Consider the following 72,089-nt stretch of genomic DNA (forward strand, 5'->3'; position numbering starts at 1 on the left):
TCCCAATCTGCCTCTCTGTCTGAACGCAGCCTCCCTACCGAGAATTGAATAGGGTTTCAGTAAATCGGCAAGAGGAATAAAGTCTCAGGGTAAATATCTCCTTCCTGTTCAGCTCCAGGGCATTCCGGTTTCGGCTTGTTATCAAATTCAAGGCCAAAGAGCTTAAAGAGGCATGGGAGACTTCTGGTATTTTATGTTGTTTATGAGGAGCAGGTCCGATTGAAGGAGTTCTTAGATGGAACTCATTTATTTATGTGTTTATTATTGGAGGTGGCTTGTGAACACATGCATCTATGTTGGCTTCCATGCTAAGGTTAAGGGACTGAAATAGTATCTGACTGAAATAAAAATGTACGTACATGTATTTTAAATAACTGCCACAGCCAGGAAATGTTTACTCACTATTATGCTGTTGTTTAAGAGGATTAACCCTCACTGTTTCACCTCTGTCTGTATTTCTAAAAGCCTGCTCTGAGAATTGATGGATTGTGATTAGATTTGTAAAGCCGATATTGGGGTTTTTCCATCCATGTCGTCTTTGAATAAAGTGTATAGTCAACAACAGTTTATTCCCTTGTTGTGTGAATTCCCAGGGGCCTCTCAGGCAAGATCACGCATTAGTGATTGGCAGGCTTGTTTTTGGCAGTTGGACAGGGAGATAAAACTATCTTGGGGGAATTCCAAACCATTAGCATGACTTATATTTATTTATTTGCGACCACAAGTTTCTTTAGTTAATAGTTGATTGGATACACAAGGACTATAGCAAACAAGACACCATACCCAGCTCTGGTTGCGGAGCTGTGGCGTGACGTTCGAAGGCGGAACGGTGAAAGATGTTTCTGGAATGACGAATATGACCCGGTGACAGGACACACTGATATCTGAAGCCTTAAAATAGACTTACTGTTGCTTATGCAACAGCTTTCATGTGCACAGAGATGGTTTATTAACCTGCAGGGCTCCGGCTACTCTTACAGCTCAGCCGAAGTGTTTGCTTGTAAGAAATGAAAGGATCCAGGCTGAAAAATCCATCAGGTCACTTTAAAAGAGTCACACGTCAGCCAGTTTATCCCGAGGGACACTTAGCCCGCCAAGGGTGACAATCTCTTGGCTCCAGAGTTCATCTAATCTGTAGTCCCTAACAGGATTCACACACTATCAGAGCCCCAGCTACAGACAATCGATTCAGTCAAAACTCTTTCCATCTTGGCTGAACCCACAAGGCAGTCAAGTCGCAGTAAAGGTAATAAAGTCAATAGCCTATCTGGAAGGATCTGTCACAAAGGGCCACTTGCCGCTGTGTCTTTTAAGTCAATATCTTATTATTATTTATTTCTTAGCAGACGCCCTTGTCCAGGGCGACTTATCCACACTGCCCACACTCGGTGACACTTCTGACAGCATGTTGGCTCAGCTGTTTTCTCGGCTTCAGTAGCTTTGAAAGTATAGGAATATACATTTTTTTTGCTTTGCTATGCTCTCCGGTGTATGGAGCCCGAGCTTTTAATCCACCTATACCTCTATCCACCTGTGTAAGCCTGACTGTTGTACAGTAGTCCTGCAGCTGATGTCTTAATAGAAATGCCCCCATCCCACACCAAAGGCACTTTTTAGGGAAGACTGTGATTTTCTGAAGGACTTCATTTTTCACCATTGAATTGAATTGTTTGTGAAGTGTTTTTTTTTTGTGAGCTTCTGGACATAATTCTCAACAAATGACAGCATAAAGGGTTTCTATTCAACTAATACCCAATCAAGCCCACACCTTTGTAGGAATGGAAGCACACCTTCTGTTTGCTAGTATTTACATCGACTTTTGCCCCCTGCTCTCATGGGGACCTCTGTGTTTCCAGTCCTGGTGTGTTTTTTGTTTTTCTCTTGTATCTTCCCGGACTGGGCTCGTCTTTTTATTTCTTCAGTTTGGGCTGTGGCAGGCTTCTTAGTCTCAAGAAATGAGAATACAGCACACCTTTATACCAACAAATGCCAACACTTGCCAGAATATGGCTAGGCGACTTATATGGGGTAAACTTCCAACCACAATATTTAGGCGATAAATGTCAATAAATGCACAGCAGGATGTCAAAGAAATAAGAATCGAGTGCATACCCAAAAGCTACGAATAAAAATAAATAAAATGAATAGATATTAAAGGAAACAAATGCAATGGTATCAAACACATGTGGGGTAACAAACAAAAAGCCAATTCTTCACACCCTAATTGATTGTAGGACCACCACTAGCCTTAATGACTGCTCATTTGGGTGGCCGAAGAGATAATTCTGTGCCCCACTTCCAGCAAAGCGGTGAGGCATGCTGATCCCTGCCGTATTCACTGGCACGGTATTCTATGATCCCATCCTATTAAATCTCTATCATTTGCCTGACACTGACATTTCGTCTAATCCAGGAGATAGGATACTGACAATAGGTTGATAAGCCACTTGAAGCTTAACGACACCCACAAACCTCTTCTCCCCCTTCCAGGCAGCTCCGAAACTACTAAAATATATAGCATGGCAGTGGTTTTCTTCTCCCCTGAACGTGTTGGTGTTGACTCGGCAAACATAAAAGGTTGTGAACTTTCAACATCCAAAATTATTGTGCAGAAATAGACTGGCAGTAGAGTGTGTGTAACGTCCGGCTAACAAGCAAAACAGCCAACACAAAGATAATGGGGAAACCAAGCTTTTATCTATTGGAGTCCATGTGTTTATGATCTCTGTTCACGTTCGTTATGTACAAGTTATATACCTTATGTAGAAACTACAGTGCTGGTAATTTATGGCTAGAAAATGGGCCATAAAATGTCATCAATCCAGGCAGGGCACTGCTGTTCAAGTTATAATATAAAAATTAAACCATGCTCAGACAAGGCCAATGAGTCATAAAGGATACATCACATCATGGTTTTACTCTCCTTGGTTAAATAGAGAGAAAACAATTCAAAAAACCTCGGAACTCGATATATGGGTCTAGAGAAGACCAGAACATTGGTTGCTGCCGTCAACTTCGTGGATAGGTTTTCACAAGATTTTCAAATTTGCTTTTGTGATGTTTTAGAAAATATTGGATGAAAAGGCAGAAGGAATCTAGTGGCATCCTAGCTCAGCCAGTCAGTCACTGGGAAAACACATGGCAATAAACAGGAGAGGGCATTGATCAGCCGTGACCTTCACCTGCTTTTCTGTGGTGACTTCCACCCATTGTTGTTGTAAATTAAAGTTAAACAACCGATTTGCTCACTGACCCTTTGGCTTTTCTCTGCTCTTGGACATTTCTAGCCCTGTTCAACCTTCAATTCAATTCAAACATTGTTTACACCCAAAGATGGTCTTTAAAGATGTGATCGAGGCTCTGGTTACTCAACCAGTCTGTGAGAGTCGATTTCTTTTAATCTGGAGCCTCTCCATTCGAAAAGTAATTAATTAATCTCACGAGATGTTCACCCCTTCAACAGACAGGTCTGGAAGTGTTTGATCCATGTCTTAAAAAAATGTAAAAGACACTATTTCTGCAGAGCGTTCCACACAGCCAGTAATCAACAGGGTTGACCTTTCTACTCAAAGGGCCAACTCTGAGACCCAAGGTTGAGAGAGATTGAAAAATAGAACAAACAAAAATATTGATGGGAGACAAGGGTGCTGAACCAAGAATAGAAACAAAAAAAAATCAATGCTAGTCACAAAAATTGACATTATCAATTACAAAAAACAAAAATGTGCACATCAAATATTCAATGTCAATCCTGTCAGTGCAAGGTCACAAAAAAAACTCTGTATCTGACATTCTTATACACCAGATATGTGTGACATCGTATTAGTAAATAAACAGTATATTTTGTCTGTATGTTTGTAATCAACAACAAAAACATCTTTGTTTCGGGTATTTATTTATGGTTTCAGAGCCATATATACATTATATAGAACCATATCACCTTAAAAACGCTTGGCCATTTACACACAATCTTGTATCTACAAATTCATGATCACAGTCAAACAATTTTAAAACTAAAATCAGACAAACATAAAAAAACTAAAACAAAGAGAAAAACGACATTAAAAGAAGCCAAAAACAACAAGAAATTTCAAACGGACACCTGTAAGACAGAGGAGTGGCATGATCTGGGTCTGCCCCACTCAGAAAAAATGGTAGTGGAGTGTGTGTTCAGATTTTAATCACAAAGACTTGGAAATGTGCTCATAAACAATGTCAGACATACATCTACAACCCATCGAGCGTTTATGTCCGGCCGTTTCCTCTTTGTTTATTTATCAATTTTCTCTCCGAGATCCCGTCAGACAACGTCCAGAATGAGAGTGCAATTTTCAAATGAAATCATAAAACAGCCATCTTGAGGTCGAACATACTGGCAGAAATCCTTTTCTATGACTCCATTCCAGTCTTGTAGTGTTAACACCCATTCTAACAAAAATGCAATGGGAACATATCCTTCAAAAGCAGACTTTTGGCATCTGGTCGGATGACATCTGGGTTATAATGCTGAATCTAAACATCGCCCATCTTCCAAACCAGTGGCGCATCATTACACAATTGCTGCGTGTTAATAAGTAGAAAAGAGGTGATTCAACTTATTTTTTATTTCTTCCCTTCACAGTTTTACCCTTTTCATGGTAAACAGGACATAGTGCAAATCATCATGGAAGCAGAATGGAGTTTTTAGTGATTTGGTCATTTATAAATCGACAAGAGTATCCTTTTTGTGAAGTGGCCATCGAAGAATGGGTTTGCTCAGCTCTTGTCGCTGGTTTAATGTGTTTTTGTTCTTTGCATCTGAGTCCTAATATATGCACCACTGTACTTGACTGATGCATATGAATGGCAAATCAATTACAAAAACAGCTGTCTTTGCCCAGTATGACAACGGTGTCCTTCACATATATATTCAGTATTACAGCGATGGATTCGACAGAAATAAAGTAAAAAGAACGTACAACATGATACATGATAGCTCATTACCCCTAGGCATAATTTGGAAGTCAGGCAGCTGAATTCCGTATGCAAATGACCATTTTATGAATTGCTGTAGGTTAAAGTATGTAATATTCTAATGATACAGTTCAGCCAAGTATTTGATATCTATTTTTGTTTACCCCTGAGGACATTGCACTTAATTTAAAGACTGTCACTTTATTCGTAGCCCAAGATGCATTTCAAAATGACGTTTACATGTGTAATGTGGGGAATAAATAAATAAAATGAAATTTTGCTCCCCACCCCGCCTATTTACATAATGTCTTGCCATGTCATTCGTTGTTGGCATAAATTAACGCAAAATCATTTTGACTTGACACACAGACACACACACAGCTGGTCAAAACAATGAGGTCACTTGAAAATCTTACTGAAAGAATCACATTTATCCGTGGTGTGAAAATCTATTTAAATGCAGTTAAACTCAGATGAGCAGGGTGACAAGATCATCATTCTCGCTTTAGTTCATTTTAGCAGGTTTTGACATTTTCTGTATTCATCATGAGTTGTTTTGTTTGTTTTTGTGTAACTAAGCTCATACAATCTCCCTATTGAGACATACATACAAATGAACTGTGAGGAAAGCACTCATCTTAAAACTTTAACTTTTTGACTTGTAAATTCCGTTTTTTTATTTTAACACAGGCACTTTCTTACCTAGGAACCATTGTCTCAAACTTGTTTATATATCCTTCCTTGGAACCATGGTAAATTGCCATACAGTCCATAAGGGATGCCAGTGTTCAAAAGATAACAGGAAAAAATATATTACATTCTCCTTTTTACAAACGTATATTAAACTGTTGCACGGGTCATTCATTCAAGATCATGCGTCCTATTTGTTAGGATTTCAGTAGGATTTCCAGGTAACTGTTCATTTTAACCTCCAATCTATATATAAACATATAAACGTCTTACATCTGTAGCATTGACTGTCGGGCTGTAAGCAGGACACACAAATCAATAGTTTATGACCACTAGAATAAGGTCATAAAAATAAAAACTATCAAGAATGAAATAAAAATGGTGTTGTAAAACATGGAGAAAAGTAAAATACCCAATTGTATAAATATGCATTAGTGGGAACCGGTTTTCATTACCAAATGTTCAGCGATTAAGCAGAATTTAAATGTACTATATAACAGGTATAAGGGACTTAAAAAGGTGCTCTTAAAAAAATACTTCAAGGAAAAAGTGAAATGGAGAATCAGTGAACAAATGGATTAAAAAAAAAAAAAATCTATAATAAAACAAAGAAACTCTAGTCATTTGTTTATAGTTTTTCCTTCAAATTATTTGGGGAAATATGTCAGTATTAATACCTTAATAAATACATGTACATATACACATTTTATATATATATATATATATATATACACACACACACACACACACAGTTTTTATATTTATATTTTATAAATCCTGAAAACTGCTTCGGGTTTGGAGTTGCAGTGTGGAAGTGTGGCAGAAGTAAGACCGTTCCAGTCCACCAAGCACTGTTGCGTTAGGAAGACGAGAACAACCAGTACATCTGTAATCTTTTGTCTCAGATTATAACACAGAGTTGCCAATAAGTCCTCAAAGCAAAAACAAAAAACATTCACCATTGACACAAGTATAAAACCAGGATGACGGAAGGCTAGTTTGCATGTATGTAAAATCTGATCTCTTGATTCGTCTCGTCCTCAAAGCCACAAGCTTCTAATTTACATTATTTTTGTCTTCTAAGAATTCTTCCCCCAGTAAACTGATCAAAGCCTGATGGGGAAACACAAACGGCAGAACTTAGATGGCCAAACTCGATTAAAAAATACAGAACTATACAGATACTAGATTTGTCATCATGGCCAACTTTAAGTACTTCATGTTGTATTTTCGGCAGAGAGATTTTGCTTTTTTATGCAATTTAGCGCAGTTGTGTTCACATTAGAATTAAGATTGGTGGCTTCCACAGTCTTAAGCCTGTGTATTTACATTCACTTTTGAATATACACAAATACACATGGGGTGAAATAATTAATAATTTGCAGACATAACTGTGCTGTGCCTTGGGGACTCATTTTCTGTAAGCTGCCTTGATTAGTGTAATACCAAATTCAGTTTCAAAATCGTTGCCTAGTGCAGTTACCAAAAGGAGCCCCAGAGATTCTCGATGGCTCTCACTTATGTACAAGGTAAAAATGTGCATTCATATTGTCATTGGTTCATAACACTCAAACGGGACGACTCGGGCCTCCTCCACTTCTACAGAGTCTGTGTGGGAAGAGCTCCCCGCCGTCCGTACATTCCTCAGTCTGAACAGCCCAGCCTGCGTCATTTCTGCGTCACTCGCTGCCCCGGCTCATGCTGCTCCTTTATCAGCCGCTCGATCTCCGCTCCAAGAGTCTGGAGATTCTCCTTCAAAGACAAAAGCAGAGTTTCATCAGAGAGAGACATTTTTAAACCGTTCTGGTGTCGCCATATTCGTTCCAGTCATTGCATTCGGCTTCGACCAACTAACCAATTACGTTTCGCTTTTTGTGTTAAATTGGGATATAATTCAGCAGCTTTAATCCAGAATTAATTCAAAGTCATTCTACTGCATATTTTCTTTTGCATATGGTCGGTATTTGTCCATTTCTGATTTACAATCGGCATCAAATCCTGGAATAAATTGTAATGGGAGGGTTTCCAGATCTAAACTACACACTTTTTGTGGGTCACATATATTTACCGCCATCAGAAAGTTATGAGCTGGTTGAAAAAAAAAAAATCCAGGTTGTAGTTATTAGTCAGAAAACAACTTGGAAGGTTTTTACAAAAAGTTTTTTTTTATAGCAGCATCTGTGCTGTGTTCCTCATGTGCCATTGCTCAGGATGTATTAACTAATTCTGCAACTTTAATATGTTTGATGGACTCTCACTTCCCAGCTTCCAAACCACTGAATTGGAGCCACCAGTTCCTTGCCATGTGTTGCAATCAAGCAGATTTTAGATTTTAAGATTTGCGCATCTTTAAGCAATTTCTGGAGGTCCTTATCTGAAATGTGCATCTCATTTTCCTGAACCCTGTAAAAAGGGATGTATTGAGAATGATATTCAGCAGCAGAATACCAAGTGCCCCTTAATGTTATACAGGGCTCAGATGGCAACTGTATGGGTAAAGTATAGACACCATGTTGCATTGCTACCGTCAGGTGGACTTCGGGCAGTTTATGTAAAATATTGAAGTTACAAGTCAAATGTTTAACTGTCTGGTTTTGAAAAATTATGAGTTACCCAGATATCGGTGGCAAGGTCAAATGTCTTGAATTTGGCAGTAAATTAAATTAATATATCTGAAGTGGCTGCAGGGACATCTAGGGGATAGCAGTGGAATTACAATTTAACAAAAACAGGTTGTGTAAAACGCAGGACCCTACCAGTCAGACTTATGAAAGGACTTTTAAATAATCCAGTAAGATGAATGCCAACTATGCTATCGTAGTGTATTAATGAAAGTATATACGAGCAATCACAGTGGAGGGAAGCTTGTCCCATTCATTGTGCTAATGAAGTTCAATGGATCACTAGTTTTCTCTCAGCTTCACATCACAAAACACAGTTCAGAAGGAGTGAAGGAACAACATAAATGTATAAATAAAGCACTTTGGCCTGTTCCAAAATATACTCACTCCAAATATGAACAAGTTCAAAATAACTGAAAGAGCTCTTTCCTGGACTAGCAAACTTTGCAATGACTGCAATTACACCTAATGTAACACTGATGGCAAACTTTCTGGGACAGTCAAGTGGTACAGAGTTAAATATTGACTCTCCAGCTTAGAGAGTACAGGACGCAGAGGCGGGAATAGCGGACTACTGTTGTATATTAAGGAGCATTCAAAAAAATGTATTATTATTAATATATGTAACCCGAGCTTCAAATCTGCTCATATTAGAAATAATCTGAATTTAAACACTCTGGAACTTTCCATTGTTGTGTAAGATGTGTACACAACACAACAGAGACATTGTTTTTTTCAGATGCAAATTTGCTAAGGCAGAAAATTAAGGCCTGTATAACTACCTTTACAATATTTTTTCACATTGATTACGCTCTCTCCGGCAGCAGGAAGCAGCGAACTGAAATTGCCTCCGACACATTTCAGAAACCATATAGTGTGTGTGGTAATTTTAGCCCCATCATTTCAGTTTTATTCTTTTTTAATATCGCAACTGGCATCCTAAATTGCGTACGCTCATTCAGCCTTAACCAGGGCTGTTATTCTTCAGCACTAAAACAATCCGTCTACCCACATTGCTTTTTTTTTTTTTTTTTTTTTTTTTCTAAAGTTCACTTCATCATCTTCGCAGCGAGTTTTGCGCAAAGCCTACGTCAAGCATGAAAAGATCGCTCCCTGCCATTCGCGTTCCTCGGGTGATAATCTGCCCGCCCGCCATGAGAGCAGGAATATCAGTTCACTTACACTGTATCCTGGTAACGGTCTCATTAATTCATAAAACCGTTCTGTAATATTTTTCCAAGCATATTATCAATCTCAGCTGGCTCTGTTCAATTACCTGTTCCGAGGATTACAATTTCGGCACCTCGCAACGATACACAGCCTTTCTCAGAATGAAACGCCGTTCTGTTCATTCTTTGTGTGTGCAGCGGCACACAAAATGACTTGAGGGAAAGTGGACTATTTGGTACTGGAAAGGAGACATTCTCATGTCTGTGACTTAACCAGAGAGACCAGAACAATAATTTTAATTCCATAAATGAAGAAAAATCATTTCTACATCTTCCAAGTTCAGGTTCAAAAAGCATCAGGAAAAAGATACCGACTGCACAAAGAAACACATTTAATGTTTGTGGGGGATGGGGGGGCTCTAGACAGTCCTTCACTTAATGCTACCTTTTCAGGACAAAACTACACAATAAGATCAAAAACAGTGGCTCCAGGGAAAACCTTTGATGACAAATTGGCACTGCTATCTTTAAAAAAAAAAAAAAAAAAAAAAAAATAGCTGGAGCTGGAGATTAAAAGGTCTTTTGGGAGAATGGTGAGCAATCTAGTTTTGAAATCTCTGTGACTCTGACATATTCGACATTTATGCTGTTGCAAGGATCCACAACAGCATTTGCAACATCCTTTTTAAAGGATCCTGTTGTAGTTTAAGAATATAGGACTGGCGAAAAAAACATCCAATTTCTTTAAAAAGCTTTTGATCTGTATCTCAGTTGTGTATTTCAAATGGATATCAATAAAACATACATAAAACAGCTTTCAGCATAAGGCGAATGTAAATCCAAATCGATAGACTGGGGAACAAATGTCATTATGGCCCACAGGAAAGAAAAAAAACACAAAAAACAACAACAACCTCTTAACCTATAATCAAAGCACGCCACAATAATTCCAGATTTCCGCTCGGTAATGAAGAACTGATTGTGGTAAAGCCTGCAGAAAACCGAAAAATGTTTCTGTTGGCCCGAACACCGAAATAGTGCTAATGACTATCTGACTGTTTGGAAAACAACAACAGCCTTATTTAAGGCAGTGTAACCCCATTTTGAACTTTGACTGCCTGTATGCTATTTTTACATGTCACCGAGAAAATACACACATCAGTAAATCACCCTTATTAAAGTTTAATAGAGTAGATTTGTCATTTGGCCGACGTCCCTTGGCTTTGCTTTGGTTGACCACTTTTTCGCATGATTTCCATTTCCTACACTTACATGGGAATAGAACAGTGGTGTTTTATAAAGGCAGTCAGGGAGATCCTAGTTTTCGATCTCATTCACAAGGATAAAAGTGACAATTTATAATGGCTGTGGAGCGGAAAAGGTTAAATCATGAAAGTAGGCCTTTGACCGCTGCATTTTTAATTGATTTTATTGTATTTGTAACATAAAAGCAATTCTAACTCACTCATTCGATTTTGACATACAGTAACGTACCTTCAGTGTAATGTTTTTGAGCAGTGTGTCTTCCAAGATGGCTTGCAGCTTCCTGTTGATTTCCAGGGACAGCTCCAGGGTGAGGCCGCTGTCCGCAGGGTGGGAGGTGTACAGGGAGGCCATGATCCCACCACGCCTGCTCAGGTGAGCCTTATTAAAGTCTGAGGCTTCGGAAGATAACGCACCGGACTCTTCCCGTAACACATAGCTCTGGATTATTCTGAAATAAAGAGATTAAAATATATAAAAGTGAAAAAAACACAGCATACATTTGCACTGTGTAAAACAAATGGGATTGCCCAAAAAATTCTTAATCCTGAACTTCCATTGGGGTCGGTGGGATTAAAATAATCGATAATGCAGAACAATGATAAAATGGCTGCTACATCCTTCAAACGCTGCCTGCGGATTGCGGTCATACGTCTCATTGGAGTTATGACTCGGGAGTCGCTAATCGCTTTGGCTAATGACTGACTGCTTAAGTGGAACACATCCAAGCTTTTTAATAACATTTAAAGAGGCCATTAATATTCCTCTTTATCTCTTTTGATGTAGCGTTTGCAATACATTACATTAACCACTGCAACAGAGTACGGTGGTTCCCAAAAGTAAATTGTCATGCAAGTCTCTTTTCCTATGTGCATGTTACAAATCCGGTAAAGTCAGTACAATATTTCAGTAGACACTGTTTTACAGGTATTTAAGGAGTTGGGTATTTTTCAGTAGGGCTAGTATAAATACACTTCTATTGATTGATATTATTAGTTGTTGTTAATTCTATTACTTCAGATCTTTTACTCTGTCACTTTAAAAAGTGATGTAATAAATATCAGTTTATATACAGAAGCATTAATAATACATTTAAATAATAAATAATAATAACTTGAACAAACAGCCCTTCATCTGCAAGCTTATTTTTCTGTGTATACATAAATACATGAAAATCCATTTAAAATCATTCACAACACAAATTCCATGCAGTAGATGTGAAAAATTACCTTTGCTATCTGAAGCTCATTAGGTCAATAGATAAATATGACTAAAACGCACCAAATAGAACTAGTATTAGTTACCGAAACTAAATTAACATAAAAAAGAAAATTTGACTAATAAGGAAATAACTCAATTCTTACCCTCCACACATAGAAGAGAGATGTAAACTAGATGATGAGCATCAGTCCGTAGAGATTGAGTTCACAAACCAAAAAAACCAATGGTGACCCAACAAAAGCAACGAACATGAAATATCTAATTTTCATTCCTGTGCAGCTCCAGCCTTTTGCGTGTTCATTTTGTAAATTATTCTCTGTTTATTTAATAATTGTATGATAAACTGGAATGAAAACTAAGCAAGGCACCACTTCCAGCTTTTAAAACTTTAAAAAGTCCCTCATATCTGAGCAATGTCTTAATTGTGACACTGGTTTAAGTTATTGAGTTTTATCGTGTAACAGCCAGTCTTTTAAATCGGGCAATGCCTTCATGTTCTTCTATAAACCGTATGCAGAAACGCATCAGAATTAATTGAACCCTCATTAATATGTCTCAGTGTTATATCCAAGTTATTTTAATATCCGAAAAGAAAACAAAGACACTCACACACACCCACGCCCACGCACACAAACAAAATAACCCCCAACAGAAAAACAACTTACCTCGAACTGGTCTTGGGTCCATTTGGACCCCAGTTCCGCCAGGCAAGTATTAAAAAAATAAACAGAAATGAATAAAAATAAAAATAAAAGCCAGATTGTGTGCTCTAGTGAGCGTAGCTACCTCACACAGCCTCAATCTCCCTCATACTAATGCTATGAGGAAAGATACTATACTGTACTGTCTTGGTTTAAGTAACAAATGACAGGTTTCCATGAAATATAGAGTCATATGCTGCTGTTTCAACTGCCAGGCAGTCCTGGAGACCGAAATGTCTATAGGTTTTTATTCCACCCAAGCTTTAATATCTAATTTATTTGCTAAATGATGGCCTGCAGAGTCAGAGATCAGACCTGCTGGACTGCCAGCCAGGAGATGGTTGGGAACACGCATGTATTTTTTTCACGGTTCAAAACCAGGTGTTCTACAACTGATCAGTCTAATGCAGTGACTCTGGAGATGTCAGCTTGCATTGATTGCTTGAAAGATGTCAGCTTGAATTGGTGGTTCGACGTCAAGGGGCTGCTATCTGTCTGACATATCTGGTGGCTGCTGGAGCAACCCTAAGTATAGTCGCTTCTATTGCGTTACAGTCTGACAATGGCCTCTCTGTGGCAGGTGTGTCTGGAAGCAGCTGTGTTTGATTTCACATGTGGAAGTTGACAAACTCATCAGGATGTGAACTATGAAAAGTGAAACTACTGGCAAGTCATGTAAATAGTAGAAACAACTAGTGGTGATGTGTTAATGCCACTGTCCTTCACATCCTACAGGGCCACAATCCAGCACGTTGTAAAACACTTTAAATAATCCGTATTAAACCGAAGAAAGAGGACCGGGTCTCAAGTCCACTGCTGTTTTATATTTCCTGGAATCCTGTTCTCTGTTTTTTTAAAGGTTTAGAGGTGCGTTTTTCTCACACTACAATACTGCATCTAGGAGTGCTTTTCCAAAACCAACAAGCAAACAGAAAAAAAAGCCATGTATTCCTCCAAACATGAAGAACATCCATTGCTCACACAAGTTACACACAACAGCAGGGGGCACATGCACTTTTGCTACAGGCTTCTGAAAGGTGTAAGCACAACACACTGCAGTACTCCTCATGCACATGGTTCAGTTTTTTAAGGCATATATAAATTAAAAGGAAGGAGGAGAAGCAGGACTAGATAATTCTCACAAATAGAGCTTCATCTACATGCAGCGCGCCACCAAACACAGCAAAGGATAGGAAACAAGATTATTTTTCTTCTGAATTCAAAGGTCAGATAATTAGCGTTAATGGAAAGTTTATTTTGAGGCATCTGTATAATCAAGAGGGCACTTAATAAAATGCAGTTTATCATCATTGCCTTCTTACAGTCACTCTCAGTCTCAGTCTTATTATTCTCGAGTATTTTTGGAAATAAAAACACCCGACACATTCACTCGATACTGTAATTAATGCAAGATCTCCCAGGTGCATTGATCTTTCGAGATGTTTTGTGCTCCCGTGACATTTTCTCTAAACGCCGTCTGCTTGTGTGCTGAAATATTTATCAATATGTGCACAAAATACCTCCTTCTAATACAATTTGCAATCCCACGGACACATCACAGTCCACAGCTATAAATAGACTGAGAGGGCATGATATTGAACAAGGGTAATGAACATATTTTAATATGAAGAGCGAACAGCGAGCGCTTACTGATACGGATTGCGTGGGAGGCCGAAGCGTTGATGGCTAAAGCTGCTTTAAAAGACTTGTTCTAAATTAAAAACTGACCGTAAGATCGTAGCCCCTGCCATAACATAAAACTTGATGGAAGATTGGTTGGTGGATAATTGTCAACTAAGCCGACAAATTAAAAACTTTAAAACAAATGGCACCCTATTTCAGTTTTGTGACAGATATACGATCAGGAATTCCAGGGCCTTCTGTCGGCTGCTGTCCAGATTCCCACGGTTTGGACTCACTTAGTCTTTTTCCGAATCTCCTCCACCAGCTGCTTGATGTGGTCTTCCATGAACTCGATCTTCTCGTTCTTGCGAGCATGGGCTTTCTGCAAGCGCACGATCCGCTCGATCAGCATGGCCTTGTCCACCTCAGGGAAGCTGTCCACTACGGCCCCCGAGCCGGAGTTCTCCGGAGAGCGGTCCTCGTTGCTGCTGCGTGCGTTCAGAGAGCCTGGCCAGGTCGCCCGTTCAGGAACGAGAGAGCAGAGTTAGGCGAAGGAGAACAAAGAGTAAAAATGAAACAAAAAAAGCTTCAGCAACAACAGACATGCCAATCTGTGGTCCCTCTGGTGTACATTTCCCCCCCCCCCCAAGTTGTACACAAGTACTTTGGCAAACAAAACACTTATTAAGACTTAACATGAATGGGCTAAACAGAGGAAACATATTCATCGGAGGTTTCCAAAGCCCGAGGGGGTTTAGCAGCAGAGCAGTTGTAATACAGAACTAGAAGCAGGATTAAGCAAAGGGGGGGATATGCTTTGAGGATTTGAAAGATTATCAAAATCTCCGGACTGTTTCCTGTGAGCGGACATCGTAAAGCATCTGTTATTGGGCTCTCTCTCCTTCACAAACATCTATTTATATTCATATGTTGTTATGCAATGTAGAACATGAAAACGTTTATAACTAAAACAACAACTGACCTTGGGACAAATAATTTCCATTGACTGTACCTGATGAGCTGGACCGGCTCCCCATGCTACTGGCTTCCTTGTCATAGTTGCCATTCTCCATGTGATCCAGTTTTTTACGAGCTGTTTGACACGGGAATAAATATAAATTAGTGTCCATTTCAGAATCATCCTTTCAGCCCCCTTCAGCGAAGAATACACAAGGTTAACATGCAATGCAAAAAATGTTATCTAACAAATTTAGAGCAGGCATTGGCTGTCTCCTCCAGTAAATATTAAATACATTGCATCATGGGAGGTCTTCTTAATTGTGGCGTCAGCATAAATGGTCATGTGAAATATATTTTTTCTTGCAAGATTCTACTAAATACATTTCTCAGGATATGCAAGTGTATTCTCATGTATTCCTTAAGGATTATATTTCAGATTTAAGAAAATAAGTTAAATCTAAATTATAGTTTTATTGTTTACTTCATACACATTTTGAAATTCACACTAATATTGGGCCAACAAGAATTCGTGGAGGGGGGGGGGTATAATTAAAAAGTTTTAAGTTTGCGGAATCTATTTTTATTTTGCTAAAAGGAAGCTGTTAATGTCAGCCTTTGCATGCAATTAAAATACTGTCAATAAGTCCTCTATAATTATCTCCTCCTGTCTGTATTATTGCATATAACAGGTGTGCTTCCCCTGATAAAGCTCCTTGGTGAGCAGATAGAATGCTAAAAACACCCCTGTATCAACACAGTAGTGCATGCATAATTCATATTCATACACCAGATAATGAGTCTTCACAAATGGAAATGGAATACAAGCAACTACAGTTTTTTTATTTTTTCACCATTTCTTAAATAAAATAGACAGAGACACACAAAAACACACAAACCATTGGTCATCGGTTTCTTATTTTTGAAGGGATTTATATGTAATCTCTCTCACCTTGTAGAAGCTGTTTGGTGAGATCTTTAATATTTGCCCCCTGTTTTCTCTTCTGTGTAACAAGCTCGTCTTTCAGTTCTACGACGTGCGTTTTCAGCTCGGCGGTTTCCTTCTGTAGTGCCATCCGCTCACTTTGTAGGCTGTGGACTTCGTCTTGATGCAGTCTTTCCTCTTTTTGTAGTCTATCGGTCTGCAGTGACAAAGGAAAGCGTTAATAGCTCAGTTCTTTGTCACTTTGTATTATGGAACGTTTTTGTGTCATTGAATCGCCACTGGACGCTAAATATTTTCCGGTCCGTAAACGATCTTGACCTGATCTTGATCTGGCAGACGAGAGCATTGGGCACAAACTCACCAGATCCGTGTTGCTGCTCCTCTTCTCTTCTACCTGGCTCTCGAGCTCCCGCGCTCTGTCTGTGGTCTTATCCAGCTGCGTCTGCAGTCTGTTGCTCTCCGATTGCAGCTGAGCGTTTTTACTGGTCAGTCTTTCCGTGAAGCCAAGCAGCTCTGACTCTCTCTGTCGACTGCCCTGGATGTCCTTCTGCAGGTCTGTGATTAGAGCGTTTAGGTTTTCCACTTCCTCTTTCAAGGACTCAATATCCTGTTCATCTCTATAGGATGAAATTAAATGAAACAATTAAAAACAAAAACAATCTGAAGCCATTCAGAAGTGAAATAGAGTTAATACAGTTCCTGTCCACCTGTGCAGGATTACCAGTTTATATTCACAGTAGTAAACGGTAATTACTTGACTGAGATTGAGACATCTAACAGATTACAAAATTAGCTTTTATACATCTCAAATTGAATCTGAAGCCTTCCTTGGCTTATATGCATATTAACTGGACCTGAATAAAAATACAAAAAATCCTGCAAGCATTTCTCTATTAAAGATGGTGGCCTGCAAATTGTATAAACAACTGGATATGATTCTTTCTTTCTTTCTTTCTTTCTTTCTTTCTTTATTTATTTTGTAATGACTGAAAACATGGTTAGTTTTGGTGAATTAAAAAATGTCAGCATCACTAGATTTTATCATTATATAAAAGGTATATCCCACTCGGCAACGTCATCTAGTGTCTTCAGGCTGAGAATAATGGTCACAGTGTACTGTAGTAGTACATTCATATCCACACTCCCTCTGGCAAATCAGAATCAATTAAATCGCCTTTCATTGTAAAGATGGGAGATTGATCGCACTTTTGATGACATCAAATGCTTAACCGAGGCCGTTTACTTTTCCCGTATGTTTAAACTGAATGATTTTAGAACAGCTGTAGCAACAAGTGGCCGGGATGCAAATGCAATCAAAACCGAGCTAAATCTAATATCTGGAGATGAACTGTTGGCTGTTTCATATTTTTAATATTTAAAGTGTAGCATAATCTAATTGAACCAACTAATGCCATTTTCAGATCGAGATCCTAGAGTCTGGCAATAACGGTCCAAATGAAAGGCATTGAATCTAATGTGATGCGTAGTGTGTGATGCATTTGGCAAAATAGATGCTACTGGCAACACACTTCATTAGTAACTGAAATTATACAAAATTGTATGATGTCACCTCTATATATTTAGCTGGGGAAAACAATTAGGTTTAATACGTTTTTCTGTTGCCCAAGACAATTGTTGAACAGTCTGTTCGTTGACCTTAAGTTAAGCCTTGTTATAAGAAAACAACTGTGTGTTCAAAATGCATCGATGGCTCATAAACATACAGAAGTCGGGCTGCTGGTTATTCATTCCATTTATTGTAAACACCTGTGACCTGCGATAAATAAACACTTTTGCATGCATGTCATGTCACACTTGGCTCTGCCAGCGTTGACAGCTCATATTGAATAGAAAAACAAATGACCGCTGTAAAACTAAAGAAATAAAGAAAGAACATAATCATATCTTGGAATATAATCCATCCCCAGAGCTTATATTAATTCTGAATGAAGATGCTATTCTGAGGCCAGTGGAGGAGAGTTAGTGCAGTGATATGTATGCATGGGTGTGATACCAATTTGTATCTATCATTAAGATATTCCTCCCTGGAGATGCACTGCCACGATCCAATAAAATGAAGGTATTATTGAAGTATTGAGTCTTTCAAACACGTGATGAGAGTTTACTGTGTATATTGCTTTATCCCACACTTTTTACCTTTGATGCTGCTCCTCCAGTTTCTGTACCACCTTTAGACGATCCAGCAGGTTCTGAATTTCCGATTTCTGTCTATTAATAATCTCCCTGTACTTCGACAGCTCATCCTCTGTTCGTAACCTTTCGTCCTCCAGACATTTCACCTGCAGGACACGGGTCAGAACTTCAGTTAACACAAAATAGGACATTGTTTTGTTTTGTTCTTGTTCACAGGCGACAAACAGGGAATGATAAGGGCCTAAACAGGAAGTTAAGCAACAAGACTTTCACATGCATATCAATATACTGTAATACACGTGTTCTCTGGCATTCAGACTGTAAAGGCCCGTTACCTGGCACTACACCTTTAATCTATGAGATCTGCGGTCGCTTATTACAGATACAAAGCACTTCCTCCCTGCTTTTCCCCCTCCCATGTGTCCTGACCTCATAGTGTAGCGTCCTCATGCTGTGCATTAATAACTTCAAAGTGACAGCTCTGAGCACCACAAAGCTGTTTCTCGGGGGGAATCGCACAGTTTCTGATATCCCCTGCTAAACAATGACAATGATCCACCACACAGCAACGGGCTATTAGTCCCCTCACACAACGCAATACGAAGAAAAGGGAAGTGTCAAAAGATATTTGAAAGCGAAGATTTGCAACCCAGACACCTGCATCACAAAATCCTCTGACGATTATTTTAGTCCCGGATTATTACACAAACGACTCTGGCACATCAAATGAAGAGCACAATGGAGATTGTGGTTCTTTTGACAGATGGTCACTCTAAAATACTGTATTCCCTACAGCCCCCCCACCGCTATTGAACACATCAATACCACACATGAAGCAGTGGGACTTGGCTTTAATATTCATTGTGACAATATAGATTAACCTTTTCAAACCATCAACTTCAAGGGTAGTGCTTTTCAGGCTTTGGATAACTCGGGTTTTATTAGCCCTTTAATCTTGGATAAAGAGCGATAGGAGTGAACCCCTCTCAGTCTGGAAGTCCTGCAGAAGAGCGAGTCCAAAGCGTGTCCCGTGCCTCACCTTGGTTCTCAGTGTGTGCAGTTCATCCATCCCTTCTTTAAAGGTCCTCTTCAGGTCATCAAGCTCTTTAATTTTGGCCTGGTGGATCTGTGTGCACAGGAAATCAAACCATGTCATTGATCTTATTAGTTTCAGAAGCATACTCTTCCCACTGTTGTAGTTGTGTGCTGTGTTGTATACTTGCAATGTTGTTACCACCATTTTATTTTCCAAAGGAGAATACTAAACGAAATCTGATGCAGACGAACTGTAAATTGTTAATACAAATCCTATTTTGAGTGCATGGATTTGATAAGCCGAACACGCTTCTGGGACATCAGATATAATTATGTATGCTATAATTCAGAAGCTATTAGTGCGGTGGAGAAGGGGAAACCTGCACATTACGGTAGTTTATTGCTTATTTATTATTATTATTTATTTATGTTTATTTATTTATTCATTGCGACATACAGTTTACACACATGATATATGCTATGTGTGTATATATATATATTCAGTGCCTATATAAATATATTTACATCCCCTTTACACGTTTTGGCCTAAAAGCAAAGTCTTTTGGCACAAACAACACAGCACTCAATCCCATCCCAACAAAATGTGAAAAAAGTTCAAGGGGGTGTAGACTTTCTATAGGCACTGCTGCATATACACCGATCAGCCATAACATTATGACCACTGACAGGTGAAGTGAATTACACTGATGGCTGGGATATATTAGGCAGAAAGTGAACATTTTGTCCTCAAAGTTGATGTGTTAGAAGCAGGAAAAATGGGCAAGCGTAAGGATCTGAGCGACTTTGACAAGGGCCAAATTGTAATGGCTAGACGACTGGGTCAGAGCATCTCCAAAACTGCAGCTCTTGTGGGGTGTTCCCGGTCTGCAGTGGTCAGTACCTATCAAAAGTGGTCCAAGGAAGGAAACGCGGTGAACCGGCAACAGGGTCATGGGCGGCCAAGGCTCACTGATGCACGTGGGGAGCGAAGGCTGGCCCGTGTGGTCCGATCCAACAGACGAGCTACTGTAGCTCAAATTGCTGAAAAAGTGAATGCTGGTTCTGATAGAAAGGTGTCAGAACACACAGTGCATCGCAGTTTGTTTTGTTTGGGGCTGCGTAGCCACAGACCAGTCAGGGTGCCCATGCTGACCCCTGTCCACTGCCGAAAGCGCCTACAATGGGCCCGTGAGCATCAGAACTGGACCACGGAGCAATGGAAGAAGGTGGCCTGGTCTGATGAATCACGAGTTCAAGGTGTTGACTTGGCCTCCAAATTCCCCAGATCTCAATCCAATTGAGCATCTGTGGGATGTGCTGGACAAACAAGTCCGATCCATGGAGGCCCCACCTCGCAACTTACAGGACTTAAATGTCTTTGTGCCAGATACCACAGCACACCTTCAGAGGTCTAGTGGAGTCCATGCCTCGACGGGTCAGGGCTGTTTTGGTGGCAAAAGGGGGACCTACACAATATTAGGCAGGTGGTCATAATATTATGGCTGATTTGACAGGCAAAAACTAAAAAGAAATAATTTTCGCTATTTGTAATGAAGATGAAATGAGAGGGGGCAAAAAATCAAGACAAAATAATACATCTATTTTTACCTCCAACTGGTCAGTTTTCTCCTGTTTTTGCTTCTCTAGCTCTCCCTTGGTCTCCCGCAGCTTCGCATCCAGCTCATTAGATTTGATTTCTTCCGACTCCTGATAGCAGAAAAAGGATAACAGAGCTCAGCTGTGACTCAAAGAAAATTAAAAAGAGATGAAAGGAGGGCTGATAAAAACTTTTTCTCTTTGAAATTGAAGTGTCAAGTGTTCGTTAAAAGACACTGCACTACCAGGAAGAATAATAGGTTGCCCGGCACTGCCACCTAGTGAGTACACAGTATCACTGCCACTTAAACAACAAGAAGGGGGTTTAATCTCAAAATTGGTCCCTGGGCGATTGCTCAAGTTCGAGCTATCAAATGTTCCGCTCTCTATTTACTTCCCCTTATCTTACATTTGTTTTCCATATTACAAAACTGAGATATGAGAACATTGGTTTGAAAATACATCAGTCTAAATTCTGTCATACTGTAATTGAATATAATAAGTCAATACAGTGGATTATAATGCAAATACGATTGTAAAAGCTAATGCAATGATCCCCAGGAGCAACAGAAAATAATTCAATCTTAAAATCTTAAATTTAAAGATTGAATACATAAGTTGCTTTTTAATGTTCTTACAATGAAGGGTTTTAGTTTTGAGGAAACGGGGGTTATTCACTGTAATTCCAGTGCATGGTGTATTGCATTGTAGGTTTACTAGTACACTAAACTGAACTCATTGACTTTAATGACAGTATTGCCATTAACACACAATTTGAAAAACTGACAGCTAAGACCAGATTGGAATCTTTTTTAAGGATTCATTGAAATAACTAGTCTTGTTGCAGTGTGTCATAAAAATGAATAATGAATAATGAAAGGCTAGTTCCCATTTAAACACGCTACTGCTGACCTTTATACAGCAGAAAAGCTAACCCACACCGCTGGGACTGGACAAAAGGTTAATCAGCTCCTTCTGCAAACTGGAAGACTTAAAAGAATAGATACATAAACACAAACCTATTCAAGTGTTACCCAGCCTTTTTAAACCCAGTTATGTTTGATGATGTATCTATATCTGTGTATATGTATGACCTCATGTCCCTGGCCTTACATACCTGGTATGTTTTGATCATCTCCTGACAGTTCTTCCTGATCTGCTCGGCCTCCTCTTTGGCTTGAGTCAGTTTGTTTGAAGTCTCTCGGAGTTTCTCCTTGGTTTCCTTAACACAGAAAAGATGCGTCAATGAAAAGGCTCTGACAGATGGAGAGAGAGGAATGTGTGCTTTTTTATTCTGGCCATAAGAATCTGATGTGTCTTTATATGCAGTGTCATAAGAAATCACCTCTTTCATAACATCTCTTCTAGTCTCTTTACAATCAAAACATCATAACATTTTCTATAACCGGTCCCTCAACCTTAACACGAGTAAGAGTATTGTGTATACAGCCAACCAGTACTACATCCAGTATAGAAATAGAAAGAGTTTTGTTCCAGGAATATGGGGTCGCGAATTGCTCGGAGCAACAACAATGGAATTGTGACAATAAGCATCTCTCAGACACCAAATTTGATGCACCTCTATTACACTTAAGGTAACGGAAAGAAAGATTTTTCAGTCAATACTTTATTTACACCATATTTAGTTAATAGTTAATCAATTAACATGAGTATAAAGTACAAATATATGGTGTGTATGGTGACACCTCCGAACTCTCTCTCCGAACTCTGCTCTGGGATGCCCTCAAATGATCAAAATTTTTCAGAGATATACATAAATATAGATATACATAAATTCTTGGGTCTTTAACATTTGCTGCCCTACATTGTTCTCCATTTCTATGTTGTGTCATTATATTAGTCATACGTTTAGGAGCCGAAATGTTATATTAAAACGTATTTAATCAACTTAACTCTTGTATTAATGCACTTTAAATGAAACTAAATGATTTCTGGTTTAATTTTAGATTAATTACAAGGCTTTAGTAAAATAATCTCCTGCCAGCTCCCGGCGCTATGGAATGGACTCATGTACACATTGAGAGAAAGCACGCGATCACGTTTATACACGAATGCCGCACATTTCGAAATGGATTCTCCTGCTTGGATGTACATTTATAAATCATGTTACTTGTGAAAATGGAGTAACTGGAATGTGTGTACCTGGAGGGATTACTGCACTGCACTGAACAGATATACTTCAGATGACCAGACTTTCTTTCACATACTTATTCATGAACAACACAGATTTAATTTTCTATTAATACTGATTAGGTTCTCAAATTGTATACCGAGTCATATTGATTTTTGAAGCAATTACCTTATGTGCATCCGTTTCACTTTTTAACTTGTTTTGGGCCCATTTCACCTTGATGACGTGGGAATTCACCTCTTCTTTAAGCTTCTCGATATCTCGGGTAAGTCTGCTAGCTTCTCCCTCCTAAAACAAGTTGTTGAATAAAGCGGACTTAATAATAGCGTACATTCATTCATTATCAGTAACCATTTAAATCAGTGCAGGGTCACAGTGCACACAGGGGCAAGGCATAACATCTTCTACCTTCATCTTACTCAACTACACAGACAAAGATCATGTGCAGTAAAATGAATACAATTCTCCTACAAATTCACTAGTTTTCGCTCAGCAGGACAGTGACCTTATTGTCCAGCAGCTGCTGAAGCCGTCCCTTCTCCTGTGTGAGCTGCTTCACTCGGCTGCCATGTTTCTCCACCTCCTTGGTGGCCTCTCGCAGCTTTTTCTCCAGCACTTCTTTCTCTTTGCGGAGGTCCAGGGCTTCCTTCTCCCCCCGGACATACTTCATCACCATCGACTCCTTCTCCTGCCTGGCTTCCTCGCACTTCCTGTTGGCCTTAGAGATCAAAATGCCATTCGACTCGTTTCACATTTAATTTGAACACACCGTGTATTTTTTTCTTCGTTTTGGTTTTTGTGGTGTAGCATAAGAAACGAAAGTCTGTCACTGCAACTTTTCTTTTTGGGTTGCACTTGCTTGCTCTCTGCATACACGCTGCAGGGCCAGTGATCAAACATCAAAGAGAAAACATACGCATTTTGGGGGCTTTTCTGTTTCACGTTTCAGAAATCGGTTTGCAGAACACGGCATTATTTATTGTGCGAGGAATTCATTTCCTTACACCAGTCATCCATCCTGTTATTGTTTTGAATGTTTTGCAGATCTATGTATTTGTTTAAAGGGTTGCTGCTGGTAACGTTTTTAGAGAGAAGTTCAAAATAACCTGACTGATGTTCCACTTGAAAATTACCATTTCATTTGAGCATTAACTTTTACTTGGCATTTAACAAATTCATTAGAATGCTAGAAGTCAAAACCAGATTCAGTCCTCACAAATCCCACATATAGATGAGCTTCAAACAGGAACAGAAATGACACACTGGGTATATGTCCCCCAAGGTATGGATGATTAACGTAGACTGCCTGTGCTATCGTGACTGTGTAGGTCTGTTAAAGGACCACTAACTCTAAGCCTATGTTTTGTCAAGGACGAATCCGATAGGCTTATTCCAATGAAAAGGCACTTTGTCGAATTCAGGTTTGGAATGTCAATTATAATTCAGGTCGAAACCGTAAGACAAGAAGGGTGCTTTGGATTCACTCATTAAAGGTCTAAAATTGCAGGTAAGATAATGGCTTACTTTGTCTTGCCCTGTGAAATTGCCTTAGGTGATATGAGAGAAAGACTAGTATCAGGGAAGCAACGAGAAAAAGGTTGGATAATTAACAAACACGATGATGGCATTTCCCAGAAAACCCCCAAAACTTTGTAATATATAATTTGATGCCCCGAGGTGTTCTATACATAAAACTTTACATGCTTAATGTATTCCACTGTGCTTTGTAAGAGTATTGAGTTATATCCCATTAAATGCAGGTTGCAAGCCACTATTATGAACTTACTTGGTCTAGCCTGTAGGCCATCTCTCTTTGAAGCTGCTGAATGGCACTTTTGGCAGCATTATCTTGGAAAACCAGTTTGTCTTTTGATGCTTTGAGTTCTTTTGTCAGCTCTTCCACTCTTGCCTCAATCTAAAAATAAAAGAGAAGAAAAGGACAACAATGTAGAGCAATAAAGGCAAAGCAGAATTCGGCTGGAGGACAGAAATGTTACCAAACACCTTTTGGAGAGAACTTCCTACTCTAAGCAGTGGAAGTAGAAGCTATTGACTACCCCAACCTGTTCACTGAGAACCACATAATACAGCAGGTCTGACAAGAATGATAAAACAGGTATCTGTGCACCCTGCATATGTATTACTCACAAAGCATTGACATCAATCAGGTGTGATACAGAGTCCTTCCCCTGAAACCTTCCCAAATTCTTTACAATGAAACCCTTTGATTTTAAATAGGTCATCTGAAACAGGTAAATTATACACACATCGGCGTAAGAAAACAGACACACACAGACACACACAGTATGAAAAAGTCTCTAGGTAGCGACAATTCGTTTGTGCAATCTTAATTAGGTCACTTATCATTAGAAAATAAGCCGGTATCATTAGTTGAGCTGCTTCAATGACCAGGTGTCTGGGATGTAAGCTAGTGGTATTTAAATTGTATTAAATTGCAGAGTTTCACAGGTCCAGGTCAGGCTGAATATCATTCTCAATGTCTTGGCAACAGAACAGCTAATGCAGAGTTTTTCTGAAACCAAGGACTGAGAGGGGAGGGGGTATACTTCAATGAAGAGCTCAATAACTACATGGGCTGGAGACGCAGGGGTCCCCCGGGCCCAGCGAAGGCGATACTCTGCCCTAGTCCACACCACCCGGGCATCCAAACCAAACCCTGCCTTGAGCTGGGCAATTGTTCGAGAGATGAACCACTGTCCGTTTCAAATTCTTTACCTTCTTAATTGTACACATATGCTGTCTCTCCGTCTCCGTCCTCTTCTTGAGCTCGTCTTTCATGTCATCTTTCTCTGAACAGATCGCTAAAATAAGCTCCTGATGCTTTTTGTTCTCCTCTATCAACCTGCAAGAAATGATTTAATAACTTTATTTTTTGTTAAAGAAGCTTGTACGTTTCTTCAAATTTATGCAAGGAAGGCTTACCTGAAATTGTAATAGGAAACTTTCAGGACAAAGGAAATCCATAGGTGTGTTTGAATATAGTGTTGTGTAAATTATTACACAGCCCTAGACACGCCTGGTAACCCTGTATTTTCAGAACGGTGAGAGGTGTAATTTTGGTGTTATTAGTATTGTGCTACGTGGTATAAAATGATAAAATAATTCTCCTGTTCATAGAATGAAAGAAAGAGAGAAACACAAGCCGTACTGTACAATACTGTAATTAGATCTCACAAACTTAAAATATACAGAGACCAGTTTACCATGTCTCTGCAAATTGTCCATTTAATCCAGTTGCTGTGACTGGGTAGTTTGAGTATTTGAATTTGAGCAGTTTTCCCACTGTGACAAAAAGGTACACAGAGTCCTTAAAAACATGCCAAAAACACCAAGCTACAGTCAACCAAATTCAGCCATATTCAATACAAAATGTTAAGTACTTTTTCTGTCTACCACATTTATAACACTATCACTTACAAACTTCAAAATATCAGTTAATTAATCCACCACCATCCAAAAAAGTAGATAGATAATAAATGTATTAAGTGAGGTAGTTTTAGCCCCTTACCTTTTTATCGCCTTTTCTTGCTGGTTACATTTATTCTGAACACACTTTTCAAAAACCAACAGAGAGCCCTGGTCCTTTCGTAATCCATTGGGCGAACTGCTGTCGTTTGTAAACTGGCACGAGAGCAGCTCTGATTCGATCTCCTCTAACAGAGACTCCTGCGAGAGCGAGCGCTGGATCTCGGAAATGAGCTTCTTGCTGCAGTCTGTGTCGTACGGGTTTGTTGTGTTTAAGTTCTGGGGAGGCGGTAAGACTGGGGGCTGTGTAGTCTCCTCGGCATTCGCAGGATGGACGGCCCCATTGCTGTCCTCTATGCCAGTGCCGTGGTCCTCTCCATCCGAGCTGTCCTCTGCCAGAGATATTGACATTCCTCCCTCCTCGTTAGCCTCCTCGTTAGCCTCCTCGGTGGCCTGTGACGCTACGCTCCCATCCTGAGCCAGGGACAGAATCGCTCCATCTTCCACAAGTGCATCCTCAGTGCTTGGGACTGTGTTTGTATCCAATGGAAGTGCCGATTGTTCAACTAAATGGTGTATTTGGGGCTCAGCGGGAACTCTATCTTTAATCTTCATCTTTGCCTTGACGTTTCCAGTATTCCTATTATTTGCATCGCCGGGGGCTGACTCGGGTACCTCCTGCTCTGCGGCCTGGAGCTGGTCGTTGACCTTTGGTGACTCAGACTGGGGGACAGTCTGATCCATTCTCTCCCTGGAGGTTCGGCCTGTTAGAAAAGAAAAGACACAACAACACAATGAGAGTCCACTTTCAGAAGTCTTGGCAGGTCCAAATACTGATTAAAGAAACACAATTGGAGTGAACTGCTTCATCTACACAACCTGCGATCATTCCTTCACAGTATAAACAACCAGTTGTCCTGCCTTCAGGTCTGGCCACATGCTCACAGCTCTTATCACATCAGGGGTGTGGCAGCTATCCTCCCACTAACATATGCTGCATTTCCTCAGTACAGGAATGCAAAGGCGTTGATTTTAAAGCCATTGCTGTGAAAACTAGGCTTTCACAAAGGGTTGAACTCATCACAAAAGACACGGGGTGTGGACTGGCACTACAGAAAGGCACCTCTCCTCAGTTTCAGCTCACGTCTTCAGTTTAAAGTCTCTGTGAAGAGCTCCGCAGATAAGCACTGAGAGTCGAGACACTTAATAATGAGTTCTCTGCCTTCTGTAAATGTAGACCCAATCTTTATTAATAACTATAATTATTTAACAGTAGCAGTCTTGCTTCAGGCTAAAAATCCCAAGATGTTTCAAAGAGATTTTGAATTTAAAACCGAGAAACCGTGCTCAACTAATTAATCAATCCTTGGATTCTACACAGCATAGAGGGTCTTAAATGACATGTTATGCAAGATCACTATAAATTATATTCAGGTTTGCGTCCCACTGGGCTGATAAGTTTCATGCTGCCTGCCTCTAGAAGTGCTATTGAATTCTCTTTGTAATTCTGAGGGGAATAAATGAGAATTTACCGTAGCTAGCAATCCTAAAGCAGAACAGTAATACCAGAAGAAAGTGAGTACTGTAAAAGCAAATGATGATGAAGGTAATACATATGGAGAATTTAGTTTTTTGGGTTTATCATAGATGTGCTTATTCCTTCTTAAAAGCATAATTATCTCACAGAATCCCTATAGTCCTCGACCCAGACATGAACTGCTTATGACAACAGGCAAGTGTCACAGTTTCACCATAATCCTTAAGACCAAATACCCTACTAATCCTCAAATTAGGTACATTGCTTTACAACCCCATGATCAATACATGCACACAGCACCAATAAAAAAGCTGCCAGGTTAACATAACACACCCAAAATTCAATGTCAAAGTTTGATCTAATATTGCAAATGCAAGCACAGTGAAACACAGAGACCTAACTAACTACAGTGATAATTAGTCAGTTTTATTTGAACCTGATTGCTGCTGTGTTTTCTAAATATACAGGCTTTAGTTTCCCAAATATGTCATTAAAGCAGCTTCTTTATCATCCCAACATTGAATAATGTAGGAAACGCATACTTTTATTTTGTAAATTGCATTAAAAAAAATATTGGGGAAGGTCAGGTGCGTCAGTGATATCGTTGTCATGTAATGTCTCCAGGAAAAGATACAGCAGACATCTAGTAAGACATTCACTACAACGCTCGTAGTGTATCTGTGCATTTCATCTCTCTATTTGGGAAGAACGATCATAAAACAAGGAGTGTCTCCAGAATTTCTGATTTACTCTTCAGAGATTTAATAGCATTTTCTATACTCTGCAAGCTTGTAGTAAGGGATATTACTATAGAGATCAATGAGTCTTTTCTTTTTCCCTAAACCTCAGCTATTCTTTCATTGCACACAATTGAGAATTGGCACTACATATGGGGTGGGGGGGCGAGAATCTGTCTTGGTTAGCAATAAAAAAAACTATAAAAGTTGCTTAAATGAAATAATGCATGGAGCTAGCCGAGTATGAATCAGCTTTCTTTCTACAGGAATATTAATAACTGCAGTGTAATACTTTTCCCTGAGACCTGAACTATAGCAACTGGAGTGTTTTCTTTGTGCTTGTTAAAGTTAGACCCAAGAGCAATGTATAATATTGAACTTTGAACAGGATCGTCATAATGAATACATGAAGATAAGATTAAGTAAGTGCAAGGTTTCAGATTCGGGCCGTGTACTGTACTCTACTGAGATTCTAGGAATAGTCTGAGGAAATTATTCATGTCATTCTTCCTCCCAGAGCATCTGAGCTCATACAAAAATAAAAACACATAAAAAAACATAACACATTAACTGCATGAATAATCCTGGCCTCTTGTGCATGCCAATTTCAATGAACTTATAGCAGTATCCAAGATGCACATGCAAACAGAGAAAGTACTTTGGATTGAGGAACAGTCCTGGGAAAACAACTGCAGTGTGAACCAGGGAGGAAAACAGTGCCACGGCTATTGGACTTCAAAGATCATTTGTATGAGCAGGCAAACAAACTCACTGTATTTGTTTTATTTGCTGAACCAAGGGACCTGAATTTATATTCTGTTATTGTTTTACAGTGGAAACTCTTTTCATGACAGGCTGTCCACTATTTCACCTAAATATTTTTGTTGCTACTGTAATTTCTTTTAAACCAAAAGATTAACATACAATTGGTGTGTATTTGCCTTTAATTATGAACAACACCTGTCTTTAGGAGGGATCCTAACTTTGTAGTCGGCGAGACCTCATTTAAACATTGTCAAATTTATCTCCGACTCCAAAATGATACGTTGTAGTTTTATTAGTTTTGGTGTCATAAATATCGCAGTACTATGTATGCTAATGTGGTTCATACTTTCAATTTAAGGTGTTTACAATCATTTTATCAGGTTATATTTACAAAAATAACAGGAAACAAAAACATATTAAACAAAAAATCAACCCCATTTCTTTATGCAGAAACCCCAGGGTTGGCAACCCCTGGTTTAGAGGCACAGGCTACATTAAAAGTATAGAGATTTTCTAGATACAAAATTATCTTACCTACAGGAAACACACTACATAATGACACCAGAATAATACAAGTATGGAACATTTCAAAAATAATCCTATTCCCTGCTAAGACCTATTTATTTATTGATTTGTATGGTCTTTATTATAATTCTGAATCTGGTAGGGTGAACCTTGTATGTTGTTTAATGCTGATAGTAACTGGTAAAATCTTGCATGTTCTTCAAATTTCAAACAAAAGCATTTGTTTTGTTTTTTCCTCCACTTACTTCCACTATATAGGGCAGAGCGTAAATGTGGTTAGGATTTTCTTGGGCAGAGTGGACTATTCGGCAGAATTAAAAGATCAACAACCTGTCAGCAAAAAGCATATTTCCGCTGAATGCTACAGAAACCCCCCCCCTTACAGTTGCTTTATCTTATGTGCCTTCCATTTTTTAACCTTATTCTGTTCCACAACAGGAAATAAGAAACTGTCATTCAACAGAACAACCGTGTCTCCTCACCTGCTTAGAAAATCAAAGCCCGTCTGCCTTGGCTCCTTTTGTGTTTAGATTTGTTATAGATTTGACACCAAACTGGTTTCCACAAAGCCCATTAAGATAACCATCTGCAATATCAGCATCTCGGTGATACACTACTGTATCGAACTCTGTCCAGTTGGGGGTTGGATGTCAAAAATACACATCAATTTACTAGATAAGTAACCAAATATATACCCGCAGGAATGTCCACCATTCTCAGCTGTGGTGGTGACAGTCATACAATTCTGTGTGATGAATTGTTCGTAACTTCCCATTTGTGGTAGGTCAAGGTGCTTGGTTTACTACAACCACTATGAGCATAGAGAGCTCAGCAAATAACGCATTTGAACTCTAGAGCAATACGGATTAGAAGATGGCTATTCTGTTAAACTGCATTTGTTCTTGCAATAAAGCACACCTTACTGAAATATCCATGAAATAGCCAAAGTCGATTGAGTAAGACTATTATATTGATTGAACTGTAAAATCTAAGGTGAATACTGTGGCATAAACAGTACTGTACAGTCCTTCTCTAATTAACATTTACTTTTAAGCTCTTTAACAATTTCAAGTCCTAAGTGGATTTTGAAACTTGTATTTCTTCTGTAAGGAGCGTTTCTATAGCCATGCTTAACCCACAACCCTTGCTGTAGTAAAGCTACACAACATTTAAAAAATACCTCTCCTTTATGAAATCAACCAACAATATAGGAGGCATTTGTTTACAGATGAATGCATAAAATAAACAGTATTTTTGATTAGTTGGTTAACGACTTCGATGGATCCATGGCATTAATATGATCTTACTGTTGTACAGTCAGCGGGTCAATGTCATTTTACCTGCATTGCATAGCTGAGAAGGAAGTCAACAGAAAGAAAATAAGCCATGCCTTCACTGTTGTTTCAATTAAGCACAGTACATGTATTTCACAAGTTTGCCTGAAAAAAAATCGTCGTAAAAGGTCACGAAAACGACAGACTATTCTTATTCTGGATCTGAACACAACACAGCAGGTGGATAGATATTACAAAACAGGAAATGGAGCAAAACAGTGCTCACATTAAGCTGCGGCATTTTGCAAGTAATCTATATAAATAATGGATCGTATGAAGATCGGTGTAATAATCAATACAATTAACAACATCATCAAATGAAATTGCCATGTAGTCTTTAAAAGGTTTCGTCGTTATATGCTTGACATGTCTCCAGCAGGCAAGTACACACCTTCTGCAGCCCACTGTCAAACTAACCTGAGCAGCGGCACTATCGGACTTCGCCAACTGCACCCCTGTACAAGAGCAATCAAACACACCTTGAGAGAAACAAAAAAATAAATCAAAGGACTAACACCCACCCGTTCACGACCGCGCCATCGTGCTGGTTTTATTTTGTCAGCATATGGAAATCAAGGGTCACTTTTCTCATCCTAAATCCAGTCTCTCCGAGGTGACACATCAACAAAGATGGCTACCGCGATGGAAACGGCAGCTGGTAATTCGGCCAATAAGGATTCACCATTCGTGTGACGTTGGTTTTTTTTTAAAGTGCAATGGAGCCGCTGGCCGCGTTGTTGCAGCGCAGCGGTGCGCAGGTCTGCGAGGCCCAACCAATTGGGTCGGCGGGATTCTGCAGATCTGCGCAGAACTGCGGACATCTGCGCCAAAAGAACGCGACCACCGTTTATTTAAACTAAGGGGTTTCCCTGCAGTTCTCATTATACTATTCTCATTGTGTTCCCTCGATAAATCTCTAAATTCTATCGCCCACCACATTTAAAAAATTAAAAAAGAGAAGCAGTCAGGAATTCTGATAACCATGTAGCTAAGATATTGAATGTTATAATTATCATTACAAATATTATTGTATGCCACTTAACTCGGGACTAGATACACAATATTTACGTTTCGGTTCATAGTCCAATACTAGTGTATAAAGTATTATTAGTACTCTTTAATTACTCAGCTAAGGCTAGACTTTAAACAATAAGAAATGTGCCTTTTGATATCGACGCACAAAGAAACATCGGGCAAAAAACACTCTCGTACCGTATCGTCAATTGTTGAAAATATACTGTACATTAAAATGAGTTTTGCGCACACGTGTTTTGTTTTATTGCGCATGCGTGTAACGGAGGGAGGAAGAAAATACTCACGGAGTTGACTTTCCTTTTGCCCACGCGTGTGACGCTCGTACAGGTATGTTAAACAGATTTATTAAAGACTACATGAACATATCATTCCTTAATATGCACAATTTATTCTCATCATATGCAGATTAAATCACTCAAAATATATCTAAAGGCTATCAATACATTGTAAACGTGCACGCTCGACACTGTACCCACCACGTTGGATTCTGCTTTCACAAAATTACGTAAGCAGAAATAAAAGTAAATAAAGTGGTACTGCTTTAACTTATTTTTAATGCATTTCAGATTACACTATCGTAACCAATTAGTGTTTATCCCGCTAGATGTTGCAAAGATAAAGTGCAAAGATAGGTGCAGGCCTATGTACAATATATACATTTCGTGCAGTTTGCATTGCATCTCTATTAAAAAACTTTTGCAAAAAATATTCTTTAAAAAAGGGTTCAACATACTCTGACAATATGCATATATAATTGATGAATAATCAATGTAATTAAATCGTGAACAACGTGGGTGCAAAGGGAGCATTTGTAAAATCAAAAAGCCCGATTCCTTTTAAAGTTTTAGTTACCAGATATCCCAAGAAGCTTCCTAGGCTACATAGATGCACATGTTTAGCCTACGTTTCGGTTATAGTTAATTAGTGCAAGCCTAAATTTGCTGTATTTGGATAGACTAAAAAACAAAACACAAAAACGCACCTTTTGGGTTTCGGTGTAAAGTGAAACATCAGGCAAAAAATCACTCAAACCGTTGTGCCAACAATATAATAACTTATATTTGTTGGAAATACAATGCGCATACAATCGTGTTTTTGAGTATAGTCAGGAAATGCCGCTACCGCATCTTAATTTGAGCGCACGTTTGTTTTAGTGCGCAGGCGCCTAACAGCGACAGAGAAACAAAATTACTCGCGGAGGTGGCTTTCATTTCGACCACGTTGTCGACGCTTTTACAGGTACCTTAAACAGATTTATTAAAGACTACATTAACATCATCATTCCTTAATATGCACAATTTATTCTCATGTCATATGCAGATACAATAACGCAGCTAGCAGCTATGCATTTATTGGTTTATTGTAAATGTGCATGCTGGAAACTACACACAACGTTGGATTTTGCGTTCATGAAAATGACGTATCAGAAAATAATTGGTTCAAACATTATGTATTTTTAAAGGCTGCTGAAGTTAAACCATTTAATTTCTATAAAATAATGTATCAAGTTGCATTATTAACCAATTGGCAGGTATTCCGTTAGATTTTACTTCACATGCAAAACTAGGTGTAGGCCTACAATAGCACACAGTTTCGTGTTGTTCGCATTGCATCTCAATTAGCAATGTACTTTTTGCAACAACAAAAAAACGCACGAAAGAGATTTTAATATAGTCATATGTAATGTGGAGAATACATTAAATGTGCAAATTATGCAATTACATTCAGCAGTAGTTTCTGCTGTCTACCGTTTTTGCTGAAGTGTCTCTTCTCATCGTGTAATGTAACAGAAACCTGCATTTATCATTGCTTTTATGTCTATATTTGAGAAAAAACAAATGTGACGTGCATCAGTAGTTAGTAATGGCAAGGGAGTACTAAATCATTTCACCAAGCTATTATCAATTCAGTTACTTATAACAAGGACAATACTGGAAAGGGATGATAAGACTGGGGAGGAAATTAAACTGACCTTTACAAGGCTGTTGAATGAATGCTGACATAGATAAGATACGCTAATAAGCTAATAAGGAAGGCTAAATTAAGAGAGATGTATCTTATAAATTTGAAAATGTGGTAACAAAGATTCAAATCTATCAGACCTGGATTTATAGCAAGATTTGTAACCCATGCATTATCTTCTGTTCCCTAGGTATTTTACCTTTCTGCAAAATGTTCCAGAGTGGATCAGCACCCAACACTAATATAAAACCGGTTGAGTCCGAAACAGATAGGGCTACACCGTTTGACAAAAATAATTTCAGTTTTTGCCTTGCATCGGAACGGTATTTAACAGCTAACAACATGGCATCAAAACCCACCACAGGTGAGCTTGGGAGTTGTGAAACTGTTACACCAGAAGAAATGAGATGCACAATGTTGCAGAAGTTAACAGTAACTTAACCATCTTTTTGTTTTTTTAATCATGAGGTGCATTATTACATGGAATCATTTTGCACAAATTTCAATTTTGAAACCGGTGAAGAATAATTATTAGACACCTGCAATAGACAAAGAAGAACCTAAATTATAGAGAAGAATACCCTAGCATCACACACAATCCCTCCACCTTTTATTCATGGTCTACAGTGTTATTAATGATCTTAACCATTTGTTCATTTGTTTTTATTGTTCGTAATTTCCTTCATATTTGGGGGGGCACATTCATTCAGCAGGCTGGGATATGGACACTTAAGTCAAGCACTACAGAAGACTTGTGCATTAAACTTCATACTGCATCCAGTAGAAGCCCTTTGGACATAAATAATCAGATGGAAACTAAACTACTAAAGTAAATACAGTACTTCTTACATTAAAAATGTACAGCACCATTTCTATGCGTGTTTCCATGCATGAGTTTTTTTTTTTTTTTTTTTTTTTTCCTTGCAGCAAAACAGGAAACTAATAAAAATGGAAATGGATCATCATCCTCTACTGAAGAGCTTGCTTCTGTAAGTTAAATATTCAACTGTCATGTCACCATTTGTCTGGGGTGGCACAACACTACCTGATTTTAAGCTGCAGCACTTGGAATCATGTAGAATACAACACAATAATTTACTTGGTATTTATCTTTATGATTATATACATACAGTTACCTGTATTATTATTATTATTTTTTTTTCCTTCTTAATTTTGAAACCTAACCAGTGCAATCATTCTTAAGCCTACATGGTGCTTTTTTGTTCATAATGAGTGTGTCTGACTGCTCACTCTACTCTCCCTGTGTGATGCAGACTCCCCAGCCTCGAATTCCAAGTCTTGTCAAACTGTGTAATTACTGTGGTCTCAAAGGTAAGGGCAATATTAAATTCAAAGGAAAGGTACATACTATCTGCCAGCAGTCTGTTTGGCAATTAATATATTAACAACTGAAAATGGTCAGTAATGGTCGACTCTGAGATTATCAAAGTGATGTAATAGTGGGATTTTTATTTGGAAAACCCTTTTTCTTTCAAACATTTGAATATTAACTACTGTTAATTGAGGTTCTATTGTATGTTCAAACGTTTCTTTTTATGGTCCACAATTTAAATATTTGAAGACCGTACCCAGTTAATTGTTTTCTTTACTTAATGCTGTCACTTAGTACAAATAGTTCTTAGTTGATGTGACTGCCTCAAGGTCAAAATAAGTAATAGCTCATGTATGTTATAAGATGTTTCTTTACTCTTGGTTCTAAATTTGTTCACAGCCACTTTGAGCTACTTTATGTCCTTGAGTAGTGCGAATTGAAAAGTATGTTTTATGCATTTGTTCATATGTGTATTTTGTGTATCTTTGTGTCTGTGTTTCAGGATACCTGAGGTGCACACAGTGTAAACAGACATATTACTGCTCCGTAACTTGTCAGAGAGCAGACTGGAAAGTACACAGACACTTGTGTAAGCCAGCCACGCAAGGGAACAACTCAAGGTATCGAGAACCACGCTGTCTATAAAATGTTGAATGTACAGCATACATCCATACACCATAAAAGCTAACATCCTCATGACACTGACTCTGAAGGATGGCAGGTTGGTGAAACAACCTTAATTGCATAATATATCTGAATCACGTGCACAAGTTAGTACTTGTCTCCATTAAATGCAGATTCTCAAGGAATGCAAAGGTTTTGGCATCTTGAACTCCTGCTTATGGGTATCTTACAGATCATTCTGATTCTACTGATTATAGTTCAACACAAAAAAAATAATGTATTTTCTTTCTTTACAAGTGAGAATCCAGTGACACCAGTTGGATGTAGACATAAGGACTCTGAACTGAAGGTAAACAAGTCCCAATAACCACATTTATTCAAAGACTTAAGCCTTCTATAATAAACAGACCAGCATGCAAGGAAAAGAAAACTAAACTGCTGATCAGGAATTTAAAAAACACATAAAACCTGATTTATTGAATAGAATAAATAGGGGACTAACAACATTCAGTTGTACTCATTTATGTGATTGTTTTTAAATTTAAAGAATCAGGTTTTATTTAAGTTGAAGAAGTGTGATGTTGATTTTTCCTCAGATATCACCAAGTCAGCAGAAGAGGGTGTATCTGTCTGATTTACAGAAAATGGATGTGAGAAAAGGATCCAAAGTGCAGGTACACTGAAGCCTTGTGTGGATAAATGTGCACATTTTCAAAATAGTACAATAGTACTTGCACTTTCCGTTACCTGTTGGTGATCATAAACTAATAAACTATTCCTACCACTGTCAAAGCATGAAGTACATGTTCTGATCCCAGACTTCTGTGGAATTTTATAAACTGCCCCCGAGTTTCTTGGTTTTATAGCAGTGCGTTACTGACTGCCTCAGATTTGTTTTTAGAACGGCCTGCTCTCTTTGAAATGTTGAGAAAAATGCTGAAACAAATTTAATCTCACATACGTTGCCAGACATTATTACATTTTGTGTGTTTTGCTATTTTGTTCTTGTTTTGAGATGTGCTTTTTTCTGATTACAGGCTTGTGTGATGGAGTTTAAGGATCCAGGGAACTTTTTCATTCAGATTCAGACTGTGGAGATTATGGAGTCTCTGAGAAAGGTCACTTTAGACCTCCAGAATACATATGCCAACTCAGGCAACCATACACCCTATTTACCTGAAAAGGGAGAAGTGTGTGCTGCTAAATATTCTCAGGATCAGGTATATGCAAAATGTAACTGAAATCATTGTGTTCACGTTAGTTTTTTTGAAGTGTGGTAGAAAACAAGCCGGAGTGGATTATTGACTACTTATCAATCAATACTTAACAGTCTGTGCTTTCACTTCACAAGGGAGATTTATATAGTTGTCATGAACTGGTCATGACTGAAGAAAATCTAAAGTTTGTCTTAAGGACTTAGAGCAGGGGTGTCAAACTCATATTAGGTAGTGGGCCGGATTTGTTCAATGAGACCTCATGGGGGCCGGATAATTTTTTGCTGAAATCAATTTGACTCTACAGATGGATATTTAGGCTGCTTATTATTTGAAATCATTCAAGAAGGCCTACAGATACCAATCAGTGCATTTTTGGCACATGAAAATAACACACACTGTATTATTACATAAAGCAAAAGAGAGAACTGCAACAAATACATGTTGAACAGAAAACATTTTCTCTGCAACACTGACAAGAATACATTTGGAGTAGAAGAGAGAAGTGCAACTAATAGCCGATCTAAGTGCCATAGAAAGCATGTTTTCTATTCATGTTAACTATTAATAATTACATGTTGTGTTTGAGTATCTGAGTAATTCATTAACTATACATTTGTCCAGAATAGCTGGTTCAGATACCGTGGTTAATGCAGCTGCCCTGTGATCAGTAGGTTTTGAATCCAGTGCGCTATAGGGAGGCTGTGACGTTTTCACTCGCTGGTTTGAGCTCAGATTGAGCTGATACAGTGATTACCCGCAAATAAACATGGATTGGAAACGGAGACTGAAGAGAGCTCGTTTTGGAAATGCCGTGTATGTGAACATGACTGATTCAGGGGATATCAGTGATACTGGCAATGACACATCATTCGTGGGTTTGTGTCAGTGCTGTGAAAACACTGCGAGTGAAACGCAGGTCCAAATGGCACCGAGCGCTTTTACTCCACTGATCAATACACGATGCTACTGCAGTACAGAGAGCAATAGCGCAGCGCATCCACCAAAATAATGATTCAGGACATTATCAGCGCAGCAGCATTTATTGCGATGCTGTATATTCGTGCAGTGAAAGTGTCACCTGGAGAGGCTGTCACAATGCAGTGTGAGTACGAGCTCCTGCAGGGAAAGTGCAGAGACTGTCCTGTGTGACTACGAGCTGTCAGGTATGCAGGATACATATATAGTAGTGTATTGAAATGCAAAGCTACAGTGAATACAAGCACCGTATGTTGAAAACAAAGTTCACGGTGTTGAAAATGTTTACTTTAGTGTACAGTTATGTTTCGATAAATGCAATAGTTATTTTTGAACTATAAAATACTGCTTTTGAGCATTATTCCAATATTTACGTTTACACTTGTTTCATTATCTTATTGTGTGCCATTTTTGAGCTTTTTGCTTATTGTAGGATATATAGTTATTCATGTTTTGACTGCTGTTGTATCTCCCCAACCATAATAGCTAGCGTGTTCAAATCACCTGCAATGTAGAGAAGACTAATTGTGAATTCTTGCACAGCCTTTGTTTTACTTGTGATTGTTAAGACTAATTTGTGAAAATCAATAACATCACATATATGCAACCAAACTCCCGGAATCATTGAAACAAACAAACTTTAGAAATAAAAGTGTGTTGTTGTTATTTATAGCAATGATATTAATTTTGTATGGTCATATTTCAATTTAAATACTCTATTTGTGCTATGTAAATGTTGGATTTGATATTCATGAATTAAACTTAAACTAAAGTTTTTTATACTATGGTTTGCCTGTTAATGAGCTATCGGTTACAACGACCGGCTTTGGCGCTTGTAGGTACTTTGAAATGTCAGTGCTTCTAGTGTTAATTAATGCATCGGATTAAACCTGCTGGCGGGCCGTATCTTTGACACCCCTGACTTAAAGCATTGTGATATTGTAGGAGGTGTGCTTATGATTTAGGATAGGTAGAAATAACTGATATGGTTTATATAACTTTCTATATAACTGATATGGTTTATAAGATTATTGCAATTATGCATTGTGTTTTTAAAGCAGTGCTGTTCAAACCCTATGCTCGAGGGTCCCTATCTAACAGGTGTTACAGGTAACCTTTAATTCTCAATTTCTTAACACCCTGGAACCATTTCAATAGGATGAATTAAGCAGGTGATTTGTGAAATTAAGTTATGTAATGATTCAGTGTGAAGAAAATTAACTAGACTTCATCCCCCAATAACCAGAATTCCCTTAATTGAACAAGTTAATTGTTTAATTGATCAGTAACTTCCATGTGTTCCCAGTTTGTCGAAATGGGCGATTTAGAGTGAATGACAAGAATACTGTTTGGGCATGTAATTAGTTATTTTTCTTGTGTGTAATATGACTGAGAATCAATGTATGTTTTCATTTTGCAGAATTGGTATAGATGTCTGGTGTGGTCACTGGATCCCACAATTAAAACAGCTAATGTTTTTTACATTGACTTTGGGAACGAAGAAGAAGTAAACCTGGGCAGCATAAAACCACTCTCTGTGAACATTGATCCAATTGCGCCATGTGTAAGTGTGCTTACTAATTACTAATGTAATGGGTTTTGCAACAATGTTTGTGTGAAATAATTTTATCCTATGAAGATGACAGCCCAAGAGAAACAGGAACCAAGCTAGAAGAGGTTGAAATCATGATTGTATAGTTTAGGTAATGTTTGAATTTTTATTTGGGTTGCTTAGCATCATTTTCCATGCCACATTCAAATTCTAAATAATAGAATCGCCAAACAAAAGCAGCGCTTCCTGAAGAATGGTTTTGGACGCAGGCGATAGTTGTCCGTGGTCGGTGTGACAGTGGTGGTGTCTGTTGGTCTGGTAGGCGCTGCAGTGTCAGGTGGCAGCTGTGGCGGCCCCCTTTAACGTGTGGAGCGAGGAGTGCTGCATTGCAGTGAAACGGCTTCTCCCCATGAAGAGCTCCTTGGTGACTGTGGTGGACCTGTTGGAAGACAACACCGTTTTTGCCGTCGATTTTACCCTGACAGCTATTGGTATTTTTTCTGTTTTCCAGGCCATTTATTATCTGACCATGAACTAAGTGTACAATAGTGGCATAAGAATATACTGGACCTTACAAACAAAAACAAACCAAGTTTAGTTGATTATTTCAGATAGGTGGGCGTGAGCTTTTTTGAATGTAATGGAAGTGTTTGAAATTACAGGAAAGCAGTTGGGGGAATTTCTCTTGGAACAAGGATATGCTGTAGAGCCAAATGATGGAAAGAACAGTCCGAGGGAGCAAGATATAAGTAAGAGTGTTTTCTTTCTCATTAGGGCTATTTTAGTAATCGAGTATTCTACCGATTATTCCATCGATTAATCGAGTAATCGGAAATAGAAATACTTTAGCCTTCTTAAAGAGCAATAGTAAAAAGACAGGTCTCTTAAAATGAACAACTCATTGGTTTGCTTTTTAGAAAAATCTAATTTTTTATTGCTGAAATTACATCTGTCAAATCTAAACCCATTTAGTGCATTTAAGTGCAATATTACATTCTGGGTTTTAAATAAAACATTTTCTGAAATGCAAAAACTGCCTTAGTTAAAGGTTGTGTTTACGTTTAAGTAAACATTTAAATAATAATACATCAACATTGCTTTAAGATGGTGCAACTTAACTTTCAGAACTAAAAGTTTCAGTTTCAAGTTAACTACAGCTCAGGCATAACGTAAGGCTTCACTGTCTTCTTGGAAGGCTTTGTGGTATTTGTAGGAGGCAAAAAATAGTTCTGGCAGGATCGTATATGCTGAATGAGGTAGATACAGTGTGTGTGTGAGACTTGTCTATTAAATGCAGATTATAATAACATGAATGAAGCTCAGGCTTTCACAGATTGACTACAGAATTTTATTTTTTGTGGTTATTTTCTTGAGCAAAACTTATCTAACTTAGGGACATCATAACTAGCCAACATATTGATTTACGTTCTTAACTATCCATTACATATTGCCATAATTAACGCACATTCTTCACTTTGGACACTTTCTGTCGTTTTCTCTGGCCTGTCTCTTCACCTTACTCCTCACTGTTCTCTCCCTTTCTCCATTTTGCACTATTACTCATAATAATAAGTGTTTTGTTGCAAGGCTATGACCTCTGCTGTTTTTTCAGATTGCATTCTGAATGCAGCGTTGGAAAACTTCAAGAAAGCAGGGGGTAAGAATGGGACTGGAGAAATGCCTCTCCCTGAACCTCTCACCCTGTGTGTGGGTGACACCTTTCCTGCTGTCGTTACCCATGTGGAGAGTCCAGAGGAGTTCATCTTTCAGAAACTGGACAATATGAGTAAGTGTGTCTCTATTCCTCTGAGCCCCAGATGTTTAATCGTAATATTCTGTCACTTACAACTATTTCTGTGGCTCTCTCCCGTTCTCAGTAGGAGTTGAACTGCTTGCCACAGGGATCTGCTTCGGTGAAGATGTACTTTCTCAATTTAGTTCATACCTAAATCCCATGTTGTTCTCACCACTACACCATATCCCCCTCCCTCTAATGCTAGATGCCCCATTTTGTGCTGATCTATACATGAAGTTTCAATAATTCTCGTGTCTTTGGTGCATGAACCTGTTTTCTTGTGTGTGTGAGTTATTTCCGGCTTCTCTAATGTGATCAGGTGCCATTCAGGAGCTGCAGGTCAGTCTGAGAGAGCACTGTATGCAAACGGCAGCTTCAGAGGACTTCAGGCCCGCCCCAGGGGCAGTCTGCTGCTCCCAGTTCACAGGTAGGTGTTGCACAGTGGCAGTGGTGATGAATCCAGGAAGTCCTCTTTAGGAACTACTTTTTAAATCAAGATGCAGCTCCTTTAATTGTGTGATCAGCACCCCCTCCACCCTGGAGAAAGCCCAGAACCAGTCTCTGCTGGTTCCCTGGTTTCATTGAGTCACTTTCAGCTGGAGTCGGGATCCTTGGTGTTAAATTAGACTCCACACTCTTTTGATTCTGATGTTCGCCATACTGCCCAAACTGCTTTCTTCCACCTCAAGAATATCTCCAAACTCCGTGCTTCACTAACATGCTGCTGCTGAATCTCTCATCCGTGTGTTTGTCTCCTCCAGGTTGGATTACTGTAATGCTCTTCTTTTTGGTGGTTCTGCTCAAACACTGAAACGTTGGTATTTTCAGAGCTCTGCAGCACGTGTCCTCACCCCGTCCAGGGCCTGGGAACACATCACCCCCACCTTCAAATGGCTTCACTGGCTCCCAGTCAAATCCAGAATCCAGTTTAAAGTCCTTCTGTTAGTCTTCAAGTCTCTCCATGACCTGGCTCCCTCATACCTTGATAATCTCATAAGAACGTGAGAGAGTTTACAATCGAGAGGAGGCCATTTGCCCCATCGTGCTCGTTTGGTGTCCATTAATAACTGAGTGATTCAAGGACCCTATCCAGTCCATTTTTAAATGTTCCCAATGTTCCTCATCATCCCCTACTATCCATCCCGGTCTTTACTCTCTTCTGGCTCTAACTCACTCACTGTCCTTCCCTCTGACTCAGCGTTCCTGGGTGATCGGGCCAGTATTGCTGGCCCTCAGCTCTGGGATTCTGTTCCCTCTAACCTGCGTACCTCTCATTCACCACAAACCAAACTGAAAACAGATCTATTCTCTATTGCCTTCTCCTGACAGGCTTCTCTATCTGCTTCAGTCTCTATTTAGTAGTCAATCATATTTTTCAATCCTACATAAAAACACTGAGTACACACACATCCAGGCTCACACTCACACCTCTTGTGATTCTTCTGTCGGTATTTTGTTTATCTGACAGTTTCCCTGGGGATCCTAAAATGGGCTTATTAATAAAATCTATTATTCCGCTGATAATGTTAGTTATATGTAAGTCTTTCCTACTTTTCATATTAAGTAAATGGCTAGAAATCTGTTTTATTCCAAGTGTAGGTTGTGAACTTGTGTGGTTTTGTTTTAAACACTTCCAGAGGACAATCAGTGGTACAGGGCTGTGGTGCGCGGTTACTCGTCAGAAGACCGAGTCTGTGTGGGATACATTGATTATGGGAACTCTGAAGATCTGGAAGTGAATCGCCTTCGTCCTGCAGATGCAGCGTTGTTGAAGCTGCCGATGCAAGCTATTCCCTGTGCTTTAGCAGGTATATTATGTTAAAATGGAAATGGTTTAACTTAATGATTGTAATTGGGCCTCTTTAGATCTCTGCAATCACAATTGTGAACTACTTCATTCTTAATGTGTCGTTCTGTGGAACTTGTCAGTAATGGTAGTAAACCTCTATGAACATCTATCTCCACTCATTGACAGCCCTCCTGTGGCCAAAGAATGCACTGCAGTGTACAATTCAGAGATGCCCTTCATTTACGTACTTTCTTTGAGTGATTCTTCCTGGCAGCCCCTCCTTTGCTGATTCGGCCTGCTTCTGTTTCATGATCACTCATGCCTCCTCAGATGCTGAGATTGTGAGCCATGCTGACCGTGTCACTTGTTTTCTCCCTCTGATTGTGCAGGGATAAAGCCAGTCTCAGAGGTGTGGGATTCTGAGGCTGTTCAGTTGATGAAGACAATAGTGAGCAACAAATTTCTGAAAGCTAAAATCATCGGGAAGAAGGACATAAAAGCTCTAGTCGAACTGGCCGATGAGTGCAGTGATCCCCAGACCAATGTTGCGCATATGATGGTTGAAATGGGTTACGCTCTTTCTGAGGAGAAAATGGAAACGAAGACGGATGTTACTTCAGACACACAAGACTCCATTGGTGAGTTTCGTCCTTCTTAGAAACATGAATGGTTACAACTTCTTCCATAACAAAATGCAATTGGCCATCTATTCTTTACCAGTACGTCTAAAGTAGTGTTGGAATCTAGACATTTTGAAATTATTTAAATTGCAAATAACAGATATTCATAGCAGTCTAGATATAGAAGGCCAGCACCATTACTGTTGTATTGCTATTGATACTTTTTTAATATTTTGCATAATTTCACATTAGATTCTCATCTGAAGTGCTGCACAACTTTGGTCTCTTAAAAGCACAAATTAGAGAGTTAGATTTTTGTATGTCTTTCTTGTGTTTTAGGTGCAGTGCCTCCAGTGGAGAAGTTGGAGTGGACATCTGCAGAACTTCCTAATAATCGCACCGTCGATGTCGTAGTGACCGTGACCAACAGTCCCAGGGAATTCTACTGCCAGCTCTATAATGTCGAAGGTTGGGTTAATGTTCTCCCCTGGTGTTTATTCACTTTAAGTTTCAGGATTTAAGGTAATACTTGGTCTTAGGGCTGGATGATATATCGAGTTTTTGCGATATACTCGATGTATTATTTTGGGCGAAATTCAAAATGCTTGTATTCTAGTATCGAGTTTTTGTCATTTTTATGGAAATGTATGTATAGCTGCAGACCTGCAAACCATGGAATGTGGGAGGAGTAACTTTTTTATGCAGCCAATGACTTCGCAGGAAATGCTTGTCAATCTTTGTGGCCAATCACTTACAGAAGACACTTGTCGTTAGTTATTTATTTGGTCAATCGCATTCTTCATTTATATACGTAAGGCAGGAGAAGGAATGAAGAGGAAGCAAATGTGTGTCAGTGGTATGTTACTATCGAATAATTTGTGTTGATGTTAGTAAATGAGTAGTTTTGAGGTCCTTAATCGGATACATGCAACTGCTTATCAAGTTACATGTTTATTTTATAAACGGACAGGTGCGTGGAATTACGATCTTGAATGTTACACTCTCTATATTAAGATTTTTTAAAAGCATTGGAAGTGAATGAATTAAATAAGTTATTAAAAGTTTTAATTACACACTAAGAACATAAGTGAATGTGGATATATACATATATATATATATATATATATACACACACACACACACACAGGGTTTCCCACAGTGCTATTCAAGCTAACCCTACTAACACATAATGTTGTACCAATGTTGTGTGTTAACTGGGAAGCGGGACCCCTTCCCAAACATATGTGTGAGCGAAAAAAAGAATAACCAAAAGAAAGCACAAGCGCACATGTTCCGTCCCGCTCTTGTCACCGGGCTAAACCTGGTCTGCAAGCACCCCAGACAATACGCAATCACACCCCCCCCCTAATTTAGATTGATATGATTTGTATGAAATTTAAAGAATAAAAATGTTGGTTTGCATTGTAATAAATTGCAAATGCAGAATGTTTAATTTTCTTTTTATGAAGATGGTGAGGTGGTACACAGGTTGTTGTTTTTTTTCATTATAATAACTATTTTGCATTGTCACATTATACAGTGCTGTACTGGTCAACAGAATCGAAATGTGACAGTCAGAGAAGAAATGTACCTGTGTAGCAGATGTTAAATGCGCCACTATAAACCCGGCTGTGATACATCTACCTGAATCTATACCGTTTTACATTGTCTGAGTTGCGTGATTACTATTACTTGTGTTATTGTTGTTATGTGTCCGTGTGTGTGTGTATGTATGTATGTATGTATGTATGTATGTATGTGTATATATATATATATATTTCCCATAACAACAACAACACAAGTAATAGTAATCTGCAGGCTTGAGTGTATTTTGTGCTTTTTCATCAAAATGTAGTTTGACAGCCAGTATTTGTTATTTTGCACATTGTTTATACAGGCATAATAGGCATTTTTGTATTGTTATTTTCATATTTATTTAATATAGACCTACTCAGGTATTTAATGTAATCAGATAAAACAAAAATCATTTATCATGATAGCCTGCATGTGGTATTTGTTAGTTTTGCATATTTAATGACTAAACAAAGACTTGTTTGAATGTATTAATTATTTTATAGCTTAATAGGAGAAAAATAAGAAATATCGAGATACATATCGTTTATTGTCCAAACGTATGAAAATATCAAGAGATTATTTTTAACTCGTATTGCCCAGCCATACTTGGTCTGGAGTTGTTGTTATAAGATTAATCGAAATGTGTCAAAATTGATGAGCTGCAGATATGGTGTTAGGCCAAAACATGGAGAGTGGCACTGACTCTTAATACCACATATATCTTTTAATACCACAGGTACACAAAGGTTTTTGAATTTTACCCTGATTGTGCTTATTCGACTAGATTTGCACCGTCTGAGTGAGTTGTCTGCAGATTTATCAAGATACTGCCCGACCGCCAATGCCACCTTCACTCCAGTTGTCGCAGAGCCCTGCTGTGCCATTTTCCCTGGTAAATATTCACAACCGCCTGCGTGTAGCTTAGCAAACCTGGCAATCAGACGCACTTTCATTGTGCTGTATGTGGAAAATGTCGAAACCCACATGACTTGTTTTATAGTATGAATCCCAGTAAGCGCCCTGTGTTGTGCCTTTTGTCTACTCAAAGTCCTGGTACGCCTATGCTGGAGTAGATTGTGTACTCTTGTCGTGTCTGCAGGAGATGGTGCCTGGTACCGTGGGATGGTACAGGATGTCTCACCCAATGGGAAGGCTGTGGTTTTCTTCGGAGATTATGGAAACACAAGTGAAGTAGCAGTGGACAAGCTGTGCCCCATTCTCCCCAAATATTTGAAGCTCCCCTTTCAAGCAGTGAAGTGTTGGCTGGCAGGTAGTTTGCTGAACCCGAATTCCCTTCTTTTTTATTAGTTTTCCAGGACAAACCGATAGTGTTTTCTCTCTCGCATTGTTATTGTCAGTGTAAGATTTCCTGAGTGAAATTGCTTACTTGATTCGTGTCATATTACACACTTTGATCAACATAATGTATTTTCATGATTTGTCATTGCAGCACACATTCATTGCCCTGTATTCTGATCTTTTCTCTTGATGATGTAGTTTTCAGGTTGTTAGGTATATTGCAGTTGCTTTCTTGTCGTTAAAGCACCACACTGAAGTCTGTAAAATACACAGATATTTGTTCAAATCCTGGATGTGTCCAACAGAGGGCACGCAACAGAAACTGAAGGGAAACCCATGAAGGTGTCACTGAAATGTGTACTTCTGTGAAATGGGGTAGATTGTGCAGCTTCAAGAGCAATTTCATATGAGGGTAGAAAGCAAAAGAAAAGGTTATTTGTGGGAACATCCTTTAATTGACTGGTGTTGTCATGCAGGGGACGAGCGAATGCCCAGAGAGTGGACCAAAGACGCCAGCAGGCGGTTTCAGCAGCTCACTGCTGCCGTCCAGCTCCAAGCCAAGGTCCTCTGCACCAGCGAGAGAGGGTCTGGCATCGAGCTGCTCCGGGACGGGCAGAGCATCGGTGATATTCTCACTGCAGAGGAAATGTCCATCTGTAAGACCACCACAGTGTCTGCCCCACCCGTCACCACGGCCGCACCCATTCCTGAACCCAGAGGTATACGACTCCTCCAGTCATAAGTGCCAGATCGCTGGGAGTCAGAATGTGACTTTGTGGTCTCAGTGCCAGTTATGAAAGGGAATCTGTCATTGCAATAAACTCTTAAAGCATATTAGAGTAAGAGGATGAGAGTGTTCAGTTACTGTTTAAGTGGTGGGAAAACACATTCTTCTTTACCTTTGGGGATCTCTAATAATTAGTTAACACTCTTTCTTCCCCTCTCTCCCAGGTGGCTTTCCAAAGGACTGGAAGACCGTGGTGTTGCCCACCAGTGACACTTTCCAGTTGCACATTGCAGTGGTCAGGAGCCCCAGTTTGTTCTACGCCTTGACAGCTGATCAGCCAGGTGATGAAAACAGTTCCTCTTCATTCCAGTCGGGATAGGATGTGTGCTAGGTGTGTTTTGTACTGATTGTATGTGCTGCACTTTGTAATGTCTTTATACTGTCCGCATTGTTCGTGTTTTTCAGTGGAAGTGGATAAGCTCCGAGCCCTCATGATGGATCTGGCAGATCACTGCAATAAACAAGATCCAAACTGCGGTTTAAAGCCAGAGGCGGGAGCGGCGTGCTGCGCACAGTTTTCAGGTCAGAGTATCCAATGCTGTCAGATTTGTCAAATTGTATTAAATATTACTAGTTTACTGTGTCACGGCATATATGTGCATTGTTTATAGCACAGAATATTTTGGGTAAAAGTGGCATCCGGTCACAGTTTCCTTTACTATGATGCATGTCTTAAGTGAAAAGGCAGAGGTGTGAGCTAATTTGGTTAGCAGAAAGGGCAAAGAGGCTACATCTTTCCTCAGCAACAGAGCTGTTTATATATTGTTCCTTGTTGAGCTGTGCTATGATCCCCCCACCAAACACACACACATGTGAAGAGAATTATAAAGCCATAAAACCACAAAAGCATAATTGTTTCTTCCAGTGATTAGTTTATAACCATAATTAACATTGCAAATGAATGATACAGAATGAGGCAGACAGAAAGATTTGCCTGTTACCTGATCCAAGATTAAGATTACAGATTGTGCTAAATAGTCTCCCACTGTCTGTAACATCATTCACTCACCTTTTTCTAAAGCATTTTAACGCTTGGGAACAGTGCTTGGAAATTGTGAAGTCGTCTTTCGCAAACAACTGTAATCATAGTCCAATAACAATTCAATATTTAAAATGCAGTGCGATATTTCAAGATGTCTCCGTCAGTCTGAGCTTTGATGCTGTGCTCTCAGAAGCCCCTTATTGGGAGCCTTTCATATTTCCTGGCTGGCTATTCCAGGCTGCAGGTGCTTATTGAGTTTCAGATGTTTGTCTTGGAGAAAGCAGACCGCACTGGGCTATACCTTATATTTTGTGTTTTAGGGCTTGAAATTGCTTGCTAAACACAGCTGTTTCTCCTCGTATCTGAGTACTTGTTACTTATAACGTGATGAGAGACTCCAGTGTAATTACTGAATTACTGAAAGGATTGTAGGCCTCTCCAGGTCTCCATCTAATCATTAGACGACCAGGTGTTGGGCAAAGCTGAAAATTGGACTCATCAGAGAAGATAACCTTACTCCAGTCCTCTAAGGTCCATTCCTCATGGTCTTTTGCAAACCTCAGCCTGGCTCTTCTTTGCTTCTCATTGATGAAGGGCTTTTTTCTAGCTTTGCACGACTTCAGCCCTGCCCCTAGGAGTCTGTTTCAAACCGTCCTTGCTGTGCACTTCACCCCAGCTGCCGTTTGCCATTCTTTTTGTAGGTCACTTGATGTCATCCTGCGGTTGTTGAGTCACATTCAAACCATCCCGGTCAGTGGAGAGTCGTTTTCGCCCTCTGCCGGTCTGTAGCTTTGTTGTCCCCAATGTCTGCTGCTTGACCTTGTTCTTATGAAACGCCGTCTTTGAAATTTGAAGGATGGAAGCAACCTGATGCTCACTGTAGCCCTGTGCCAGTAAAGCCAGAATTGAACCCTTCTTTTCCTCAATCAAAACTTTCATTTTCAACTCTTTTGGCCTGGTCAATAGTTATTTTTTGAGGTACTACTAGCACTGTTTTTGCCTTCCAGCTGGTCCTATTGCAGGAGGATAGTGATGACCACAGCAGTGGTTTTTATACTTTTCCTTGTTAAATAAGATTTGGTTGAGGTGATCACCTAATCAGTAGAATGAGGTGCCTGTGTTGGAATTCAACAGACACTGGAATGGAATGGCTGCCATACATGTAGAGAAAAATTGGCAGTGTCTCTTAATTTTTCCCAAAGCTGTATGTTTTAGTAAAAAGAACAGACCAAGAAGTAATGTGCATACTGGAAAAGAAAAATGAAATTTGCTGGCAATTTTTTTTATGTGTATTTTCTATCTCTCCAAAATATTGAAACCTTTGTGCAATACTAAAATAAATGTAATAAATCTTTTATATTTACCAAATATCCAGCATGAAACGTGCTCCCAGCTGCTTATTGATGTAACTTGAAGGGAGTGAAGTAAACACTGTAGTATTTATGTTTAATTGTGTGAGGGTAATTATACATTTCTGTTGATTTCATCTGTAAGATTGTTTTCAAAAGACATTCCCAGTCCATTTTTAAACAATCAAAGCCATTTGGACTATCCTGAAATGATGTTTAAGTGTAAAGAAAGCGGTTGAGTAGGGGGGAGGTTAAAATTAGCAGACAATTTCCCTCTCTCTGTCTCCTTGAACCTTCTTGGAAGACAATGCCATGCTGACAGAGTGATACAGAAGAGTATTTAGAAATGTGTTGTTTCTTAAGAATGCAGACAAAGCCTTCATTATTTCACAGCAACTATCTCTTGTTAAAAGTGTTGGCCAGGTTCGGTAGGATTGGTTACCCCTCGCGCCCAATGAAGCTTCCTGTTGCCTGTGGACATTGAGACAATTTGATTGTTTTTCATCTGAAGTGGATTTCTCATTATTATATTTGTCTGTGATTGCAGGTGATAAGAACTGGTACAGAGCCATTGTGTTGGAAGCTACAGACTCTGAAGCCACCGTGGTCTATGCAGATTATGGGAATACAGAAAAGGTTCCTTTCTCCAGAATCCTGCCCATCACAAGAAAGCACCTGGAGCTCCCTTTCCACACCATTCAGTGCAGACTTTCAGGTAAGAGATGCACGTCTTTCAATGGCATTTTTTCAGCAAGTTGCAGGTGGGGTTTCAGGGCACCATTTAAATAAACGGCAATTCAAAGTGAAGGGACAGAAAGATGTAAGATTTAGAAATATTCTGAAATGTAAAGCAGAGTATTTACAGAAGCCGTGAAGTTTCTCCGGGGGTAAAAAAAAGTAAATGGACGCATATCCCAGGAGGATGGTGAGAGCATTTTTCTGTCATCACAGTGCTCTGTTTCTTAATACAAGCAGCACTAATGATTGATGGGAGGTCATTAGGATTGTACTCACAGTTGATTTAAGGAGGTCTGTGCTTTATTGGAGATCATTTAGTGCTGTGTCTACTGAATGGGAGTCATGGGTGATTATCTACTATATTAACAACCAGGAGGCTGGTGTGATATACGTGAGTGTGTTGCCACTGTTTGGTTGTCCCGTGCATTTTGTCCAGATAGTGTCACTGTCTGTGTGCAGGACTGGAGCTGCTACCAGAAGAGTGGCCCTCCTCTGCGATGAAGGTGTTCGAATCTCTACTGGGGGGCAAAGTGCTGGCCTCTGTGAGGGAGTCTGAGGGCAATACACACACCGTGGATCTGACGAGCTGCACAGAAAGCAGAGAAGTGAACGTCACCTGGATGATGCTGACATACTTCAGGAGTGAACAAAAAGAAGCTAAATCGGATGTGTGTGAGCCCAACACGCAGGTGGAGGAAATGCCAAAGCCTCGCTCGAGCAGTGTTGCTCTAGGTGCGAATAGTGGATTTTAGAGGACTGGGTTTAGGAATATGCGTGGTTTAGTGTGTGCATTTTACAATGGAAATCAGTGCTCTTTTGTGTTCTTGTCGATATGAGGAATATCTGCATAATTAAAATAAAATAACAGTAATCTGTTTTTATTGCTTCTCACATTGATTGATGAGTGAAGTAATGATCAGTGCTCTTATTTTATTGTGATTGCATATTGAAGTCCCAATACTTTGTATTCTGTTGCAGAGTTTCAGCCAACACGTGAGAACAAATGTTGCTGTTTGGACCTGAAAGAAAAGGTATGCCACCATATGCATTGAAATCATATTTTATTTTGTTGTAGATGTATTTCTTCTATTCCAATTAACACCAATTAATTGTAGTAATATATATAGAACATACTGTACAATTAAGTCATATTTGTTAAGAATTTCAAGCAATCCCTTGGTTGAGTTGCTTAATTGATTAATAACTCCCATGTTATCCCATTGTTTTGAAATTGGTGATTTAAGGTGACCTATAAATTGACTGGATTGGGGATGGAGTCCACTGAACTAGAGACTAAAGAAACATCAGAAAACAGTGTGAATTGCACAGAAATGTCCTTCTCCATTGGTGTAGGTGCTGTATATATATTTTTAACATATGCCCTATTGCCTTTTTTTACAGATTGATAAAATTGAAGAACTGCTTCTAATGCTGGTCAACAAATTTGTGGATGTACAAAGGAATAGCTAAATGTGGAAAATCACATTACAGAGTTGTTCTTAAGTTAGCTTTATTTTTTAAATGAACAGTTATAGGAAGACTGTTGTTCTATTCAAATGTGTGCAGGAAAATGTCAAAAAAGTCAAATTCAGATACTATAAAACAAAGTAGTAATTAAACAGAAGTTGATTTTAATTATTTGTCCTTTAACTTCACCCCAAACATACTGCCATAGAAGCTTACTTAGACATAGAAATGAAGATCAAGCATATTAAAATATTAGAAAGTTCCTATCGATAGTTTTCAATAATGTTTAGTAGTTGTGTTAATGGAGGATTTTTCTGTACTTTAAACATAAACGAAGGTTATAATTTTTTTCATGCAATTTAATGGGGACGAAAACAGCTTACTGTTTAGTGACAAATGACATGGATATACATCCTTTGTCTTTCCATAAATAAAACATTTGGAAATAGGTCAAAGGTCTTGCAGTGAAGTCTCTCACCAACTGTGTACCTCTTAAATTCACATTTCTGCCAACGACACTTTCCAGAAGGATATTTAGAACAGGCTGTGAAACTACCTAACATTGGCATGGGATTAAAATCAGTTTCCACACTCGCACACCTCGTGGGATTATAAATGGATCGCAGACTTCCATTTAAGTCTCCAAACACTGGAAAACAAGAGTGGAACGACAGGCTCGGGTTTCTTAGTCTACAGTGTCTATAATAACTTTGAATTAATTGTAATATTTCAGTTGTAATAGTAGTTAAGATGTTTACCTTTTTGTTGGAATGGTTATTAAAAGAAAAAAAAACTTTTCAAGAGTAGTGTGTTGGTCTGCTTTTTTGTCCCCTAATATAAAAACAATAATATATATTGTAATTCCTGCACATATCTACAGATGGTTCCCAAGGTGCTCATTTTTACATTGTTTTTAATTTACATTCCAGATCAATTGTTACAGTGAGGGGGGAAAAAAGTATTTGATCCCCTGCTGATTTTGTATGTTTGCCCACTGACACAGAAATTATCAGTCTATAATTTTAATGGAAGGTGTATTTTAACAGTGAGAGACAGAATAACAACAAAAAAATCCAGAAAAATGCATTTCAAAAAAGTTATAAATTGATTTGCATGTTAATGAGGGAAATAAGTATTTGATCCCCTATCAATCAGCAAGATTTCTGGCTCCCAGGTGTCTTTTATACAGGTAACGAGCTGAGATTAGGAGCACTCTCTTAAAGGGAGTGCTCCCAGGTGTCTCTCTTAAAGGGAGTGCTCCTAATCTCAGCTCGTTAGCTGTATAAAAGACACCTGTCCACAGAAGCAATCAATCAATCAGATTCCAAACTCTCCACCATGGCCAAGACCAAAGAGCTGTCCAAGGATGTCAGGGACAAGATTGTAGACCTACACAAGGCTGGAATGGGCTACAAGACCATCGCCAAGCAGCTTGGTGAGAAGGTGACAACAGCTGGTGCGATTATTCGCAAATGGAAGAAACACAAAATAACTGTCAGTCTCCCTCGGTCTGGGGCTCCATACAAAATCTCACCTCGTGGAGTTTCAGTGATCATGAGAACGGTGAGGAATCAGCCCAGAACTACATGGGAGGATCTTGTTAATGATCTCAAGGCAGCTGGGACCATAGTCACCAAGAAAACAATTGGTAACACACTACGCCGTGAAGGACTGAAATCCTGCAGCGCCCGCAAGGTCCCCCTGCTCAAGAAAGCACATGTACAGGCCCGTCTGAAGTTTGCCAATGAACATCTGAATGATTCAGAGGAGAACTGGGTGAAAGTGTTGTGGTCAGATGAGACCAAAATCGAGCTCTTTGGCATCAACTCAACTTGCTGTGTTTGGAGGAGGAGGAATGACCCCAAGAACACCATCCCCACCGTCAAACATGGAGGTGGAAACATTATGCTCTGGGGGTGTTTTTCTGCTAAGGGGACAGGACAACTGCACCGCATCAAAGGGACGATGGACGGGGCCATGTACCGTCAAATCTTGGGTGAGAACCTCCTTCCCTCAGCCAGGGCATTGAAAATGGGTCGTGGATGGGTATTCCAGCATGACAATGACCCAAAACACACAGCCAATGCAACAAAGGAGTGGCTCAAGAAGAAGCACATTAAGGTCCTGGAGTGGCCTAGCCAGTCTCCAGACCTTAATCCCATAGAAAATCTGTGGAGGGAGCTGAAGGTTCGAGTTGCCAAACGTCAGCCTCGAAACCTTAATGACTTGGAGAGGATCTGCAAAGAGGAGTGGGACAAAATCCCTCCTGAGATGTGTGCAAACCTGGTGGCCAACTCCAAGAAACGTCTGACCTCTGTGATTGCCAACAAGGGTTTTGCCACCAAGTACTAAGTCGAAGGGGTCAAATACTTATTTCCCTCATTAACATGCAAATCAATTTATAACTTTTTTGAAATGCGTTTTTCTGGATTTTTTTGTTGTTATTCTGTCTCACTGTTAAAATACACCTACCATTGAAATTATAGACTGATCATTTCTTTTTCAGTGGGCAAACGTACAAAATCAGCAGGGGATCAAATACTTTTTTCCCTCACTGTAGTTTAGCAAGCGTGAAAATATTTAATAGTTTTAGGTTTACATTATTGTTCCGTGCACTGTGGCTGGATCTTACATTAGTCTTCACAGAGTTCCTGTCTTTCCAGTCAGATGAAGCATATTCTGATTGCTCTGCTAATTATCCCCCCCACACACACACACACTCACTAAATGCAACTTGTTTAAACATGATTGCCATTTCAGTAGTACCTTTTAGCTGGGCCTTTGGGCATCAACTTAATCATAACACTACCAATTAGTCCTCTTAAGAAACCTAAATGATTTGGACATGAGTCAGCCCTCTAGGCTAATGACTTCACTATCGTATTGTAAAGGTACAGACATGTTGTGTTTTATATTGTAATCTGCAAGTAATATTATAGGTAGGAGACACTGAAATATCCGTAACATTTCCAAGGGGAATTGTCCATTTCATGGTATTTCAAGGTTAACTCCCTGTCCATTAATGATATACTGACATTTTAAGGCTGAGTAGGAAATTAAGATTCTTCTAAATGCCTGATAGTGACACATTTCAGATTTAATTTAAAATCATATACAATATTGACTTATTGGGTATTATCCCTAGATGCAAACTAATGAACAGTTACAGGAGAACTATTTTCTATTGAAATGTGTGGAGGAAAATGTAATGGTTAAGTCAACAAAAATTCAAATACTATGTATAATATGTAACGAAGATCTAATAATGAAACAGAATCTTCTTGTTTTGAATGATGTCCATTAACTTCACCCCAAACATTCTGCTATAGAAACTTACATACAGACATAGAAATAAAGATCAACACATTCAAATGTTTCAAACAGTTCCTAGCATAATAGGCATGATGCACATGTTAAACAGCCCTTTCAGTATTTGTATACATGGAGGAGTTTTCTGTACTTCTAAAACATGAAGTCTATATTTTTATTTTCAAGCGATTTAATGGGGACCAAAACAGTTGTCAGAACTTTGGAAATAGGTCAAAGGTCTTGCAGTGAAGTCTCTCATAGTGATCCATTAATCAAAGTCCCTCCCTTTCCGTAATTGCCTCTGAAAATGCTGCAGCAGCTTCTTTATTTTTTCAGCACTTCTAAATCTCACAGCCCCTGCAAATCGAGCAGGTGACATGAGATGAGCTGCTGTGGGGTTTGTATTTTTAAACTTATTTATTGTATTAGATGTTAGGTATAATTGTATCCGGGGCTCTATAAATTGGGAGTTTCATCCTGTTTAGTGGTGGGGGCTGGTATTTCAGCTCTCAATTTATTCATATTCATATTATTATTCTGTGGGACCAGTTTTTAGCAGGACTGTGAGAGGTGAGCGTGCAGTGAGAGCTACACCTCTCCAACCCCTAGACAAGCAGGCTATGATGTGACTGGATGCCCCATTTGTGATGTATGTAAGAAGGTGGGACATCATCCCAGTCAGCTATAAACTAGTGCTGCATTAGATCCCTCTAAAGTCTCTTTTCCAGCTAATTTAGTAAGACAGTGACCCATGATTGAGCTTTCTATGGATGGGGTGGGTGTGTCCTGTCTCCTTGATACAGGTTCCCAGGTCACGATGATTTGTAGGAGTGAGTTTGAGCAACATTTTGGACAACAAGGACGCCAGCTGAAGGATTCTTCTGCTTGGCTGACATTGTGGGCAGCAAATGGACTGGACATCCCCTACCTGGGCTATGTGGAAATGGAACTTGAAGTGGCTGGGGTAAGACCGATGAAATTGGGGGTTCTTGTAGTAAAAGATGTTTGCTTCCCAGTCCCTGGACTCGTAGGCATGAATGTAATGGAACTCTTATATCCCCCACAGCCTCTTGATGACAGATGCGTCAGGAGTTCAATAACGTTATCATGTAATCACGTTAGATGAAAAATTAAATGTTATGTCCTTGTAATGTAGAATCACGTGCATCTGCAGAACATGTTTAAAACGTGTTTTGCAACAGAACTTTTGAATGCAAGTTATATTTCCTAGTAATGTTTCAAATGTAGACGTTCAAATGAAACGGCCATGAAAAGTGTGTGTTGTTTAAGTAGATGCTTTGGCTTCTCACAGTGCAGCTAGTAGAATAATTGAGAAACTGATCTACAGTTAAGTTAGGTAGCTAGCGATCTTGTCTTGGCAAGTTTCACTTGCTGGTTTCTCTACTCTATCCCTAAACTTATACAGTTTTAATTGAGCAGTTTACTGTTGATGCTAAATAGCTTGCTGGTTAGACAGGTAAGTGAAGGGAGCAGCGTTGCACAGTGGTTTGCATTTTGAGGCAGCTGTTGCAACGATCGCTACACGTGTCTGAGTATATCTGCAGCCTACGTCCACATGCGATGGTGCATATGATTTTTACAAACTTACAACATTTGGCCCAGACTATAGTTTTAACATGTAGGGCTACATAACCTGTTGACTGTTATTACAGATATTTTGTATTTAATGTATTAGTGAATTTGTCATTGATGGATTAAACTTGGCCACCTATTGTAAATCTATGTAATTGAAGATGCTGTTTGAAATTTTGATATCACATATTTGAAATATGCCCATTGTTTATTCATACACAAATACTAAGCTTTATAACGGGTCAACAAAAGCAATATATGAGCATATCCTTTTATTCCTTATTTATTGACGGCTCAAAGTTTTTGTTAAAGTAACTGAATACTCATAACTTGAGTATTAAAGCTGTGTGACAGGAATTGTCTTTTGCATGTGAAAATATGTATATATGTATAAATATGTATGTATATGTATATTGTATTTTGCATATGTAAAATATGTATATTGCTTACTTTTCTCTTTGTGACTTGTTATGAAGAAATGACATGAGTGTAAATGTAACTTCATTTTTTACAGGACCTCCAAGCGCCATCCCAAAATGCAGTGCAACCTGTGCAAATTTTAAAAGCCTAATCAAGAGGTGCTACAGAATTCCATGGACAATAGAAAATAAATGACCCCTGCCAGATTGCATCTGCTCCTTCAGGACTTCAGGTTCTTTAAAATCTCACCTTACACGATTACATGCAAGGGCAGTAAGTCAAGAAAACTCAACATTTGTATTGTGGGCTATGCAAGTTTAAAATGCTTTTAATGAGAGACAGTTTGTTGGACATATTGGAAAGCATTTAAGAGCATGGGCACTGAATGAGGAACGGGTATTATGTGTAGGCACATTTTCCCAACACACAGATGGGTATACCAGCTAACCTGTACCAGGCTGGCTCAGATAAAATCATCCTTCCCAGCATATTTCCATCAAGCCAGAGACAATTTGTGGCCAGGCTGGCACACTTTGGTTTGGATTAGCTGTGTGAAAAGGTTATTGCTGTCTTTTTTCCAGGGCACTTTAGCAGTATATTCTACACAATATTGTTTAAAAATGCTGTCAGTGAGCTATTTGAATGCAAACGTGTATTGTCCTCCACTTTTGTAGATCTCCACATCGATAATTGTGTGTGTGGACCCAAGTATCTCCAATCAATACCATCTCAGTACATGAATTGATTGTAGTACATGATTGATTTTGATATTCACTTATTCCACAAATTCAACTCTCTGTTGTATCCAGGACACTGAGCCCAAGGAGAGCTGCACCAAAGGCATCAACATTGGCATCCTCACAGCCATCGAGGATGATGTAGCCCTCCAACTCATTTACAACAGTCCAGAGTGTCGCCGTTGTGTTAGAAGAAGCTGTTTTATTTTAAGATGTCAGTGATTTGCCTACTCCATTTGCTCTGCTGTTTGGCCTTCTCTACACTCTGAACATTGATTTCCCAAAATAACTGAAATATGCTTTTGAGGTGATTTTTGGTCTTGAAGGACCTTGGCTCTCAGTGCTCTGCTAGGGTGCAGTCTCTCACAACCAAGCTCTTGCTGTGAGGATAACCTCCACCCACAGAAGTCTAGATATCTCATCAATTATATAATCAAGTGAGGTGTGATCAACATCATCCATGAGATTGACAAAGTTTGAGTTAATCGAGTTTTCTTCATATCAAGAACTCTGAGCACTGTAGTGGATATTATGCAGTACAGCTTTTGTTGCAAGCAAAAAATAAATATGTAGGCTGTACAGAATCACTTGGATGTGCAAACCAAATATTTCAGTTTAAATAAGGTCTGACAAACATCATGTTGGGTTTGACCAAGTTTTGGTTTGTTTTATGTGTACCAGGGAACATTTCTACTTATTTTGGGTTGTAAATAGGATATACAGAACCTCTTGGATGTGCAAGCAGCGTGTTTAATTTAAAGTATGGTGTGACAAACATCACATTTTTTTCTGGGTATGAAAGAAAGAAAGCACTGTAGTGGACTTTCTACAATACAGGTGTTGTCATGCATATATGGAATAGGATGTTCAGCCTGTACCCTATATCCTTTCAGTACATTTTTCTATTTTTAGAAAATAGGTATTTTACTTTCAGAAATGTTATTTAGAGCCACGTTGATGCCCAAACCAAATGTTTACAAGTGTTCACTTTTCAAGTCCTGTTCTAATTATCTTAGAAAACACCCTTTCACATCCTTTCTTCCCCTTCTTGAAGTAATCACTCATCTAACATAACATGATTGAGAAGAATGCATTGGAAAAGCTGTTTTGACCTGTCCACTGTTAGATCAGTCATTTCAAGGAAGGGGGAAGACGGATGTCTTGTAATTCATGCATGTAAGGGTTAAAGCACAGGCTACAGTATTCTCTTTTGAATAGGATTTTGTGGCTGTTAAGCCACCAATGTTTGAATGACACTCAAGTGCATGAAATGTTTGTTGTTTAAATCAACATTTTATTGGAAGTGAGCAAGAAAGTCTTCTGTCCTTAATGCAATGAAGTGAGAAGATAACAAAATTGCATCAGCTCACAATATTAAGGCAACCAGCTGCACAGCCTTTCTAAGTAAACTCAGCTTGTTTGTACAAGTTCTATTCACACATACTTAAAATCAATGCAATGTTTAAAAAATTGTCTTAAGACAACCCAGGAATTCAAGTCCTCCTAATATAAACCTTTAAGTCCTTGCAATGTTTAATCTCATGTTAATTCAACTTACAAATGAATTTACTCATAGCATTTGCTGGGCAAGGAATCTCGATGAAAGCAATCATTAATTCTAGTTTGTTCAACATTGTGCCCAAAAGCTGACTATACTGTGCAGCTGGTTGCCTTAACTTTAGTCAACTTCCAATTTTTTACAGTCAATTATCTTGTTTGATTTCTTTCTCTAATTGTTTGATGGTCCACATGTGTTTTCTTATTGCTGCTCTCCTCCACAGCCAAAAACGTCTTCCAGTGCTGGTGGAGACGAGGTCCCTCTGAGAAGGCGGTGTCCTGGAGTCGGGATGGGGCTGCCTGGGGTGGCGTCGTCATTCTTTGTTCCAGTGTTGGCATCTCTCCAGTGGCATTTAATACCAGTCTGCGACGAAGTCAAACTCCTGGAACAAGTCCTGCTCCTCCGGGCTGAGGACCCTGGAGCCAAGACTGAGGACTGGGGCTTCGGATGTTAATTCATCGCCCACATCCTTGTGCTCTCTGACGTTGGGCACAAATGGAGGCGTTACCCTCTGTGCCTCCAGCCCAGGCCAGTCCACGCTCCTGAAGAAGGCGTGCTGCATCACTTCTTGGGCGCCTCGCTCTCCGGCCCCGAGCCGCCAAGCAGGATTCTTGCTCATCAGCCTAGTCATGACGGAGACTGCTTCGTTTGACAGGTGCTGGGGGAATGGCACTGGATCATTCACGATACTCTCGTACAGATCCCGCTCATTGGCTCCGGTAAAAGGACACTCGCCCACCATCATCTCAAAGAGCAGGACCCCCAGTGCCCACCAATCAACTGCACGGGTGTAGGACTCCTCCGACAGGACTTCTGGAGCGAGGAAGTCAGGAGTCCCGCAGAACGAACTTGTCCGGTCACCTGCACCCATATTTTCCTTGCACAGACCGAAGTCCGCAATCTTCACGAAGCCTCGTCTGTCCATCAGCAGGTTGGGCAGCTTCAGATCCCTGTGTGCGATATTGTGCCTGTGCAGGAAATCCACCCCCAGCACCACACAAGCAGCACTGAATACAGCCCGGGGCTCTGAGATCGCTTCTCCGTCCAGCGTGAGGTCTCCCCCTGCGACGTACTCCATGATGAAGACCAAGTGCTCCTCAGTCTGGAAGGAGCCGTAGAAGTTCACCAAGAAAGGGTGGTGCACGCTGCTCACAGTCTGCAAGACGCTCCTCTCACACATGAGGCTTGCAACATCTTGACTGTCAACAACCCCTCTTTTTTGAATGGCCTTGAGGGCAAATCTTTGGGTGGTTCTTCTCGACTCCGCAAGCAGCACCTTTCCAAATGCGCCGCGCCCTAGAACAGTGACACATTTGAAATCCTCCAGACAACAATGAAATTGCCCCGTCAGATCTGGCTGTGGGAGTTCGAGAAGCTTCTCCAGATCTTCAAACTCCTCCAGGTCTTCAATCTCCTTCTCCAGCTGCTCAAACTCCTGCATCTCCAGGCGTTCATTCTCCTCCTTCTGCAGACGTTCAAACTCGACCTCCAGACGTTCATTCTCTTCCAGATATTCAAACTCCTCCTCCAGATCAATAGGGTCATTCAGGGAGTCTGAATTCTCCTCTGCATCCTCCTGTGTCGTCCTGCTCACAGGGCCAATCACAAGGGGGCAGCTTTTCTCAAGGGCGTGGCTGCCTTCGCTGGAGGAGGCCGCTGGGCTGTGTGTTTTTTGCAGCTCCTCTCCAGCACATTCCTCCGTGTCGGTACTGGCGTCGGGCTTGTTCTTGCGCGACTTATACCAATACCAGCCCATAAGCACCAGCGCTGCTGGAAAAACTAGCGGCAGGATTCTCCCCGGAAAAAACATTTTCTCTGGTAGATGGTCCAAGAACAGGCGGGTCGCTAAGGCGTGTCGTGGGTCGTCAACTCTGTCAGGTGAGCTCACGATCTGAATGCTTCGGCTCAAGCAGCGCTATTTATGTATCGGGACCCAGTGTGACGTCATAGCGTTCACGTCGCCATGGTGACGTGTGGGGCACAGTTCGCTCGCGGATCTCCTCCGCTGTCTCGGGGAAAGGACGCATCTGGCCCAGGGCCGCCTCAACTAATATGTGACGCTGCTGGGCCGGTGTAAACTTGCACCCGTGTTTGAAAGTGTTCGATGCGGCCTGTCTGTCAATATGAGCGCAGCGGCCCTGGGCGGAGAAACGCGTCATGAGTGACGCATCTCAAGCCACGCAAAATAAAATACCGGCACCGACAGTATAGCTCAGACGACTGGACTGTATTCATTTCACTCTCTGCCACGTCTATCAGCCATATGTGCGCACATGCACTGGTGATGTCGCTCACATGTGCACAGAGAAACGCAGAGGCGAGTGAGTGCTAGTGAAGCAGCGCACACTTGTCTTCAGTGACTGTATTGGTCGAGTCTGCAGTGTGAACACAGTGTCTGACTGCAGTGACAGCGCTGCGCTCATCAGCTGTCAATGCGCTGTGAAACTGAGCGCGACGCGTAGGGACTAATCCGAATTAGGCATGAAACCATATGAAGTGAACCGCAGCGTGTTTCCAAGAAAGCAATGAGACGACACCCGCTGTGTGTTTTGCAATCCGATATACAATGATATAGGTAATGCAAACATATAGCAGTTGGGAGACTTGCAAACTAAATCTGTGTCTCATTGTTTAGCATTTGAAACAAAAGCAGAGAGAGGTCCAAACGCATGCGCAATGGGATTTTCTGAATAAGTGAATATCAAAATCAATCATGTACTACAATCAATTCATGTACTGAGATGGTATTGATTGGAGATACTTGGGTCCACACACACAATTATCGATGTGGAGATCTACAAAAGTGGAGGACAATACACGTTTGCATTCAAATAGCTCACTGACAGCATTTTTAAACAATATTGTGTAGAATATACTACTAAAGTGCCCTGGAAAAAAGACAGCAATAACCTTTTCACACAGCTAATCCAAACCAAAGTGTGCCGGCCTGGCCACAAATTGTCTCTGGCTTGATGGAAATATGCTGGGAAGGATGATTTTATCTGAGCCAGCCTGGTACAGGTTAGCTGGTATACCCATCTGTGTGTTGGGAAAATGTGCCTACACATAATACCCTTTTCTCAATCTGAACTGAGTCATGGGCTGAAGGCTCAGACTGCGAGCACATTGTGTGGCTGTGCATTTGCTGTTGCTACATGCTAAAGAGCATGTCATTTAAACCCCCATCTCCTTCACATGAGGAAGACATGTTTCTTATTTACGTGTGGAGTTGGAGGAACACTTTTCTGTGTGTCCAGATCTTGTGTTTGAGATGCTTTTCGTGCTGTGGGCTGTATAGGATGCTGTGCAAGGTTGCAGGATGGTCGGTGACAAAGCAGCGGCCTGGCAGCGCTGTGACAACGTGGACACAAATGTGCAAACTGTGCGCTCAATTGCGCCTGAGCATCCTGCCGCTCAGACACTGTATCTGAACAGACAGGCTACACTGGACACGTCTGTAGTTTTCAATGTGAATTAACTGTAATAATGAAGGTTGAAATATGTGTTTCATTCTTTAATGACAAACTACCATATAATCAGTGTTCACAACTTTAAAAATATATTACAGACTTTCCATAAACGATGATAATGAATGTTGAAAACTGTTTTTTTTACTTGAATGTTAAACCACTGTAAATAAACGGTTAAGGACTGTAACACAAGTGTTACAATTTGAAGGTTTATTAAGCATACAATTAAAGTGGAGAAATTATTTTAAAATCTAATGTTGAAATATTATGTGTATACAGCTGTAGACCATAAAACAGTTTACAATGTATGTGTTACAGTTTATGTGTCCTTAAACCTGATGTTACAGCTGAATTGCCTGTCTGATACAAGAATCAACACATTTAACTCAAATTCGAGCACACACACGGGTGGTGGGATTAGCTCCAATCTGGACTATGTTATTAACATTCAGCAAGTCTTCATTTTGTAGTTCTAATTAGTAATGCTCATCACCTTCTGTGAAACTGTACGCTCTCATAAAGTGCCACTGAATGATCTGTATTGTGTTGCATGCTTCTCTGTGTTGTCAAGGCTGTTTAGGCCCACTATTATTATTATTATTATTATTATTATTATTATTATTATTAATGTACATTGCAGTTCAATCTGATGGTGTGTTAAAATGGCTTCACTTGGCCTCTTTTGTTCCACAAATAAATTGCTTTTATACTTTTGCCAAAACAGCTTAATATTATGATTTGAGGTACATTTTGAGTAGGTATACTTAAAGTCCATCCTGACAACACAATTGATTGTGAATATTAAAAAAAATGTATTAAATGGTTTAACTTAAACAGTTATGGCAACACAGAGACATATGCAACAACAAAAAACAATGTAATTCCCCTGTAATACCAGACAGAAACCCACCTCTGGCAAAGCGTAGCTTGATAACTGTATCACAAGCCTGCATAGCTGTGACCTGGTCATATACTAACAGTGATCTTACATCTTCAACAAAAGAGAAACTGCTTTCAAAATGATGAAGAGAATCTGCATAAAAACTACCAAAACCCTGATTCTTAATACATATTTTCACACAGATTAGTATTTTTTCCAAAATAATGCAGTAATAATGTGAACAGCTTCTTTCACTGTCAAACTCCATGATGGTCAACATCTGGGGAAGCTGCTGCAAGAGTTCAAAGTTCAACTTGAAGGGACAGTGAGAGTCGCTGCACTTCTCTGTAAATTCTGCCGACTCTGCTGTAAATACATGTCTTTTAGTTAGAAAAATCATTGTTGCACTGTGTTCTGGATTGGTATTTGTGTAATGTTATAAAGCGGATATTTTGCTAAAGCAATTGAGGAAATGAAATAATGAAGTTAAATGATTGAACTTTTAAAGAGATAAGTGTTAAACTACTGTCAATTAAATTGGAACATTAACAATTGTTAACCCAGCAGGCAAAATACATTAGAAACAACGTTGTTTCAACGTCATATTTCAACATTGAATATACATTGAAAATTGGTTGGATTTGCAAATGGAATCAATGTTGAATTGTCAACATTCCTTCAATATCAATTTAATCAGCAAAGGCAAACAACCACAGAAAGAGAGAGAGATGACAGATAACATGATTAATCTGGGGTGAGAAGAAAATAAAACAACTAAATTACACTTTCTTGGTGTGAACTATACAAAAACAGAACAGGAAAAAAACACAGGATGAACATACAATGAAAACTCCAAACATCGTTTTTTTTGGCTGAAATTACTTTATTGTCATGTGTTAGAAGAAAGACAGTACACTGCACATATTGTGTAGAAAATAACACAAAATGTGTCATACTAGTACTATTAACACATGTTTTGTGTAGAATTTCTACACATTACTTCTAAGGGTGTATCTTAAACCACCTGAAAAACAGATTTAAAAAATGCCATCACTCTTATACATACACACACACATATACATATACATACAAACACTTATATATATATATATATATACACACACATATACATGTACACACACATACATACACACACATATACACTCACCTAAAGGATTATTAGGAACACCTGTTCAATTTCTCATTAATGCAATTATCTAACCAACCAATCACATGGCAGTTGCTTCAATGCATTTAGGGGTGTGGTCCTGGTCAAGACAATCTCCTGAACTCCAAACTGAATGTCTGAATGGGAAAGAAAGGTGATTTAAGCAATTTTGAGCGTGGCATGGTTGTTGGTGCCAGACGGGCCGGTCTGAGTATTTCACAATCTGCTCAGTTACTGGGATTTTCACGCACAACCATTTCTAGGGTTTACAAAGAATAGTGTGAAAAGGGAAAAACATCCAGTATGCGGCAGTCCTGTGGGCGAAAATGCCTTGTTGATGCTAGAGGTCAGAGGAGAATGGGCCGACTGATTCAAGCTGATAGAAGAGCAACTTTGACTGAAATAACCACTCGTTACAACCGAGGTATGCAGCAAAGCATTTGTGAAGCCACAACACGTACAACCTTGAGGCGGATGGGCTACAACAGCAGAAGACCCCACCGGGTACCATTCATCTCCACTACAAATAGGAAAAAGAGGCTACAATTTGCACAAGCTCACCAAAATTGGACAGTTGAAGACTGGAAAAATGTTGCCTGGTCTGATGAGTCTCGATTTCTGTTGATTCAGATGGTAGAGTCAGAATTTGGCGTAAACAGAATGAGAACATGGATCCATCATGCCTTGTTACCACTGTGCAGGCTGGTGGTGGTGGTGTAATGGTGTGGGGGATGTTTTCTTGGCACACTTTAGGCCCCTTAGTGCCAATTGGGCATCGTTTAAATGCCACGGCCTACCTGAGCATTGTTTCTGACCATGTCCATCCCTTTATGACCACCATGTACCCATCCTCTGATGGCTACTTCCAGCAGGATAATGCACCATGTCACAAAGGTCGAATCATTTCAAATTGGTTTCTTGAACATGACAATGAGTTCACTGTACTAAACTGGCCCCCACAGTCACCAGATCTCAACCCAATAGAGCATCTTTGGGATGTGGTGGAACGGGAGCTTCGTGCCCTGGATGTGCATCCCACAAATCTCCATCAACTGCAAGATGCTATCCTATCAATATGGGCCAACATTTCTAAAGAATGCTTTCAGCACCTTGTTGAATCAATGCCACATAGAATTAAGACAGTTCTGAAGGCGAAAGGGGGTCAAACACAGTATTAGTATGGTGTTCCTAATAATCCTTTAGGTGAGTGTATATATACACACACACATATATATATATATATATATATATATATATATATACATACACACACATATACATGTACACACACATACATACACACACATATATATATACACACACACACATATATATATATATATATATATATACATACACACACACACAAACATATATATATATACACACAGACATATATATATATATACACACACACACTTACATATATATGTTTTATGTATTAAGGGGAATTGTGTGAATTTTTTACCATGCCACTCAAATACACCCATGATAAAAGTACCGTCTGTGGAAATGCATGTGTTTGAGAGGATATTGTGTTTGTCATCTGGCTGTTTGATTGTTTTGTCACAACGTCTATTTCTTCGTTGATGAATCGCTGCCAAATCCCCGTTGAATAGCGGTTTTATTCTTGTTGATCCACGTCGCCACTACATTTCAACCACGAAACAACGTGGAAATGACGTCCAGTGCCTGCTGGGAATTGTCCCATTTAATTTACAGTACTTTAACATTCATATTTTTAAAAGTTTAATCATTTTAAATCATAATAGGCGGAGAAAAAAAGTTAGCTCAGATGAACGCGGGAACCTGGAAAACCGAAATAAATGTTTTTGTAATATAATTTGCATTTTATTTCGAATTTTGCATGTAATATCTGAATAAAAATCATATTTAAACCATCTCCAAATGTATATATAATTGTATTGATACTCAGTGTTTGGCGGGTTTTTTGGCCAATCAGATGATGCTCAGTCTGGCGCCAAGGCTTTGCAAGGGAATGGAAAGATGCTGTTTCTTTAGTGTACGGTTTGTGTGGAGAGAAAAAAGTCACCATGAATAACTAAGATTTCTTTTAAAAGTAGGAGAATACAGAAAACGTATTTAAACATCAAAGGCTGAATCCTATATCGGTGAGTGAGCTGAAAATACTACATTTTGCAACAGCCGTAGTTTAAATAGGCAAATTAATGACTGCAAGCTCTGCAATTGTACCGTCTTTGACATTTACATCAATTAGGAAGAAACACTTGGGTGTTTTAAGTCAATATTGAAAAGGCTGTGAAGTCATTTAACTACTAATTGGGCCTTTATGGACACAGCTTGCGATGGAAAAGGGGGAGGAGGTGACTGGTGTAAACTGGCATTTCAATGGCGTCGTGTGGATATCGGTGAATAGAGCCGGCTTGAGCAGCTGTATTTTCACGCTAGTTTTTAGTCCTGGCACTTGCTTTAAAATGGGTGTTCAGAGGACACAGAGGGCAGGACTGGCGATTTAACACAAGTTAGCGCTTTGTCTGCTAGTGTTGATGTGTAAGCACGTTGTATTCACACAGTGATGTGTTTAAAGCTGCTTGTGAAGATCCACTTAAAACAGTGCATTGAAGGAGGCGGTCCTGTGTGAACAACTTCAATCAGGTTCAGCCTGACAGTGTTTACCTGCAACATGCAAATCCAGTTGAGCGGTTTGCTCAGTACACACAGTGAAAACTGCTGTCTCTGGGGAGGAACTGGAGTATGGGAAGACTGCATTTCTTCTGAACCAAATGTGTTTTGTGACTTAAATGATGGTGAGCTTTTGAAATCCAGTCCGTTGTGTCTTCAACTCATTTTGTATCAGGATGCATTTGAAGGGGTTGATCCCTTGGGTTCAGCTAGGAAGAAACACAAAGTCCTTGCTGTGTATTTTACTCTCGGAAATGTTCAGATCCATAACAGATGCAAGTGGCTTTGCTCTGCACTGGGAAAGATTTGAAGGATTTTGGGCAGGAGAAGGTGTCTTGTTCCTCAAGATCTGAACAATTCAGAAGAAAATTGATTTCCTCTTTCTGATGGCAGTACCATTGAAGGGACTGTGCTTTGCATTACTGGAGATAATTTAGGATCCCATTGCATTGCTGGTTTAAATGAAAACCAGTATTGCCTTGTGACTCGAGAGGTTTTTCATGATTCACCTACAACTACAGGCCCACTTAGAAGTGTGGAGAGTTAAGATTCATCAGTTGAGACATTGTGTGAGGAAACAACAGAGGTGCAAGGCATCAGACATGACTCTGTATTTGATACACTGAGATACTTTAAGGCAGGGGTGTCAAACTCAAAAATAAATATGTAGGCTGTACAGAATCACTTGGATGTGCAAACCAAATATTTCAGTTTAAATAAGGTCTGACAAACATCATGTTGGGTTTGACCAAGTTTTGGTTTGTTTTATGTGTACCAGGGAACATTTCTACTTATTTTGGGTTGTAAATAGGATATACAGAACCTCTTGGATGTGCAAGCAGCGTGTTTAATTTAAAGTATGGTGTGACAAACATCACATTTTTTTCTGGGTATGAAAGAAAGAAAGCACTGTAGTGGACTTTCTACAATACAGGTGTTGTCATGCATATATGGAATAGGATGTTCAGCCTGTACCCTATATCCTTTCAGTACATTTTTCTATTTTTAGAAAATAGGTATTTTACTTTCAGAAATGTTATTTAGAGCCACGTTGATGCCCAAACCAAATGTTTACAAGTGTTCACTTTTCAAGTCCTGTTCTAATTATCTTAGAAAACACCCTTTCACATCCTTTCTTCCCCTTCTTGAAGTAATCACTCATCTAACATAACATGATTGAGAAGAATGCATTGGAAAAGCTGTTTTGACCTGTCCACTGTTAGATCAGTCATTTCAAGGAAGGGGGAAGACGGATGTCTTGTAATTCATGCATGTAAGGGTTAAAGCACAGGCTACAGTATTCTCTTTTGAATAGGATTTTGTGGCTGTTAAGCCACCAATGTTTGAATGACACTCAAGTGCATGAAATGTTTGTTGTTTAAATCAACATTTTATTGGAAGTGAGCAAGAAAGTCTTCTGTCCTTAATGCAATGAAGTGAGAAGATAACAAAATTGCATCAGCTCACAATATTAAGGCAACCAGCTGCACAGCCTTTCTAAGTAAACTCAGCTTGTTTGTACAAGTTCTATTCACACATACTTAAAATCAATGCAATGTTTAAAAAATTGTCTTAAGACAACCCAGGAATTCAAGTCCTCCTAATATAAACCTTTAAGTCCTTGCAATGTTTAATCTCATGTTAATTCAACTTACAAATGAATTTACTCATAGCATTTGCTGGGCAAGGAATCTCGATGAAAGCAATCATTAATTCTAGTTTGTTCAACATTGTGCCCAAAAGCTGACTATACTGTGCAGCTGGTTGCCTTAACTTTAGTCAACTTCCAATTTTTTACAGTCAATTATCTTGTTTGATTTCTTTCTCTAATCGTTTGATGGTCCACATGTGTTTTCTTATTGCTGCTCTCCTCCACAGCCAAAAACTTCTTCCAGTGCTGGTGGAGACGAGGTCCCTCTGAGAAGGCGGTGTCCTGGAGTCGGGATGGGGCTGCCTGGGGTGGCGTCGTCATTCTTTGTTCCAGTGTTGGCATCTCTCCAGTGGCATTTAATACCAGTCTGCGACGAAGTCAAACTCCTGGAACAAGTCCTGCTCCTCCGGGCTGAGGACCCTGGAGCCAAGACTGAGGACTGGGGCTTCGGATGTTAATTCATCGCCCACATCCTTGTGCTCTCTGACGTTGGGCACAAATGGAGGCGTTACCCTCTGTGCCTCCAGCCCAGGCCAGTCCACGCTCCTGAAGAAGGCGTGCTGCATCACTTCTTGGGCGCCTCGCTCTCCGGCCCCGAGCCGCCAAGCAGGATTCTTGCTCATCAGCCTAGTCATGACGGAGACTGCTTCGTTTGACAGGTGCTGGGGGAATGGCACTGGATCATTCACGATACTCTCGTACAGATCCCGCTCATTGGCTCCGGTAAAAGGACACTCGCCCACCATCATCTCAAAGAGCAGGACCCCCAGTGCCCACCAATCAACTGCACGGGTGTAGGACTCCTCCGACAGGACTTCTGGAGCGAGGAAGTCAGGAGTCCCGCAGAACGAACTTGTCCGGTCACCTGCACCCATATTTTCCTTGCACAGACCGAAGTCCGCAATCTTCACGAAGCCTCGTCTGTCCATCAGCAGGTTGGGCAGCTTCAGATCCCTGTGTGCGATATTGTGCCTGTGCAGGAAATCCACCCCCAGCACCACACAAGCAGCACTGAATACAGCCCGGGGCTCTGTGATCGCTTCTCCGTCCAGCGTGAGGTCTCCCCCTGCGACGTACTCCATGATGAAGACCAAGTGCTCCTCAGTCTGGAAGGAGCCGTAGAAGTTCACCAAGAAAGGGTGGTGCACGCTGCTCACAGTCTGCAAGACGCTCCTCTCACACATGAGGCTTGCAACATCTTGACTGTCAACAACCCCTCTTTTTTGAATGGCCTTGAGGGCAAATCTTTGGGTGGTTCTTCTCGACTCCGCAAGCAGCACCTTTCCAAATGCGCCGCGCCCTAGAACAGTGACACATTTGAAATCCTCCAGACAACAATGAAATTGCCCCGTCAGATCTGGCTGTGGGAGTTCGAGAAGCTTCTCCAGATCTTCAAACTCCTCCAGGTCTTCAATCTCCTTCTCCAGCTGCTCAAACTCCTGCATCTCCAGGCGTTCATTCTCCTCCTTCTGCAGACGTTCAAACTCGACCTCCAGACGTTCATTCTCTTCCAGATATTCAAACTCCTCCTCCAGATCAATAGGGTCATTCAGGGAGTCTGAATTCTCCTCTGCATCCTCCTGTGTCGTCCTGCTCACAGGGCCAATCACAAGGGGGCAGCTTTTCTCAAGGGCGTGGCTGCCTTCGCTGGAGGAGGCCGCTGGGCTGTGTGTTTTTTGCAGCTCCTCTCCAGCACATTCCTCCGTGTCGGTACTGGCGTCGGGCTTGTTCTTGCGCGACTTATACCAATACCAGCCCATAAGCACCAGCGCTGCTGGAAAAACTAGCGGCAGGATTCTCCCCGGAAAAAACATTTTCTCTGCTAGATGGTCCAAGAACAGGCGGGTCGCTAAGGCGTGTCGTGGGTCGTCAACTCTGTCAGGTGAGCTCACGATCTGAATGCTTCGGCTCAAGCAGCGCTATTTATGTATCGGGACCCAGTGTGACGTCATAGCGTTCACGTCGCCATGGTGACGTGTGGGGCACAGTTCGCTCGCGGATCTCCTCCGCTGTCTCGGGGAAAGGACGCATCTGGCCCAGGGCCGCCTCAACTAATATGTGACGCTGCTGGGCCG

General features: G+C 39.8%; 4 protein-coding genes across 5 annotated transcripts; 1 reads left to right on the forward strand and 3 right to left on the reverse strand.

The window, feature by feature from the left end:
• Positions 1-3,878: 3,878 nt before the first annotated feature.
• Positions 3,879-32,104, reverse strand: ccdc186 (coiled-coil domain-containing protein 186). Of its 2 annotated transcripts, none has more exons than XM_066693019.1 (16): positions 31,987-32,104; positions 26,611-27,331; positions 25,818-25,944; positions 24,868-24,996; positions 23,587-23,799; positions 23,250-23,369; positions 22,047-22,151; positions 20,942-21,040; positions 19,338-19,424; positions 18,302-18,444; positions 16,506-16,761; positions 16,151-16,340; positions 15,254-15,334; positions 14,538-14,748; positions 10,928-11,147; positions 3,879-7,395 (listed from the first exon to the last, which is right to left on the reverse strand). In XM_066693019.1, the coding sequence occupies exons 2-16, from the start codon at positions 27,309-27,311 to the stop codon at positions 7,312-7,314; spliced, it is 2,766 nt and encodes a 921-aa protein (XP_066549116.1). In that variant the 5' UTR covers positions 27,312-27,331; positions 31,987-32,104; the 3' UTR covers positions 3,879-7,311. The 2 variants fall into 2 exon arrangements, with proteins under 2 accessions (XP_066549116.1, XP_066549115.1); XM_066693018.1 differs by having other exon boundaries at positions 15,224-15,334.
• A 2,552-nt stretch (positions 32,105-34,656) lies between these two features.
• Positions 34,657-53,367, forward strand: LOC136716106 (tudor domain-containing protein 1). The gene is made up of 24 exons (XM_066693598.1): positions 34,657-34,826; positions 35,390-35,451; positions 35,737-35,794; positions 36,298-36,415; positions 36,717-36,768; positions 37,016-37,093; positions 37,457-37,639; positions 40,032-40,175; positions 40,486-40,654; positions 40,826-40,912; positions 41,776-41,949; positions 42,278-42,385; positions 43,596-43,766; positions 44,137-44,385; positions 44,707-44,835; positions 46,727-46,834; positions 47,042-47,212; positions 47,718-47,960; positions 48,193-48,309; positions 48,434-48,550; positions 50,907-51,074; positions 51,557-51,829; positions 52,076-52,128; positions 52,499-53,367. Exons 1-24 carry the CDS (start codon positions 34,673-34,675, stop codon positions 52,565-52,567), a joined length of 3,255 nt encoding a protein of 1,084 aa, XP_066549695.1. The 5' UTR covers positions 34,657-34,672; the 3' UTR covers positions 52,568-53,367.
• A 7,166-nt stretch (positions 53,368-60,533) lies between these two features.
• Positions 60,534-61,645, reverse strand: LOC136716280 (serine/threonine-protein kinase N2-like). The gene has a single exon (XM_066693879.1). It carries the CDS (start codon positions 61,620-61,622, stop codon positions 60,534-60,536), a length of 1,089 nt encoding a protein of 362 aa, XP_066549976.1. The 5' UTR covers positions 61,623-61,645.
• Positions 61,646-70,370: 8,725 nt separating this feature from the next.
• On the reverse strand, positions 70,371-71,482 carry LOC136716281 (serine/threonine-protein kinase N2-like). Its single transcript, XM_066693880.1, has one exon. The coding sequence runs from the start codon at positions 71,457-71,459 to the stop codon at positions 70,371-70,373; it is 1,089 nt and encodes a 362-aa protein (XP_066549977.1). The 5' UTR covers positions 71,460-71,482.
• Between the last annotated feature and the right edge of the window lie 607 nt (positions 71,483-72,089).

Source organism: Amia ocellicauda, chromosome 20 (genome assembly GCF_036373705.1).
Source record: "Amia ocellicauda isolate fAmiCal2 chromosome 20, fAmiCal2.hap1, whole genome shotgun sequence".
NCBI classification, from domain to species: Eukaryota; Metazoa; Chordata; class Actinopteri; order Amiiformes; family Amiidae; genus Amia; species Amia ocellicauda.

Bases quoted from the DNA above. Each gene is read 5' to 3' on its own strand.
- LOC136716281 (XM_066693880.1), bottom strand. From the start codon at position 71,459: ATGCAGGAGTTTGAGCAGCTGGAGAAGGAGATTGAAGACCTGGAGGAG.
- LOC136716106 (XM_066693598.1), top strand. From the start codon at position 34,673: ATGTTCCAGAGTGGATCAGCACCCAACACTAATATAAAACCGGTTGAG. The intron at 40,176-40,485 runs GTAAGTGTGCTT...TTGGTCTGGTAG, and splicing joins TTGATCCAATTGCGCCATGT to GCGCTGCAGTGTCAGGTGGC. The intron at 47,961-48,192 runs GTATACGACTCC...CCTCTCTCCCAG, and splicing joins ACCCATTCCTGAACCCAGAG to GTGGCTTTCCAAAGGACTGG.
- LOC136716280 (XM_066693879.1), bottom strand. From the start codon at position 61,622: ATGCAGGAGTTTGAGCAGCTGGAGAAGGAGATTGAAGACCTGGAGGAG.
- ccdc186 (XM_066693018.1), bottom strand. From the start codon at position 27,311: ATGGATCAGACTGTCCCCCAGTCTGAGTCACCAAAGGTCAACGACCAG. The intron at 16,341-16,505 runs GTGAGTTTGTGC...TTGTCACTGCAG, and splicing joins GGAGCAGCAACACGGATCTG to ACCGATAGACTACAAAAAGA. The intron at 7,396-10,927 runs GTACGTTACTGT...TTGTCTTTGAAG, and splicing joins TCAAAAACATTACACTGAAG to GAGAATCTCCAGACTCTTGG.